Source organism: Lutjanus erythropterus, chromosome 5, assembly GCF_056507025.1.
Source record: "Lutjanus erythropterus isolate fLutEry1 chromosome 5, fLutEry1.hap2, whole genome shotgun sequence".
Classification (NCBI taxonomy): domain Eukaryota; kingdom Metazoa; phylum Chordata; class Actinopteri; order Lutjaniformes; family Lutjanidae; genus Lutjanus; species Lutjanus erythropterus.
Window position 1 is genome coordinate 14,793,739 of NC_139321.1, and position 72,089 is coordinate 14,865,827.

The 72,089-nt window shown below is 40.4% G+C and overlaps 1 protein-coding gene across 1 annotated transcript; it reads left to right on the forward strand.

The window, feature by feature from the left end:
* Positions 1–24,213: 24,213 nt before the first annotated feature.
* Positions 24,214–28,212, forward strand: slitrk2 (SLIT and NTRK-like family, member 2). Its single transcript, XM_084718842.1, has one exon. The coding sequence runs from the start codon at positions 24,640–24,642 to the stop codon at positions 27,304–27,306; it is 2,667 nt and encodes an 888-aa protein (XP_084574968.1). The 5' UTR covers positions 24,214–24,639; the 3' UTR covers positions 27,307–28,212.
* Positions 28,213–72,089: the final 43,877 nt, after the last annotated feature.

Sequence of the window (72,089 nt, forward strand, 5' to 3'; positions counted from 1 at the left end):
GAGGCCGAGGGAGTGCTGCTCCATCATTGTATCACATTCACCTCAGTGGCTGAGAGAATAGAGGCCACAGTGGTGTAGCAGGAGCTGTACAGCTGCTTATCCCACTGTGTGTGTGTGTGTGTGTGAAAGGGCTCAAAGAAAGAGAAGACTGCAGCAAGAGAACAAGAGGCGAGGAAGTAAGAAATGCAAGACGAGCATGTGTGTGTGCCATAGAGGGAGAAATGTCTGTGTGTGTGTGTGAGAGTAAGTAAAGCAGATTGATGTAAGCAGGGGTTTCTGTCCATCACTCATGTTGCCTGCTCCTGCCCGTGGGATATTGCTCTCTCAAACACGCACACACACACTGTGAACCTCAGCATTTTTCCTATTGGCCACCCCCCAGATGATACATCAAGTCGCTATGGAAGTATCCCCAAGACCCCACAAGTTATAGAGCTGACACACACACACACACACACACACGTGCCGGTCACAATTCATCACTCTAGCTGTGGAACAATCCTGGAGACCCCGCAAGTTACAGCTGCAGATATAACACACACACACACACACACACACACACACACACACATAGCATGATATCCAAAGCTGCTATCCATCAACCAAGCTACCACCACCCCTGAATTCCACAACTACCACTACTGAAGATATACTGTGGCTAGCATGTGTGTGTTTGTGTGTGTGTGTTACAATTTATCACCCCTACTAGCCAGCATCACAGGAACACACACAATATCCTTGCTACCAGGGGTGGACAGTAACAAAGTACATTTATTTGAGTACTGAACGTGCGACCTTTCACAGTGAAGTATGCTCACGCTGTCAATCAAGTTCAAAGCGCTCGCCGCATTTTTTGAACAGTTCAATTTGAGCTTGGTGGCGGTAATGATGGTGTCATGACCTCTTCCCTGTGACCTGCTTGATGGGAGTGAGTGTGCTTTTGTCATTTTCAGTGTTGATGTGCCGTGCTTGGTGTGTTTTGGTTTCGTCTGTCTCTGTTTCTCTGGGCGGCTTCCTCCTGCTCTCCTCATCCCCGGCTTGGCTCTCACTACACACCTGTCTGTGAACAAGAAATCAGCATACCTGGCTGTCAGTCTTCACCTCTTCAGTATAAGAAGCCTGCGCCAACATCCATCCCTCACTGGATCGTTGCGCCATATGTTTGTGCCACATATCCTGCCCAGTACTTTTGCTAATTTGCCATTTTGACTTAGCCTGTTACCAATCTGCCAACCAGTCTTTGGCTGTGAAGAGACGAGTTCACAGGACCGACAGGTGAAGAGTTGAACACAATCAGACCAGCAAATCAACATTTCAATGTGGCTAGTTTATTCATGCATGAAGGACAAAAGCACATTATACCAGAGGGCACAAGCTTTTCTCAACGGACAAAGCAAAGTGAGACTCTTATATAGTATCCTGGTCCACACAGTTGTTTGCCTAACTTGGTTTAACCTTATGACCATCACATCTATGGAGGCCTGTAACTGTAAGCATCCTGGAGCCACCATCACCCAACGGGAAACATAAATGTTCTTATTGGGTACATATGTGTTCTGGATACATATGCATTATCAACCAGATGTCTTCAAATATACAAAGGAGTCCCTGACCATAACACAGAACCATACATGCAAAAAGTGATTTAACACCTGATAAGATGACACCTATTTTTCTCAGTTTTCTGTTTGTGTTTTGTTTATATTAGCCACCCATCCCTTTGCTCCTACATCATCCTTCATCATCCTCTCATGACATGTCCATGACATCATCCATAGGTTTCCAAAAAGGCCATTGTGAAGCTTACAGGGTAGTGGCTCTGGCTGTCGCCATCTTGTAGTGCCTGGCTCTCTAAACTCACAGCTAATCCAAAACTGAAAATGATAATAAATTATCATATATATGATAATAAACTTCTTAGTGTGATAGTAGACCACGAAATCTGCAGGAAACCTCATAAAACATTTGAACATCAAGAGCGGGAGCTTACAAGTTATTAAAATATAAACCCAAACACATCAGGTGACGTAGTATAGAGAGTAAGAAAGTCTGCATATCATGTGCATCATGTGACTTTTGTCTTCGAAGTTGCACCACTCACGTCGTGTGACTTGTGTAACATACTATACTTCTTTTAATCCAAGCCATGAGCTTTTCCTAAACCAGACTATGTAGTTTTGTTGCCTAAACCTACCCAAACCTAGCAGAACATTAACCGTATGTTAAAAAAAAAATCTCACAGCGTCTCATGTAGCCAATAATGGGTATTTCGGGTATCATTAAAAAATGCAGAAAATCATCAAAAAGACATCAGTATTTGATGAGCAACAAAGTCAACAGCTTGTTATATGCGGGTTTATGGGGATACTGGTTCACTTTTGGAGCCAGTTCCATGTGGCCATTCAAGGAACTGTAGTTTGTGGCACTTCCACACTGGCTTCATTTTTCAGCCCCTGAAGCTGTCGCTTGATTACTGACTTAAGTCCTTTCAGAAACAATCTTGTCAATAAACACAAGATACACAAGGAACAAGGTATTAGAAGTGGAGTAAGTGATTCTGGAGACAGATATTTGTGTTGATTGTCGTTTTGTTGAGTGACTCATTCAAGCCAAAGCGTTGCAATCTAGTAATGAGACTCAGCAACTATCTTTCTTCAGAATTGCTTACACCACCTTTAAATGTCCCCCGATGGCTAAATTATTTAAGAGCATAGTATTGATAGGCTTTGTAGGCTTTGTAGTACATTCTACAAGATCTACAGGCCAATGAGTGCGTTCACTAGGTTGTTTCAGAATCATTAGCTTCTGTAAATGCATTGTGGCAACACTAAAACAATCTACTTACTAAAATACTTAAGTATTTTTAAAAGCAGGTACTACAGTCTCCTAATCCATGTAAAAATTTAAGTTTCACTTGTGCTGGAGTAATATTTAACCAGGACTGTCTATACTTTAAGTAATGGACTTAAGTACTTTGTCTATAAAACATCTACACCCTGACTGAAAGTTAGTCTTACAACCAACACACACTCTGAGATTCATAAAGGCTAAAGTTTTTCCCTGATCTCTCTCTGCAGTAAGAATCGAATCTTTCGCCATCAGTAGCAAACACACACACAATGCTGTCAAGCCCATTTCACACAGATTGCCATGGGAGGTGAGAGTTATTACAGTGAAGCAGCTCAGGAGATGCTTGACACTGAATGTGATGAGCGGCCCAGCGGAGGCTACAGATGCTGTTGGCTGCGTTTACCCCCAGAGAACGGTGTCGCTGAACTTATGTGTTTAAATGTGTTTTGCTTATATGGGGCTTTGTCTTACTGCAGCAACACACTACGGCAGCAATATTGGAGGTTTTGGGCACAAGTGGTTGTTTACAGCTGAATGTGTTTATGTGTTTCCGATATAAACCGTTAAATATGGATCTTTTTCAAGCTAAGTACAGGGACACACTTTTCAGTGTCTTTTATGATAAGATGTTTTCATGTTTAGACAAAGCCCACTTGATGAACTGCCTCAGGAGAAGGACAGAATAGGACAAAGACAAGGACAGAATAACAACTAAAGTACAACTACGTACAATTACTAGCTTGGTGACGTGCATTCTCTCTAACAAAAATAGTACTGTCACCACGCTAACAGACTCACGATGACAGTGTTGACATGGTAATTTTTAGCAGGTATCACATTTGCCATGTTCATCACCATAGTTTAGCATGTAAACATGGTACTGTTCTCTGTCTGTTTTCATAGCAAATACATTTTTGTTTTGATTAATGTTAATTTATCATAATAAAGGCATCTCAAACAATGTCAACTTTGCTTTGAAAATAGTAATTTATAAAATGACACCTAATATCAATAGTCATACACATTCATAATGACTTCATGTTTATGACAGGTGTCATGTCATGGTTATGATTGTGTCATGCTGGTCTAATGCAGACCCATTCAAATAAAGTGTTATCCATTGTAGTTTACTTTGACTCATTCCCACGTGATGAATGTGTATTAATCCAAAGCTGGGAAGCTTTTTTGACATTATTAGATAGTGACAGTAGAGTGCTGTCAGGAAGTGAAACGGAAAGATGACATGCAAGAACCCTTGCGAGCTCTAACTAGCGTTAGCGTCTCAAAGCCCTGGGCCACCGAGACACCCGGACAACAATGCTGAGTGGAGTGGGGCTTGAACTTGGGACCTTTTGGTTTGGAGGCAGCTGTTGTAACCAGTGAGTCAGTCTGACCCCTTTTCAAAGATTTATGTTTTCACTAGAAACCAGTGGGCTTGGGGCTGAGTGCCACAGAAAAGAAGGGTAGAGAAGTCAGAAAGTATTTAGTAAAGGTCTTTTCACTGGATTTGTTGACGATAAGAAAAATATAAAATGACCTACTTCCTGCCAGTCCTTCATTAATATTCATGGTTTTATACAGCCTTATCACAACCTTTTGGGCAAGTCAGAAAGACCAAAATGTTTTCCCTCCCCAATTTTATGCAGTCAAAAAATTGACTTTTTAATGCCCTTGGGGTAAAATACAGAAACTCTTTGGAACATCGTACTTTTATTGATGGTTTATATCAAGTCACACTCTGGTAAAAATGTCAACATAGAGGCTGCTCCCAGTTTCTCACAAACAATAATACCACAGCAAAATAGACTTCTCCACATGGCCTGAAAGAGTCTTGGGTGCTGATCAATACAGCAGCCTTCTTAAAATTCAGGACTCACCCTTTAATGTGAGTCATGAAGTCAATATTTGATGGATGGGACAGATTTATTTGGCCGCCGGTATTTAACCTGCAGTGCTGGCCTGTGTGGGGGGGCTCCAAAGATTTCAGAGGAGGTCCAAAGCCTCAGAAAGTTAGAGGAAATTGCATTCAAGTCAGACGGAGAACCCAAGAAGAAAAAAAATTAATACAAGGCAATCAATCTTTTACAGCCAGAACTGAATAATTAAAGCAAATGTTTGCAGCACTTCATGAAACTACCATAACTGTACACTTTGAAAATACAATAAAAATGGAATTACAATGCAATTAGCCTGAGTAAAAACACACTGTATAATATGCACTGTGTACTGGATTATTAGCCCTCATAACATGATGAATCACACATAAAACCATATGACATTTAATAAAAAAAAATGTAATAATTAAAATTAAATTATTATCATTATGATTAAATAATAATAATGGTCAGAGATGGGAAGTAACTAGGTAGATTTTTCAGGTATCTGTACTTTACTTGAGTATTTCTTTACATTTTAACACAAATATCTGTACAATCTTCTCCTCACATTTTCAAAACAGGCTTACTTTAATTTTAATGCACGATGAAAACAACGTAAAAAGATGTAACAAACGAAAACAATTAAAACATGTAACGTAACGTAATGTAACATGTAAGACAAAAGTTATGCAATAAGATGTAACAAGTCAAAAATTATGTAAAAAAGTAAAAAGATGAAAAAAAAACATAAGAAGACAAAAACTGTGTAGAAGACAACAAGACAAAAACTACGTAACAAGATGAAAACAGCAAAACAATGCATAACAACGCAAAAATGACTTAAAAGACATAACAATGAATACAGCATAATAAGATGTAATGAGTCACAAATTTTGTAAAATATGTTACAAGACAAACATTATGTAAAAGACATAACAAGATGAAACAGACAAGAAAGGAGGAGACTCAGTCGTGAAGAAAAGGTGTGGTTCAGTTAGCTTTGCACAGAAACAGTCTGTAGAAATGTCTGTCAAAGAGCGACTTTTATATTTGAGTACATTTCAGAGCCTGTGCTTTTTCATTTCACTTGAGTAAAATGTTGAATCAGTACTTCTGCTTTTACCCTGTCTTTTTACACAAGTATGGTACCTTTGCCACCTGTGATAAAATATCAGAGGTTGTTACATAATTCTGCAGGATGTGTCTCTTTCTCTCTTCCCTGACTCTGAAGCCTGATAACTTGTCCTGTTCGGTAATTGCCATCAGGACAATTCACAACCCACTCATCATTTGATGTGTTCCTAATTTTAAAGCTCCTTAATAGCAAATTTACAGGGAAAATTCATATTCAAGTGGTGTAGCTGTTTTGCTCCTCGTTTTTATGCAAGAAGCTGGGTACTAGAACTTGCATGAGCGATTCAATAAATAACCTCTAGCAAAGCATATATTATTGATTTGAATGCTTTCTCTTAATGAACTGTTCTTTTATTGACATACACAGGAAAGCAGCAGTTCTTCATGTGCCCGGGGTGTCCTTTATGAACTCAAGTCTGCAGATTCCAAAGGTCCACTTGGTTCAGAGAAAACTAGACCCGCCCTGGGATCTGAGTCGGAAATTAAATACATATTAAATTGAGTGGAAAATTATTGTTTTCTTTTGATCGATCACCTAGTGGGATACAGAATGTTTTAGTCATTGCGCAGGGGATGAAAAAAGGACTTTCTATTATTGGTATAAATTGGTCTTTGAAGCACATAAATGAATTATTTTTGGAATTAGTGTGTATGACTTCAGTCTCAGCACATAATTATTGCAGATGCATTTTTGCGCTTTTTTAGCGTGGCTGTTAATGCATAATACAACCAACCTGTTCCCACCCCAATTTGACATTTTGTCATCGCTCCTTGGTGTCTCATACTGATACACATGGTACCCTTTAGTGTCTCAATGAGGAGCTGCCAAAAAGCCTGTTTAACACAGTTCAGATTGTGAAATGGTCAAGGTTTGGGTTGGTTTAGGCAAAAATACTACTTAGAGGATTTAAGTGTGTTTTGGAAGAGAGGACACACCACATTTCTGGGAAGGTTTGGTAAGTCTTACTGCCAGTTATTGATCCATGGTACGTATTTAAACAGACAGAGCATGTCAATGAAATTCCAAATTAATTGTCTTGGCAGTTGATACATATATTTTGTGTTCATGCTTTTTGCTGTTGTCACATCCATACAGACCTTTCAACAGTTGTGCTGCCATTTCTGATAGTTATGTTGAATTTAGGAATGGGTCTATGCCATCTTAATTTAGGATTTGTAACTTTTCCTAAGATAATAATAGGAAAATTCTGTACTAGGTAAATTCCTATCATGAGAAAAAATCAATGAGGAAACAGGTTGCTGTAATACCAAAGATCCTAAATGTCATCCTAAACTGAGATAAGGTAGGTTTTCAGACTTAGGAAGTTTCTCTAAACTGTACTAAAAGAATGGCTGGACAGACCATTTCTTTAGTCCATCTTTATGTCATCACTTCTGGTTGGACAAGCAAAGCAAGGTACTCCTGAAGCTTACAATCTTTCCTTGGTGTGCAATCTTTTCTGTCCCACAACTGATGCTTCAAAGGAAACCATGTACACAGCTGTGTACCCAACTTGTTTCTACTTCAATAAAAATACAATGTACTCTGACAAAATAATAACCACTCAGCACTTCCCATTGTTAGCTTGATTACAGAGTTGCTTGCTCTGGGTATTCTTTCTGTTTGGATGTTGTTTTGCTTGCGTGGGTCAACAGGGACAGTGCCATCCTATGAATTAGTTGTTATTCACACCACTGAACAAAGAAAGCCAGGACTGGGGCCTTTCAGCTTAGGACAGCAAAACCTTAAAAATGATTGTTTTTCCATGTCCTTCTCAATAAACACTGAACCTGCATTGATTTAACTCCTGTTACAATGTTGCAAAAGATTTTTTATAATGAGTAAATTAAAGTTTGCTGGTCATTTCTGTTCATTATAAAGTTAAAGCTAATGACAAACTCAAGCTTTAGTTTTGGTGAATAATGTCTTCTCCCTCTGATCCCTCTGATCTTGTATTGCAGTGGTGTAGTCAATGCAGGTGAAACAAATGCAGTAGCATTCACCACTTGTCATCTCTATTTCCATATAATTTCCATTTTGTATAGTAAGCAAGTGTGTGTCCAAAAGATTGAGACAAGAATGTCTTGTTCCCACGCGTTGTCTTTTCCAACTTTATCCTTGGTTTATCTTAAATTTATGCAGGGGAGAAACTAAATAGATTCATAAAATAGATAAAAATCTGACAACACCTTTGTTGTTCAGACAGTAAGCTGTGTCATAAAGGGTTAAGAATGAGATTTACTGAACCTCTAAATCCCTTAAAAGTGTTTTGCCATCTTATTTTGTACTGTCAAGCCATATCCAGCAGTTAATCAAAAGATATCTGGATTTGGCAAAGGGTGGAAATACATAACAAGATTACTGCAACTGAATTAGCATATGTTTGTGACAAGAATGTGTTGCTATGCTGCAGCATACATTTAATTTTATTAACAATCCTACTTATTCGCTCCACTATACTGTCTTCATGTCAGGTCACATGTAGGCAGAGACAGATAACTATTTCAACAAGACTTTTTACTGTTCAAAGATCGTCATCATCATCTATCCATCCATCCATCCATCCATCCATCCATCCATCCATCCATCCATTATCCATCCATCCATTACCAATGCTGAAGTCAGTATGAAAGATTTGTGCAGATTTACTTGATTTATGATTTATCCTGATTCCATTTATATGAAAGTATTTTGCCACAATGGTGTTTTCAATGCAGGTGTGAGACAATTTTGGAAGGAGGTCAGTGGGGATGAATTAGTGTGTAACTTTTGACACTTTCCATAACTTAATAGTTTTTATGACCTTAACCAAAGTAGTGGATCAAAGGTGATGTCCTGATGATTGGGACAGCAGATACAATTTTGGTCACTTTGGTCATTTTGTGAGGCAAGACAATATAATTTGTCAATTCATGTGGAGAACTTTTTTTTTTTTTTTTTCTGCTGAGTTGCTCATAAGCAAGTAAATCCTGAACTAGTCAAGTGGTGTGGGAGCTCTTGTGTATCCAGCAGTAGGAAGTTATGTTTATACTTAGAGTTGAACATTGGTAAGACCTGTATCACCTGTGGTTTAAGTCCTAATTTGCAATTGCAATTTGCAATTTGCTGCCCCTAAAGTTTGAAGAGCAATTGATTCTTATACTATCGTAAATAAAAATTATGCATTGATCCTGACCCAAAGTCGACAACTTTGCTAACATAGCCAAACATCAAGCAAATGCAACAATATGAGACATTGCAAGCCAGCTAATATTACTTACTAGTCTAACAGCAAGAAGGCCAACTCCGCATCTGTCTTGCAGCCTTTTGCTTTGCAAAGCCCTCACCAAAAACTAAAATCCAGTCTGATATTTACGCTTGTTGGCAATTCACTCCTTTTCTCCTCTCAGTTACCTCCTTCAATGTCCTCTTTGGTCTCTTTACCGCTGCCATGATGGGAATACCGATGAGGACCCACCTGTTCTCATCCCAGCTTGCCCCTTGGCATCTCATCCTGATGTGCCCTTTAGCATCTGAATGAGATGCTGCTAGAAAGCCTTTTTAACATGTGGTTAACATTGTTGGTTAAGGCACCTGAACTAATTAGTTGTAAAAGACCATGGTTTGGGTTAAAATAAGTATGTTACACATGTCACAAGACATAAGTGAAGCAAGTCGCAAGAATAAAGTCACATGAAGCAAGTCATATCACATGAGACATTATGCACTTCATAACTTTTAATAAAGCTTTGGTTTTACACGGATACAAACTCCTGGATAAAAGTGTGTTTCTTCCTGACCACCCCACCTTGTCCATACACAAAGCCGCAGAGTGGTACCTTGTGCGTCCACATGCATATAACAAGGTGTGAGACCAGACCAGACAGTATTTGAAGACTTGGAAATGAGAACGGCTTGTGAAGACCCATAGGTGGTGGTATGAGATGTAGAATCATAAAGCGTGATGCCCTACTCATGGGAGACCATACCCGCTCAACCCAAGTTACGTAGTACAAGAATCAGGCATTTGTAACCCAGAGTGGGAGTGACAGAGTAACCTACCACCAGAATGATTTAAGGTAGAACCAGCCCACCTCCTCATGACTTACATAACACAGTAATGGTCCAGTAATCCTGTCCTTGCTGGTACTCTCCACTGGTAATATGCGTCATTTTGGATGCAAATGGCAATCAGCTTATTCTGTTGTGGGTAAAATAGTGGTTTAATGTTGATGATTGTAAAAAACTGATGGTTGCAAAGCTTGGGCTTGAGCTTATGAACTCTCTTAGATAGACAATGATGCATAGATAAGAAATGTCTTCATGCAGTGCCATCTCGCAATTCAAATCCTCCACAAATGCTTCTTATGCTGGAGAGCATTTTGTATGTGTAGGTGTTCACATTGTATCCACTTTACAGGCCCTTCATGTATCTTGCATCCGTCTCTGGCAAGATAACATATGAACCCACACAAGAATAATGGTAATTTATTGCCAGCCATGCCTCACCTACCACCCATAATCACATATCCCTACCTGTTGTACTTCTTCAGTTTGACATGAGAGGACAGAAGAAGAAAATTACACATTTGCCCTTGTGTTTGGTGAGGGTGGGTTGATGGAGACACTGTGATGCATCGACACTCTCCTTCATGTTCATCCAGACTGATAAATTGAGAAAAGCCGGCAAATGCAGCCACCCATCTACAATGACTCTCAAGGATTAGATTTTCAGTCTGGTCAGTGTGGGGATTAGGGCTTCCTGTGTACATATTGGGGTGGTATTAGTTTGGTCTGACAGACACAGGACTGGATTTCTTCCTATATCTATTTACTAATGAAGTCCAGTTCGTGTGTATTGTAGCTGCTCACTTCTCTTTGTGTTTTCTTTTCATAGATTCATGGAGAGTTTGCGGGCAGTGATGCTGTGGAGGTAAACATTACTTAAGTCAAACAAAACTGAAATAGCCTTGGTTTTGAAAGTAAACTTTCCCCATTAACTCCCCTTAAATGCATTTCAGAGAAACCTGATTAACTGTAGTATAATTTGTTTTTTTGAGATTGTAATCCCTTACACTACTCTTTATTGGGTAAATTAGATTAATAATATTACAGTAATAAATTGCTAACTAATCCATTACTGCCCAACACTGCCTGCAACACACCATACAAGAGAAGACAAGCAGGATACTGTCACAAATCTGAATTTGACATGAAAACGTGTGAACATTTTATCTACACACATGGTGAAGAAGGGTACGGTGTAGTTTTACATCTGCAACCATCAAAAAAGCAGCTTTCACCACAAAACAAAATCCACATCTAATTTGAATAAGCATCAGTTTTATTGTCTCCTTTTTGTCAGGCTACTGTGCCGTGTCTCCTGGTGCAAACTGTGATTTGTGATTTATGAGTCTAAGTAAAATTTGACTTGATTGGGTGCCCCGGTAGCTCAGTTGATGTTGAGTACTGAAGCAAAGAGTCTGTTTCCACCCTCTCTCTTCCCTATTTCCATCTGTCTACAGCTGTTATATCAAATAAAGGCTAAACAGAAATTTAATAATCTTAAAAAATTGTCTTGCTTGTTAACCTACCTACCTAGCTGGCTATTTTGCTTAGCCGACAATTCACATTGTATTCTTGGTTGTGTGTGGCACATAAAGCTGCTCTACTAATTTTTGCCGAAGGATGGCAACACCCAACTTTATTTATTAATGTTAGTGCTCTATGTGACCTAGTAAAGTAACAGTAAAGGGATCTCTGCAGTGACATCACTACCAAAAACAAGTGTTAACTAGTTAAACTTCAAAGTATATAAAGGAGAATAAGTATATGAAAGCAAATAAATAACATAAATCCACAAAGTGAGCAAAAATTTAAAATTGTATTTATTTATTCATATAGTCATTTATTTAATCTACTGCTTTAATCCATATGAAGACATAAAGGGTGACTAACAGCACTGTATTATGAAAAAAGGTCAGTATATGGAGATACAAGATTTACGCTCAACAGCTGCAATATCAAATGCTGGTTAGTAGGGCAAATCCCTGAAAGTAGTGGCAAACCAGCCAGTAACACCTCTGGGTCCCAGCCAAGCAGTTTTGGAAAATCCTCCTGTGACCTCTCCCACTGGTGAGCGCTGTTTGTACTTGGTGGAATCTCTAGGAACTCATGAATAAAACACAACTAAAAAGCAAAAATTAAAATATATGTGATAGTATGATAGTTGAACGTTTCATGGGTAATTATCTGCTGCTGTGAGAGACACCACACCTCCGGGGAGGCTTTTTCTTCCATTTAGCCATAAGAGCATCGGTGAGGTCGGGACCACAGCTGTCAGTTTTCTGTTGAACAGGTAGGCTAACCAACCAAATTAATCACTTTCAACCAGTCTAATGAAGTGAATTCATTATGGCATGGATCATTAGGCTTACAGACATCAGTATGGTCCTCGACCATTGACATATTGGTTACATTTGATGGCTAAGAAGCACCCTCAGGGCAAACCCATAGAAAAATCATTTAATGCTCTTTTAATAATCATATCCCCCATGGGGGAAGGTGATGGGAAATTGACTCCCTGAGCTTCACACTTCAGCTTTATAGGCACAGCAACAAATCACAATGTGATTTACCTCACTAGAAATGACTATTTTAGTGTTTAAACCAAAATTAGCCTAGGTTAAACCTGCTAAAAATAGGTCCCATCATTAGATGAGTTTTTTTTTTGTGTGTGTGATATCATCCAGCTGATACAGAAAGCACAAGACCATCTGCACTTTCTGAGGAGCTTCTCAGCAGCTTCTACAGGTAGACCTGCTGCATCACTGTGTGGTGTGTGAACGGTAATGCCATGGACCTCCTTCAAAGAGTGGTACAGACTGCTGACTGCCGGGTGCCCTTACTGTCTCTGCAAGACATCTACCACCACACAGTGTGATGCCACAGGCCCTCCCCCACCCACCCCTAGCACTGTTTTGTCATCTGCATGCCCTCTGGCAGGAGGCACAGAGTTTGAAGCACAGGAGCTTTATCCTTGGGCCATCAGACTGATTAACAGATTAATTCAGTCTGACATAGAATTTTTTTCATCACCTAATATTACTCTTAATTTTGTATGTATGGAGGTGAATGGTGACCAGTTTTTAAATGGAAAAAAAAAAACACCAGGAAAGAAAAAAACATGAAATGCACACACACAGACAAAATATAGAAATTATCACTCTATCTAGGAGATCTGTATTCTATTTCCTGCACTATTGCAAGCATGAGCCTCTTATCCTTGAATAGATGCACGCTATTTTTTGTAGAGAGACAATAGTTCCTTCATGAAACTGCTCATAACGAGATGTGGATTATTTTGAGTAACTGAGTCATGGTTTCTGAAAAGAAATGTTTGGTGCTTTGAGGACCACAAGCCGAGTAGCATCTAGATTTTATTTTATTGGAGAAAAGGACATCTCTATAGCCAGTGTCACTGGGCAACTCATACCATAATAAAACAGTTTAGATGGATAAATAGTACAGGTAAGAGGAAAAATATGTACTCTTAATTTGGGGCTGAAATGTTCCTTTAAGTTCTTCAAATTGTTTTATGACTTTATTATATATCTATGAGTTTTCCAAAAATATGTAGGACTGGTCCTTTCTGAAACAATATCTTTAATATTCTATATCAGGTTATAGTGACTGTATTTTTAAAATATTTCTCATGTATATATTCTCTGCTTAAAACATTATTTGAAATGCTTAATTGCAATAAAAAAAGATTCTGTCGAAGGGATTTGTTAGCCTCTGTTCTTCGCATCACCTATACACCTCTTCCCATCATCCCCTTTTCTTCAGTCTGTTTCTTTAATGTGTCTTTGTCACTGTGCTCTGCTCTGATTCTTTCTCTCCTCATTCCGACATTTCATCCTTATGTGTCAACACACACATATTTTGGTGTATTATTAGCTTTCTGCTCATTTGCCTTCACATCAAACACGCTGTTTAGTCTGCCACATCAAGCGTGCTAATCTACAATGTGTAAAAAATGAAAAGAATGGAGTCTGAAAAAAAAAACCCTTGTGATCTCATGTGTATGTCAAGATTCTTTTCATCTGAAACATTTTGTGACAATAATAAATTCAGCTTAATATCACCTAAAGTGCAGTTTAAAAGCAAGCCTGCCTGTACAGTGTTAAAAAACAGATTAAAAAAAGGAATAAGCTTTCTTATCTGTGATCATTCTATCGAGCTGAAGTATCACTCCACACAGGGGCTCTTAAACAGTTTTTAGCCTGGGATCCAAATAAAATTCAGCCAGGGACCAAAACCAAAATTTGATTCTGTCGCCCCGGCGCCCGTCTCATTACAACATATTAGTTCCCTTGTCATGTGGGAGCCCAGCAGAAACTCTGGCTTATACAGACAATTACTGGATTTATCAATAGGCGAGCCAGCAGGTGAGTGGGAGTTTGGAGTAACTGCATTTGCATCGTACAGCACTCTCAAGTTGAAATTCCATCCAAAAACAGAAAACACCTTATTGCCAGGATTAAGCTTGTGTGTGCCAGGCATCAATAGACGGGCTCAGTTATTTACTTGACTTTTTGTTGCTGGGAAATAGCCTTCATCAGTTTAATCGGAGTCTGGCATGCATGTGTTTTTACATATGCTAGTATTGCAATTAAAGTACTTACTTTTCAAAAGTCAAACCACTGTAGGACAGACACTTCTGGCTTTTATCCGGTGGCTGTGAAGAACTGTCTACCCTACGCCCAACAGGGAGAATCGCAGGTCACCCAAAAATCACAAACTCTGCAGACTAAGAGAAGGAAATATATAACAAAGAGTAGGAAACCTCTTATCTATTGTCTACTGTTGCTACGGAATCAACCAGATGTTAGGGGCTATTTGGCGGAATAGAAATGTTCATCTTATAATATCGAAATTTTGCACGTACACATACATGCACACAGAGCAGAAATGTAGGGGACAGGGATTATACTTAAAGCTGAGTGACAGAAGTTGATGTTTGGTGTATAGGCTCTGACCACATCATTCACAAGGAAACACCAAACTCAGCACAGCAGGGAGGGGGGAGTGACAGTAGTAAAGGAATTAGAATCTAGGGTTTAACTGTAATCTATTACCAGAAAAGTTGCTTCTTAAAACTAAGTTTAAATATCTACATCACTGTCAGAGTATCTTAGATAAAACTGCACAGCTCTTTCATCTATTCAAATATATGTATATATAATGTATTTATGTATGTATGTGTGTGTATATATATTTATATTTATTTATTTTCGGTTATTGTGCATGCTCTACTTTTCTATTTATGCTGTTTTAACTGACAATACTTGCCCTAATCTTTATTTATATTTCTAGTTCTGTGTTTGTTGTTATGCACCGACATGCCACAGCAAAGTTCTTGCAAGTGGAAACCTACTTGGCAATAAAGCCGTTTCTGCTTCTGATTCTATATAAAATTACAAACTCCACATGCTTGACTAATTTTGACATTCAAATCCTACTTGTCCAGGACTCACACACATTCTACCAAGTTCTTTGCATGTTTTCTGTCATGCAAATCTGACAGTTATGAGATTTGTAATGACATGTTTGCACACCTGTTGGCAGACACTTTTCACTTTTCATTCACAATGTGAAAAGTTTAGCGCACATTTGTGGATACTGTCTTTCTTTGCAACACTTGATTCAGTACGTTCAGCTGTGTGGCTACTTGCTATATTACATGTACTGTACATTTTTTCATATTCAGATGTTAAAAATAAGCTATTCATATACACATACCCTCCAGCATTTAGCATCTTTCTTCCCATCAAATATAAATTCTTCATAACAAGAGGTGGTCAAGTTTATTTGCAATGGTTTTTGACATTGCATGATTAATAAACAATGTATGTCAATTCTATTTCAAGGTGGATTTTCTCCTTTTCAAGTCATTCTTTTAGGACATTTACGACACCTTATCCTCTCTGACAGTCACACAGCAGACACAAGCATAGCAGTTACACTCACAGACATATGTCAAAACCATTAAAACAACAATCCTTCAATCTTTTCGTTTTCTTTTTGTGAGAATTCTCTTTAATTCTCTCCATCTCTGTGTTTCTGTGCCAGATCAACCAACTCCCTCACCCCCAATAGTCATCTTATCCACCTCTTGATTACCTCAGTCTGACCCCACACCCCTCCCTGTGTCCCTTCCAAATACACTCCCACACACAGCAACAAAGTACAGGGATGGAGTGATAAATGAAATAAAAGGGAGAGCTGTGGGAGATTGTTTTTAGGCAGTCACCAATCTGAAAAAGTCAATCAGGCCTATATATAAGCAGAAAATATTAACAATAATAATTAACAGTGTTTTATGAGCCTATTTCATATGAATTCCACTACTCTAAAGGCCTGGTAATACTACAAACTATTGGAGTTCATCCACGCATCCTATTTACAGGGCTAGTTGGCAAGCTGCTGTAGGTGCTGAGCTAACAGCTTACATTCTAGCAAGCCAGGAGCACGTTAGCTGTCATCAGTCAAGCTCTCCACACTAGCTTGCAATCTTAGCAAGCTAGGTCTAAGATTAATTTATTGTTAAATCTCTGTATATAATGATACAGGAGAAAAATTCTGGGGGTTTGGCTCACTGAAATTGCGACAACAATATAATAGAAAATATAGCCTTTTCTCATATCTAAGAAAAGATCTGAATGACTTAAAAATGATGAAAGTTTTTGTGGCGCCCCTTGAAATGCAATTTGCCTCACTATATAAACTTAATGAACACATTCATGTCTTACTGCAATTTTTTGGACAGTTAGTGCTTGTGTAGTTGTGTAGTTAGCAAATGTACTTTGCACCCATCTGTGTGTCCATGAGTGTGTTGTTTTTAAAATGATGTGTGATGTGTATGGAGGCAGCAGAAAACAACTGCACCACTGACCAACAATAAACTGGTCTAAAATCAGTGGCAGAATATTTTCCTGCTATTTAAAGGACATGTTGATATCTGACTGTTTTCTGTTATCCTTTACTTCAATGATAAGAGAGGCTGCTCACAGCAGTGTCAATGCAGTCATGCTGCTATCCCTCGTACGTAAATGCACACACAGCACTTCCCTCAGTATAGTCATAGAAATAAAGATGCTAACTAGAATCATAAAGGGCTCTTCAGTTTGTGCCCATTGGATAACCCCTTTTTGGTTCCTGGTATAACCTTTGCTTCCACTTTGAACCCGTTCAGAGTTCTACCTAGATCCCAACATAAATAGTTATAACTAGAACCATCTATGAAAGGTTTCACAAAGAACTGCCTATGAGAGATTCTACAGAAAAAAAAACATTTATGGTTCCACCCAGAACCCTCTCTGGGGTTTTCTATCTTGGACCTTTCCACCTTCTGGGTGCTGACAAGAACCAACCAAATTTGTTTGTCTGAGAACCTTTTCATATTCCAAGGGTTGATCTAGAATACAAACAGGGGGTTCTATCAAGAACCCTTTTATGTTATGGTACAAAGAACTCAATGAAAAGCGTTCTTAATGGAACCCTTAAGCTCACACCAAAAAATGGTTCTTCAATGGCAAATTAAACTTGAGCCCTTCACGGAGAACCCTTTGGAAACCCTTACTTTTAAGAGTGTAGGGAAAGTTTAACCTTATTTCACCCACCTGCAATTCTAATTTCTATGAGTGCAAGCAGCATTGCTCACTGCTGAACCCTTAAAAAAGTAAAAGCTTGGTTGCAAATGGAGAATGAGTTCACATAAGTTTATTTCTACCTTGAACTCGTGTCTCTAACAGAGCATCATTCTATTAGAGTGAATGCTACAACACAGCTAAAAGACTAATCCAGGATGTAGGCAAAAGTAAAGAAGCCACCATCACTATGTTGGATGTCTTTGGACACTGCTGTTGTCAGCTGCTCCAAAAATAAATTTCAACTTTGTAAAAAAGTAGAAAGCAAAATGAAATCAGTTTTACATGATTTAAAACCATGCTTTCATTCTGGGCGGCATGCCCAAGACCAACCAGGGACCACTAAATACCAAGTGTTCTACCTACACAGGGCCAATGGTGAGCCAGCCCACAGATTTCTTGCTAGCTTCTCCTGAGTACATTCTGCACAGCCTCACAGAGACCATTAATATGTGGTCTGTGGGTTGTGTTGCCGCAGAGCTGGCTTCTGGCTGCCCACTGTATCCTAGTGAGATCGACTGCGACGTGCAAGCATTTATTGTGTTAATCGTGGACTGGGAACCACCCACTACTTCCACAAATACAGGAACGCTCAGCAGCTCTGAAGACTCAAGAACCCTGAGAACTTCACCCATCAGACTGTACAATACAGCCCAGGGTAGTACACTGGGGACAACAAAATGCACAGCATGTGTTTGTGCACAGTGAAGAAAATGCTGCAGCTGGATGCCAACCAGGATATTAAACCACAGAAGGTTTTGTGTCATCTCTTGTTTACTTGTGAACTCTCTGACCATACTTGTTTTAATGCCTTGTGACTATATCATCTTCACGCAAGACAACAGGAATAGGGTGGGGTATTGCTTTATTCAATACAGGTGCTAAAACAATACTTTTAAAACAGTGGTGCCTGACACAATATTTTATTATTATTTTTTTAATAAAGGAAGCACACAAATTTAATTTCATTTATTTATTTAAAATAGGGACAGTGCATATTAATGAACATTTACATGAAAAATATGCAAGATTTTAGCCAGAGGCTAGTTTCCATCTGTATTCCCCTGCCAGGCTGGTGTTACATAACAAACTTCACAAATTACAATTGTACATAAACTTCACAACAGCAGAAAATAAATAAAACAAGAAATAGAAATATTGTTATAACAAAAAGTGTATGGTAATTGACAAAGACACACAAAGACAAACCAGGAGAAAAGGAGACAAAAATACAGTTGATGGCATAAAAGAAGAGCATTTTCATTGCTGAGGTACATTTAAATGTAAAATGAACAATGTGTTGAGTATACTAAAATATATAAATAAGATAAATAGTAAATGCAAAACAAAATTAAACAACAAAGTAACATAATAAATAAATCCTGAACCAACTGCAATAAATTAACAGTAACAATAACAATAACAGTTAGAGTACTAATAACAGCCTCCTTGTGGTCAAAAGTTCCTAATTGAGTAAATAGCATTTAGCTAACGGCAGCTACAGTTATAAGAAATTATTGGTTTGTCTGGTTCGCCAGCTTGGAGGTGAGTCGGACTCGCGATTCTTGTCGGGCGCGGCTCGCAGCAATATAAGATGTCAAGAAAATGCAGATCAGCGGCAACACGGTTTGACTCTGTCGGTTTGAAAATGTCAGTACAAAAGCAAGGTGTCTGTAATTGGGTCATTCACTCACCCTGTAAATAGCGCGGTCACTCCTCCATGATGCTGCTGCCTACAGGTTCACAACCAAACACAAAGATAAATCAACTTTTTAATCCCAAAACTTTAAAAACAAACTGAGCTCTTGTCTGGCCGCTCCATGATTTCTTCATTGTTGCTGCAGAAGGTTGAAGCAGGAGTGAAGATAAATCCTGTTTTTAATCCCAAAAGTTTGAAACATACACCCTGAACTCTTCTCCTGCCAGTAAAGTAGTGGGCATCACAGCGACTCCCGTGTTTTTTTCTCCAGAAGAGCCAGTCTGCCACCAACCCTTCACTGCAGAGGTCCCCGGCTCTGAGCAGCCATCTGTTGGCTCTGTGTCACAGCTCCGCCCGGTCCTCTCAGCAGTTGACAAAGCTCTGCGATACACGTGAATGAACACAACTGAAGGTGAACTCAGAAGCAACCGAGTGAGCTGACAAACTCCTGGGTTGAGCATGTTGGCTCTTTTGTAAGGCCATTTTATAGCGACTTTTCCAGCAGTAGTTTCCATCATTAATTCAGAGTCTCACCAAAGGAACGTGCACACGCAGCTGCACTAGTAGAAGGAGTCCCCCAGATCCTAAAAGACCTGTGATTGGTTTAAGTCTACCGTCACGGGGCAGATTCTCTAAATGCTGAAAACAGAGCCATAGAAGAGGTGCATAAGTCTAGTTTTCTCTCAGAACACCTGATTTACAATATACTGAAAGGTTTTTATGAAATTATTTCTCAAATATACCAAAACAATGTTGCCTACTGGAGATTTAATACATTTTGCTTTGGAATTTTATTGTTTAAAACCCTGGATCGACCAGGGTTTAACACTACTTTGGTTTATTGTTATATATTATTAAAATGCAGGATTTATATAGTTTGTCCACTTTCCTCTATTTCATCTCTCTCACACACACAGACACATAAACACACACACACTTGAGGTACAGTTGCCCTCAGTGGCCCGTGATTGACTTGACAAATGTGCTGTGGAGCAGCGCTCTGACAATATATACCCATCTGGTCTCATGTGAAAACCTGCAGGCTTTTCCCCTCAACAGTCCTTCCTCCCATCAATCATGGCTGAAATCCGAGGCGGCCATCATTCTCAATAAAGAAATAAACAAACAAAAGGCTGAATGCCACTTTCATCATGATGTGGTTCATTCTTTATCATCATTACCATCATTGATATAATTAGGATGATATATTTACTGGTGAGTAACTCATAAATATGTTACAGTAAAATCTTTAAATAATAAACCGAGACTTTGGTGAAACATCATGTTGTTCCTACAGTATTCAGGGACCATCAGCAGAGGTGAACCAGTCCTGTCAGACCCTGACGAGGAGAAAATCTTCCAGTCTGGCGTGCTGTCACAGCCTGTTGTCATGCCTCCGTCAGGCTGCAGTAAGGCCACTGCAGCTGCCGTGAACACTACCTCCAGGCTCCTGACTGAGTCCTGCGCAGGTCTCATGTCACTTTCTGTCCGCCACACCTCAACTGTGGAGAAAAGGGAATTAAGAGCAGACAGCCTCGCCCGCATTTACCAGAATATCAGAATTTTATCACAGTCCAGGTGAGTGAATTTTGAATGCCACAAAACCCACCTCACTCCTAGCTGGTAGAAATTCTGTTTTCACAGACAATTTGATGTGTCACAGTAAGACAATCACAGGTGTAAATAATAAAATAAAAGGTAATAATTGTATTTAGCTGCATCCATTTCAGAGTCCTGGTATTGCAACATATCAACAGAAACAACAGAAAAGGCTGATTGCCAATGACTCCCAAAACAATGTGTACGACCGATGGACAGTACAGGTGACAGGTGTCCCAGACCTCAAGAATGTTACGTGAGTCACATGGCGATAAACACAAGGTTAACACTGTCAAATGACAACAGTTTGGGCTTGTGACTTGGGTTAAAATAAGTTATGTACATAACGTAACAAATTGCAACATAATGTAATGTAATGCAATGTAACATGATGTAATGTAACACAATGCGACACAACACTTCATGCAACGTAACGTAACGCAACATATGCAACACAACATAATGAAGCGCAACGGAACATAATGCAGCACAACTTCACGCAACGTAACATAGCATATCGTAACATGGCATGTTGTAACATAGCATAATGTAACTAAATGTAGTGTACGTAACATAACGCAACATAATGTACCGCCATTCAACATAACACAACTCAACGTAACACAATTTGACGTAATGTAAGGCAACGTAACGTAATGCAACTCGATGTAACGTGAGGCAGGCAATGTAGCAGATTGTAATGCAACAAAACATAATGTAACATAACGTAATGCAACAAAATATAATGCAGTGTAACATATTGCAATGTAACATAATGTAACATGCTCCGTAACATAATGCCACATAAAGTAAGGTGACTACAACTATACAACTATACAGACTTTCTTTCTCAAATACTATGTTACCTGACTTCCTCTGCTTCTTTATCATGTGCAAGCAGCTTATTTCAACCAATATTTAAATTTATTTTTTTTTTTTGTTAGGCTGTGGTCTCTAATGGCCATAGTAATTATGATAGGAGAAGTACTGTATGAACAGCAACAAAGTCCACATATGAATGACTGGAGGAATAGCCTGAACAGGCACAGGACTTTCACCCAGGAATGTGGGGTTCAAGTCACATACAACATCCATAATTTACTTAGAACCCAAAGCACAAACTATTCCTAAACCTAACCAAGTGGTTTTGTTTCCTATCTAACCTAACCAAACTGCAACTGGTAACGTTAACCACATGTGTGGTTCAGTAAACTTGACGCTTCCAACTCTCCACCAGTCATTTTACGTGTTCACTGGCAGCTGAAGTATTCCAGTATGAGGATACGTTGCTGCTAGACTAGCTGAAATGAGACCTTAATTTGTATCATTGGTAACATCTGTCTTCACCCTACCATTTCATATCATTATGGCTGGTGTGAAAAAGGTCACTGTGATGACTTAACCAGGACACATGAATAGAACAGAGCCATCATTAATGTTAGTGCTAACACCTTTACCTTTTCCTACAATGACAAGTCAAGATATCTGCTGTGAAAAAAAAAAAAAGTTTCTTCTTCAGGGGAAGTGAAATGCTGCATGGAAGAGGTGAAGTCAATGAAACATTCAGAAAACAAGTAAAAATGTAGCAAAATACTTATCATAGGAATTATATATGAACATTACCATAAAAGTTAAAAACATCATATATTAATGTTGTTAACATTACGGTCTTTATCCTGAGTAGAATCAGTACATACAATGCAATTTTATAAATTATTATTATTTTTTTAATTTAACATTTTATCAAAATAAAAGAAAGCGATTACACACTTTTAATTAGCATATATGATTAGATTTTAACTCAGCTTATACATTTTTCATAGTATTTATTTTCTGTCTACATCTATTTTACATTTGTAATTTATATATGAATATAACAGATTACATATATACATATATATTAAGTCTACAGACATGTTAAATAGGCATATAATATATTATATTATGTATTCATTGTAAATTTATGATTTATTATATCAATTTTCTTGTATATATCATAATATGTCACTGTCCCATTTTGCTGAGGAATATGAGGAAACTGCTCCATTATTTAAAATATTTTTTCATTGTTCTGTTCTATTAGTGTCATTCTGATATTAATGGTATAATATTTAACACTATGAAGTGGCGTGACGAATCTCTGTGAATGTGAGTGCAAGAGATGAAGACTGAAGACAAGAAAATAGGGAAGTGATGACACAGACAGAGAAGCAGAAAAGAGGCCTTTACTGCCTCCTAGTGGTGTCATGGGTAAAATAAAAAAATAAGTAAAAATAAAAAGGCTCCTCAAAAACTGACTGTTAGAATGGCAGAAATAGGATTTATGTAGCTCTAATTACATTTGCACGATAATGTCAGTAGTATATGGATGAATCACTCATTATTTTCGGTTGTTGCAGATGCAGACTGGGTTTCTGTGACACATCAAGGTTTATAGAGATGTTATTAATTATATAAGCAATAAAATGAAATTTAAACTGCACATTTTTATAAATCTAAAAATTAGAGCAACATAGTGTCCACATTTCAAGACTGAATTTTAACTTTTTTTCTTTAATAGTTTTTTGCTTTTTTGTTAAATTCTGAGCCTATAATAGAGAAAAATTATACATTAATAAAAGTAGTAATAATGTCATGATAATAAAACGGCCACAGATTTGAGTTGAAAACAACTGAAATTCTGATTATTTAAAGATAAATTCGGCTTTGATGTGAGGAATTGTTGAAGGGTTTCTGACTTTCAAGACTCCTTATGTGTGTGTGTGTGTGTGTGTGTGTGTGTGTGTGTGTGTGTGTGTGTGTGTGTGTGTGTATTCATGTTGACTGTGTCGGTGACGTAACGGCCCTCTCTCTCTCTCTCTCTCTCTCAGTCACACACACATACACTCGCTCTCTTACGCACACACTCTCACACACACACAGAAACGCAGTGAGGCAGCAGCAGCAGCAGCAGCAGACGCTCAGTGCAGCTCTCTGTCAGTGTGCGGAGTGGAGTGGAGCGGAGGAGGACCGTCGGCACACACAGGCTGTAGTTATGCCTCAGCTTTGGGAATACATGTCTCCCCTCGCTCTGTCTCTCTGTCACGCGCTCTTTTCTCCCCTCCACTTCACTTTTACCGGTCTACTTTCCTCTGGAGAAGTCGATACGGAGAGCCGGCCGTGCGTCATGGTGCGTCTTTGCGCATTATTTCTGGATCTTTAAAAAAAAAGTGATTTATTGTGCCTGGACTAAAATGAAGCGCTTTTTGTGTGTGGAGGAGCAGAGAGACGGCATTTCGCAGCCTGAGTCTCTCTCTGAATATTTGGCTGCTGCTTCTAGTGATCTGCGTGAAGCCACTGAATAAATCGGCGCTCTCTGTAAGCGGCTTTCTCTCCCCCCCAATTCTCCTCTGCTTCTGACAATGTGCCAAGTCCATCCACCACACAGGATCCCGTTGATTTGTGATGCTTTTGCTTTTTTTCTTTTCCAGGATTGATTTTTATTGGGAGGGATTTTGGAATTTTTTGGATTCAAAGTGAAGGTCAATGGAGAGATTTGCGCATCTCCTGTGCGTCACAGTCCCATTTTAACACCAAATAACGGTGGTGCGCCTGTTTTCTGCCCGCCTGTGTGCTTGTGTGTGTGTGAGTGCATGTTTGTGTGTGTGTGAGCGCCTCTACCTCCTTTTTTTTCCTCTCCCTGCTGTGAGAACTCACCCCCCTGATTATTTTTTTCCCCTTACATCCAAGGCTCGCACTGCAAACTTAAATGCTGGATCTATATTTCAGCGACCATTTTTGGCTGTAAAAATGCTGAGCGGCGTCCTCTTTCTGAGCGTCCTCACGGTCACCAGCCTGTCACCGTCCGAAACGGAGAGCCGCAAAACTTCAGCCTCCAAAGAGATCTGCAAGACCCGCTGCAGCTGCGAGGAGCGGGAGAACATCCTCAACATCAACTGTGAGAATAAAGGATTTACCACTGTCAGTCAGTTCCAGGCACCGCCGAATAAAATCTCCCAGCTTTTTCTAAATGGAAACTTCCTGTCACGGCTCAGTGCCAACGAGTTTGTCAATTATGGCAATGTCACTTCACTGCATCTTGGGAATAACGGCTTGCAGGAGATCCGAACCAGCGCTTTTAACGGGCTGCGCTTCCTGAAGCGGCTCCACTTGAACAACAACAACCTGGAGGTGATTAAAGAGGACACGTTCGCAGGACTGGAGAGTTTGGAGTATTTACAGGCAGACTATAATTATATCAGCGCCATCGAGCCGGGCGCTTTCAGTAAGCTGAATAAGCTCAAAGTGTTGATCCTGAATGACAACCTGCTGTTGTCTTTGCCTCCCAACATTTTCCGCTTTGTGCTCCTCACCCACTTGGATTTACGTGGCAACCGGCTCAAAATGCTGCCGTTTGCCGGGGTTTTGGAGCACATCGGTGGGATCATGGAGATCCAGCTGGAGGAGAACCCATGGAATTGCACCTGCGATCTGATTCCCCTTAAATCCTGGCTGGACACTATTTCTGTCTTTGTGGGGGACATAGTGTGTGAGACGCCATTCAGGTTGCACGGTAAAGACATCACCCAGCTCATAAAGCAGGATCTGTGCCCGCGCAGGAACACTGAGCGTGTGCATCCCCCCTCTGACTCTCACTTTCAAGGGGCCCTGCCCCCAACCTACCACCCTGGTGGGATCACCCCCACCCGTGCCCCGAAAGCATCCCGTCCACCCAAAATGCGCTACAGGCCCACCCCTCGCATCAAGGACAAACACGTCTTTGGGCCCATAATGGTTTACCAGACACGCTCCCCTGTGCCCATGCTGTGTCCCAGTGTGTGCGTGTGCACGTCACAAAACCCTGACAGCGGACTGAACATCAATTGCCAGGAGCGGAAGCTGCATAACATCAGTGAGCTGAACCCTAAGCCCTCCTACCCAAAGAAACTGCACCTGACCGGTAACTACTTACAAGTGATTTACAGGACTGATCTGACTGAGTACAGCTCTCTGGAGCTGCTGCATTTAGGGAACAACAGGATCGCAGTAATTCAGGAGGGTGCGTTTGAGAACCTAACAAACCTCAGACGTCTCTATCTGAATGGGAATTACATTGAATCTCTTTCTCAATCACTGTTCGCCGGCCTGCAGTCACTGCAGTACCTCTATTTGGAATACAACATCATCAAAGACATTCTACCACAAACTTTTAACTCTTTACACAACCTTCAGCTGCTGTTCCTCAACAACAACCTGTTACGATCACTCCCTGACAATGTTTTCGGTGGCACGATGCTAACGAGACTCAACTTGCGGAATAATCACTTCTCCTACTTACCGGTTCGAGGGGTCTTGGACCAGCTCTCTGCTTTCATCCAGATCGACCTGCAGGAGAACCCCTGGGACTGCACCTGTGACATCGTAGCACTCAAAAACTGGATGGAGCTGTCTAGTACCAGTGTTGTGGTTAACGAGATTACTTGCGATTCGCCCTCCAAGCATGCGGGTCGCCTGCTGCGCTCGCTCCGCAATGAGGCCATCTGCCCCGAGCCCAGCGAGGTGCCCCCGCCACAAAATGCCCCCCCTACAAAAGCCCCTACATTAATTAGCCCTGCCACTGAGGCCACCACCCCCTCCTCTTCTTCCTCTTCTTTTAGCTCCGTCAGCCCCACTGAATCCAGAATCCACACTCCTGAGTTACACCCCGAGGTCCCGCTTTCAGTCTTGATTTTGGGGCTTCTTGTAGTTTTCATTCTGTCGGTCTGCTTTGGTGCAGGCCTCTTTGTTTTTGTTCTAAAGCGGCGCAAAGGAGTGGAACATGTCCCCACAGGTGCCAACAATTTAGATCTCAATTCTTTCCAGGTGCAGTATGGCTCCTACACCCCTGAACCGACCCAAGACAAAACCTCTGAAAGCCACGTTTATAACTACATCCCCCCACCTGTAGGCTCCATGTGCCAAAACCCTATCTACATGCAGAAAGACGGCGAACAGGTGGCGTACTACCGCAATCTAAAGGAGCTCAGCTTCGGGCCCCTGGATGCAAAAAAGGAGGACGTCCTCACCCGCAGCCCAGGGGCCTACACCATCAGCACAATGGATTTTATGGATAAATCTCCGACGTCGTGCGGTTTGACCACCCCGGAGCCTCCTGAAATGTTGTATCAAAACTTAGGGGAGAGGCCCAACAAGGAGCTTCCCACAGCTGCAGGAGCCCCCCCTTTCCATTACAACTTTTGCACTTTACCTAAGAGACCTTGTATTGTGCCCCCCTATGAGGCTGCTACGGCCCGGCGGCATGTCACTAACCAGGACCGGTTGAACAAAACTGTGCTGTACGGGACCCCCAGGAAATACTACGGGGCTGAACACCCTTCAAAAAACAATGAGCACCCGCTCCTGCTGCCCGGGAAGCTAAAAACAGAACCAGACTACCTGGAGGTTCTTGAGAAACAGACTGCGATGAGCCAACTGTAAGATAGCAACAATGCCCCCTCTTTTTCCCCCACCCTCCCAGGTTCTGTGCAGCATTCATAATAATCACGCAGTTACTGTAATAATAGCCCTCCCTATATATCTATCTTATCTATCTGTGTTCAGTCCTACATGATTGACTGGAAGTGAACCGAAGCCTTTGATCATCTTTTTTCTCTTCCTTTTCTTCTCTTTTTTCTTTTCAAGATGTATAAAAGGAATATAAGAAGTATATTATTATGCAGTTCTATTTTTCCTCCTGGAAGTTATAAATTATTTCATCTTTTTTGAAAAATGAAATTCCAAAAGACTCTGACGACGGCAGGTATATAATGGGCAGGACTGTGTACAAATACGGCTTTGTGCTTTTCATAAAACTGTATTTTATTTCCCTGTGAACAACAGAACAAGTATGAAATAATAATAATCCTTTGTAGACAAGGAGATGCTACAAATTGACATTCCTGTACATATTTAGCATACACAGATAAATGGTGAGTGTTAAAAACCATAAAAAGAAAACCTTTTTCCAAAACCCAACGAGCGGCAAAATCTTACTCTACTTACTCCAGAAAGTGCCTTTGCACTCAACTATTTTATCAACAATGCTCTCTGCAAAATGGAAATGTTCCTTTTTTTGAAAGTGCTGTATTTTAAAGAGATCTTTATGTAAAATAGAAGACTTATTTGTCTGTTTAAAAAGAACAAAAAGGACAAAAAAATGAACTTGAGACTGGGTGTGAAATGATATGTGAGTTCTTGACAGGGAGAATCATGTTATTTTGCTTTCGATATTAAGTGTCTTTGGAGATGTACAACTTATAGAGAATATTATTGTATGCTATAGGGGAGCAATACAGCGCGGCGAAAATTGCGCCATTAAACTTTCACTGAAGCACTTTGTCAAGATCCTGGGCTCGAGGTAAATTTTGTTTAGACTGTGCATAATTATTTCTGGATGTTGCGGTGGGCTGTGGACTGTGCTAGTGTGTGTGTGTGTGTGTGTGTGCGTGTGGTGTGTGTGTGTGGTGGGAGCTCGCCTGCAGCTCCTCCTCTCTCCCTCTTCACTGCGATGTGATTGACGAGGTGGATTTTTTTTCTAAGTTGAACGATAGCCATAGCTTCCCTCTTTCTCCGACCTGATGCAGCATTTCAAGGTTTTACTCCAAATCCCCGCTCTGTCCGTCTGATGGCGCGCAGACAACAGTAATGTTTGATGTATGGGGTCAATATTTTCTTCAGCGGGGACGAGGGTGTGTCAAAAATATCATAGAGGGCTGTTGTGTTGTCTAAAAGATAGTTTGCCTCAGGAGAGCTGTGTAGATTGAAAAATGTGGCGTTTTTAACAGCTGCTGCTTCTTCTTCAGCATTGTAATCTTACGGGAGAGAAGAATTGTCATTAGTCGAGCAATTAACAGTAGTGAATTGCCCCTTGTGGATAAGCAGTAAAAGAAAATGGAGGGTAGTCTGCAGTATGGAGTACTGACTCTGCTCGAAACCATTCCTCACAGAATACAGCATTCCCCTGCATTTTGCAACTAAAAAACAGCACCAGTTATGTATATGGAAAAGAAAAAAGTGGTATTTCTTGACATTGAATTCAAAAAGGAAAGAATGGCAATTAGTCTAACAATCGACAGTCATGAATTGCTCTTGTGGAGAAGCGGTAAATGTAGTCTTCAGCAGAAAGAGTATGCACTCTGCCAGAAACCATTCCTCACAGAATACAGCATTCCCCCGCATTCCGGTGCTGAAAAATGACACTAGCTATGTAGATTGAAAAAGAAAACGTGGCATTTTTTTCTACACTGATGTCTTACAGGATAGAATTGCAATTAGTCTAACAATCGACAGTGGTGAATTCCTCTCTTGGAGAAGCAGTTAATGTAGTCTGCAGCATAAAGAATACGGACTCTGGTAGAAATACTGCGTTTCTCCACAACCTGGCGGCCCTTTGTGCATATGTGAGCGCATTATCATCCCCCTGTGCATTTATAGGCCCGTCGTCCTCACTTTCCCCAGCCGTGTGACATGGATGAACTGTGCTAGCCGCTCTAATGCTAATTCTGTTTTCTGTCCTTCAACTCGAGTTGACATTGGCTCTTTGTATCCTCTGTGAATGGCCTCCCAGCGGCCAAATTCTTCTCCCCCCCCCTTTTTTTTCCCTTTTGTATGTCCCCAGCCCACCGCCGCCCTCCTCCTCCACCTCCTCCTCTGTCTTTTGTCCTCATGTTTTTCCCCTGCTGGATCTCTGCTGGCTATTGTGTAGCTGTCCAAGGTGCTGAAATGTTGCCGGCAACAGGGCTGCGTTCCAATCTGACGGCTGGGACCTACTGAGACATGAGCAAGTTTTCACTTGGGTGTGCTTTGTGGTGGTCTGTAGATCTGCAGAAGTGTTTTGCTAAAAATCTCCTCACAGAAATAGGTCTGTCAAAGCTCAAGGGCATTGTGGGAGTCCCTGAATGTGACATGTAAGCTGGTTGTATTTGCTGTTTTTTTTATCTTTGTGTTGATCACTACATGGTTTGATGGCACTGAAGGAATATGGTACCTTGTACCTTAAGTTCAGGTCCATTTGTTGTTTTTTCTGGAGCTTTCAACTACGTCTCACAGTCTTTCTAACCTGGGAAATGTAGTTTAAAGCTCTGAAAAAGGCCTGAAAGTGAATTGTGAATTTTCTTTGTTTCTGTTTCATGTGAAAAATGTAATTTTAATTTGAGGCATTAAGTGTTTCTTAGCCATCATTTCTGATGCTCATCACATTGTGTTCACCAATATGATTGCTGAGATCTGGATCACAACACAGCGATATTGCTACCGTTGGACTGGGACCAGAAACGTGAGCAGTCCAATGATCAAACAGGTTGTAAACTAGCCAACAGTTTAACCAGATTATACAAACCACTTTGTAACCTGTAAGTGAGCACACTCAAACCAATGGTAACAGTGCCTCATTGCACAGGGAAACTGTTCTAATTCCTTACTCTTTACTGACTGGAAACTTTGTGTACTATATAAAGATTGTTTTCACAGATAATAAACAAAGAAAACAATGTACTTTGTGATACAATGTGTGGCTCCACACATTTCAATCAAACAGCGACATCTGGATTTTTCCCAGCAGTGAGCAGCTCCTCCACTTCCTCTGTGCAATGGTGCATTTTTTGCATACCTACTTTTTGTGTGTATTTTATTGAACACTCTAAATATTTAAAACCTGCCCAGAATGATTGTGTTGCATGGAACTGGGACACTGTTTGTGTGTGCACAACTACAGCAACTGGGGTCAGCTGAACTAAGAAACTGTTTTTTTGGAGCTATCAGCTGTAGAAATGTCTGCCTTCTCCCCAATGTAATGGAACTAGGTGGTTCGTAGCTTCTGGTGCTGAAAGTGCCAAAAAAAAAATACATTAGAAAATTTAGCAGCAATATCACTTTTCAGAAATCATGACCTGGTTACTCAAGATAGTCCACAGACCTTGATGTGAGCAGTTTCGTGTAGGACCTATTTTCTATCTATCGAACGACACCCACCAACCGTAGCCCTGCATCAAACAAAATATGCATCTCTCAATGGATGAAAGGCTTGTGCTTGGATGTTAACCTTGTGTTCGGCTCAGCTCATCTGTAATCTTTCACCTCTGAGTAGATGTATGCTAATTTCCACGTGGTGATGTGGTTGGTGGCTGCAGTTTGGTAGAAAGAAAGTAGTTCCTACATGAAACTGCTCACAATGTCTATGGATTATTTTAAGCAACTTGGTCATGATTTCTGGAATGAGACTTTGCTGTTGAGTTTCAATTGTTTTTTGTTTGTTTTTTTACCTTTCTGAGCACCACAAGACAAGTGCTATCCAGTTCCATTATATTTGAGAGGGGGCAAGCATCTCCATGACACAAAAACAATCTCAACGGATAGATAGCACTACAGGTAAGATTATGGGTTGAACTGACCCTAGACAACAGACAATTTGGGTAAGAATTTCGCCATTTGTCATGGTTTTCTCTTTTGAAAAAGAATGGTAAGACTTACTACAATTGATCTTAGATTTTAAAGATTGTTGACACATTCACAGATCTCAGCAGTGGTATTATTAGCAACATGAACGATGGCCAAAACTGCAGGAACAGGAGCCAGGTTTTGATGACCATTCTTTATCTTGAAATCACTGATAATGAAAGCTTTTCTCCATCATCACATGTGCTGTCTGTTCCAGACTGTGCACAGACAGGTACACTCACATCCATCCATCAAATCAGAATTGGGCCACTGACACCAGCGAGTCCCCACCGGTTCACAATTCCTCCATGATAGATTGCTTCAATAAAGCAGTATTACCAGGCAGGAGCCTCAGTTTCACGCAGTAAGCAGACTTTTGGATAATATTGTTTGCTGGGAAATTGTGTTTCCACAGCGAACGAGCTGCAGCTCTGAACACCTGAAAAACATTCTCTTTTAACGCTGTTACTGCTGCATGAAACACCTCATTTACTCCACATCCTCATATGTTTTTTTTTCTTTTTTTCTCTCTTTATGCATTTCACTCATGGCCCCTTTAGTGGTGTAACTTTTTTTAAGACGCTGTATCGAGTCGCTTTCATCCACGCTTTCTGGTGCAAAGGCGCACGGCGGCGGGCAGGGGAGATGCTGCTGCGGTAAGCAAAGCTGTGAACGCTGTCATGTGGGCTTCCTTTTTAACAAGCTTCGCCATTTCAGCTGCTGTGTGAATGGGAGGGGGGAGAAGAAAGGGAGGCAGGAGGAGGAGGGGGGGAGAAAGAGAGAAGGAGAGAGGTCGGGAGAGATGAACGGAAGGAGAGGGAGAGCTGTTCATTCCTCTCCTTTTCTGAAAATGGAGTGATTTTCCTTCCTTGGGCACAATAGGTCCTCTGTGTCTTTTTAGTGGCAGTGAAGGAAAGAGAGGGAGCACACACACACACACACACACACACACACACACACACACACACACACACATTCTTGCATATACACACACACAGGGGATATAAGGGAGGGTTGGAACATGTGCAGCCTTGCACACCAATGAGGAAGCTTTCTCCCCAGAACACTCTCCTCTCTTATCTTGCAGCCCTGGGACTCGTGTGTGTGTGCGTCTTAATAAGTGTGTGTGTGTGAGTGAGTGAATTAGTGAGTGACTGAGTGACTGAGTGCATTCACATATCTGTATACTGTATGTGTGGACATCAGTATCTCTGTAGAAGTGCTCTCTTCCTTCTTTTTCGATAAGATTGAGATATAAATAGGTATTTTGTGGTCATTGCTCTCTCCCCCTCTCTGTCCCCCTCCTCCCCCTGTCTCACCCCTCTGTATCCCCCGTACCCCCCTCTCTGAACGATATGATAGAGGACTATAAATTGGTATTCCTATAGTGCGGCTCAATGTGTGGATAAGCGATTCAGAGATGACTTTGAAGCATAAGGGCTGTCGCTTTGAGTTGATTTATAATAGGCATTTCCAGGGCCTTTTCTGTATGTGTGTTTGTATGTGAGTGTGTGTTGGCATTTTCTGACTTTTGTGCATTATATTGTGTGTGACGCTGCCTTTTCACACATAGGATTTTAATCATTTTGTCGCAGATTGCTGCACTCTATTTTCCACTTCTAGTCGCTGCATGTGTGTGTGTATGTGTGTGCGCTACGATGTGTGTGTTCTTTATGCCGTCAGTCAATTTAGCCGTTCCCCTTAACTCATTTTCAATTATGTTCACGTCATCCCGAGCTGTCATATCGCATTCTGAGGTTTGTGTTTAATTGAAGCGGCTGTGGATGGTGTTTCTGTCTGAGAGCAATTGTTTCATTTAGTTATGCGACTTCCGGAGCTCGGATATTACCCAGGTGTCATATTTAATGACCTTAAACTGTGTAAAAGAGAGAAATGTGCTCCCACTTCAAAACATTTAGACGTCTAGCAGATCCGTTTTGGCTCAGAAGTGTTTCACTTCACTGTCAGATGGGAGGATTATTGCTTCATGTGTCTCTTATGTTGGTTTTTATGGACTTTGTCTCTTTTTGTGAGTTGTGATAGTCTTGCTTTGGAGGACATTTTGTGGGACTGCATTTGAGTCTTACGTTCTGAAATGTTGATGTGTGTCTTGAAATCCCGGTTTCTTCAATCTGCGTACAAATAACACAGCTTTATACTTTCAAATTGAGAGCAGTGCATATGCCTGTGGTAATATTTTTATTGTTATTAGTAAGGTCAATATGATATTAAAGGCCTTGTGTCATCCATTTTTTGATTTAAGTATCAAATGAACCCTGAAAACATTAATGGAGTAAAATGTGTGATATATGTGAGATGGCCATTAGAGGGAGCTATTAATGCAACCACAGTGTATTAAGCCACAGAAATAATTGTAGTATAAAATACATTATAATGAAATGTCAAAAATGGTGTCAAATTAATGTACATGTGAAATAGGAGGAGCCCCATAGAGCATGAAAGACTCCTGAGAGTTTCTCTTCAGTGTGCTGTTGTCTGGACCAGCCCTCAGTTCACTGATTCTGCCTAAATTGCAGTAAATCTCAATTTTCTTTCTTTTTTCTAGAAGAGTTTTTAAACTTAAAGGAACACACATTTTAGAGGACCTGGGAACTTTGGCCCACCTGAAGGTTTTTTTTCCAACATGCCTAAGCCCAATTTTCCATCCACGTGATTGACTAATTCCTCCCATTAATATCTGTGGCAAAAATAACAAAAGTAACACAAATAAACCTGGCTGACATTGTGAAGCAGTAAGAGTTTAGTCAGGATGAGGAAAATATCAGTTTTGTAGTTTTAAAAAAACCTGTTGTAATGTAAGCTGCAAATATTTGCATGTCCAGCTAACTAACACTAACTTACTAGCTGCAGTAATGCTATTTCCAGCCAAACTTAGTCTTAGATATCACTGCATTTGGCAAACGCATGACTAAGTCTCAGTGGAGGGTTTAAGGAGGAGGATGTGGGCTGGTGCAAAATCAAAGTGGGCCAAACGATGCAACTCTTAGGTCCACACACTCACCGATGCAGAAAGCATACACCAACTTGTGAAATCTGTTAGTGAAAGTTATGATTTTGGCCAACAAAATCCAGGGTTGTCAGCTAGAAATTAGAAGCTGCTTTTGTTTTCTTCTCTGTTGAATCACCTCACATTAACTTCCAATTTCTATGAAAGATCTGAAACTGTATGCACTGTAAACAGCTTCAGTGCAGTGGGAGAATGCAAAGCTTGACAGGCGTAGCAACAGTAACTCAGGAGGGCGGGGCTTAGCGAAGGGTCAATTCTATTCTACCTATGCTAATGTCATCTACTGCTGAAGATCATATAATACCCATTTTATCCCAGGTCCTCATGCACTGACATCCTTGTCACACTGCTTAGTTGTAGGTGTAGCGCAGCTGGAGCACACTGGAATGATGCTTTGCCACATTTTTTTTCCTCCAAGGAAGAAGTAAATATTCACAGTTTGTATCCATTTTTTAAGCAGCTGAAGATCCCATCATCACTAAAGCGTATGGCCCAGATCAGACCGAGTGTTGTTTTGTTCAGTTCTCTTAATGAGAAGAGTGCAATGTAGACTTGCAAGCACAGCAGTGAGAGACAGAAAGAGAGCACTCATACGGACTGACTGACACATAATATAACAACTCAACATGATAAAACTATTGACAATGTGCTGTTCATACACTTAGGAAATGGTTAAATGACCTGAAAGAAGCCGCACGTTAGCCGTGCCATAAGTGTGAGACATTACTGACACAAATGGCACTACATCTCTGCCCTCGGTGTTACGATAAAGCGTCAAAATTACTTGGTCAGGTTGAGGAAAAGATTGTGATTTGGGTTAAAATAGAGGTTTGTTGAGATAATGTTGACTTTTGGTTTCACATGGGACAGGAAGCCTGGGGTTCTAGATGAAAGTCCTGTCTTTGTTTAACCCATCCACTCCTCCTACCTCCTCGTTCTTTACACTACATCACCTGACTTTTTTTTTTTTCCTGGAATGTGGACACATCTGCTCTCCACAGAAGTTAATGGGGAGGATTTACCAATCACCTGCATGCAAATTGTACTCTGGCGTATGAACTGCACACAAGTCTAAAGACGTTATTTGTATGCAGATTGAAAAGAATGCTGGGGACCCTGGGGCAAAAATGAGATGTGGGCCCCAGTGGAGCTCCCTTTATATACAAGTACCTCAAACCCCATAAACCAATCAGTGCTATATGCTTGATTTCAAAAATTTGTTTGAGAATGTGTACCATTTGGAAGTTGCCCTCACTGTTTGCAATATTTTTTTCTTCTCAGCCATGACCCAACTTATTCTGTCTCTTATTGGCCTAGTAGTGAATCAGAGTCAGAGTAAGGTGGGTCATGAACCTTCGCCATCCTGGGGAAAAGAAATCAGCTTACTGTTTCAGCTTTTTCAGCAGATAATTCAGGGACTTAGTGGCTCTTGAGGGTCTGGGGCCCTGGGGCAGTTGCATACTTGGCTCATTTAGTAATCCAGCTTTGCCTGTAGGTTCTTTGATCTTTTTAAATCACCTATTTTTTGTTGGATCAATTTTACTTTTTACCACCTTTAGACAAGGTTGGATACCCTCCAGGAAAAGTGGGCGATTGCCCCGGAGCCTTGCGGTTTCACTCTTTCCATGACAGTGAGCATGTTAACATGCAACCTAGTGATCTGTTAACAGCAGCAATTGATTGCAAATGACGCAACCCTCTATTAACACTCCAGTAAGACTAGATTAACCTGATCAACCTTAAACAGGTTTATATTCAGTGGAAAGACCCTGGTGACCCTTTTAAAACTCTGCCATCTGGTGTATGAAATGCATGCATCACACGCGTGAGATGATCAGCCATTTTTCTATCGGACTAAAAGTCTCTCAGTGAGTAGTGTGGCATGTCTGCACACGATTTACTGTTTGAAAGAAAAATGACGGCATAAATACTGTGTGCTCTAAGCATCTTCAGCTCAATGGTACATGGAACATTAGCAAAACACACGTCTGCTTCTGTAATTTAGAGCGGGGGACGCACTGTGTCAAGCTTTCCTCTCGCTCTACAGCAGACAGCGGCGCCGTCACAGTCAACGGAGCAGAGACAGACATACTGCTGCTCTGGATGCAAGTCATACTGCAGGGAGGTAGTGACATGTAATTAAAATATAATTAACTCCTTTGCATGTAATTACTGAGGCTGCTTAAATATTAATGTTACTGTGATCGTGCCTGATTGGATTATTGATTTGCAGTTTTTTATGTGCAGGCAGTTGTTAGCTGCTATCTTGTCCACTCTCAGTTAACGGTCACTGATAATCTCAAACCAGCAGAGTTTTCTAAATGTTACAATGATAGATTAAATCTGCACTAATCATTATTACCAGTCATTACAGTTTGTTGAGCAGCTGAGGCAGAGTGTGACTGCTATTGTTTTCACCTTGTGGGTCTCTCTCTCTCTGTGTGTGTGTGTGTGTGTGTGTGTGTCATCATGACAAGTGGTCACACACACTAGGACATGCTGTAACATTTACTCTGAGAGGTGGTTCAGAGGGGATTCTGTGAGCACATTTTGTCAATGCGGTAGTTGAGATAAAAATGAAGGTCAAGTCTGAAGATGGGTGCGGTGGTACTGAGTACACGTTACTCGTTACGTTACTTTTAAAATTAAATTATTATCCCCTCTCTGTCTAGAAATATGGTAAAATTGTAATGGTAAAGGACTGCTAAAAAGACAAAGTACTACTGAGTATTCAAATACTGATCACAAGATGATCACTAGTTTTTCATATTATCATATAATCATATGATTATGTGTAAGGTGAAAGATGCCACTTGTGAAAAAAAAAAAGATGGTCCTGCAGCTGATAAATTCTAGTTGTAATCCCTTCTATATTATGGGTTTTCTCCTCAGCATACCTTTAAGGTGACAAATGCAATTATGTTCAGCATTTCCTGACAGTATGTGTCCTTGCACCCCACCAAAACATTTAATAAACCAACTGATCTGCTAGGGCAGGGGTTCTCAAACTTATGACTCGTAGGTCTGCATCTGATTTTTATACAAGGTCAGAGGTCCAGAGTGATTGGCAGTAACAAAAAAAAAGGTTCTATAAACCCTTGTTTAACCTTCAAGCAACATACGTTCAGGTTCAAGACTGTCAGGATAGTCAAAATAAATTCAAGCCTTGTGGGAGAAAAAGCAATTTTCTAGAGTTAATGCATGAACTCAGGAGCAACAGCGCACAACACCCTGTGATGACAATTATATCAAGGATAGAGAAATAAGCCACATTAAAACTACATTCATCAAGGGACAGGATTGCTGTGAATGATCTCCAGCTGCACTGTACCTTCAGTGTCACTAACAATCTTTAGATCCATACAAATTTTCCTTTTTAAAAAAATAGAAAATGTCACATCATTACAAACTGTATTCATAACAGGAGGTACAGGCTGGGTCAGAGGTGGCTTTCCAGTTTTCCGAACCTTCGTCCAGACTTTGAGAAGTCCTCTATACAGTGTCACTTTCATGTTTGCCTCACCTACATGTGAAAAGTGCAGGCATGTATAAAGGTGCAGTGCCAGCAGGGGCAATAATGATGGGAGCAAAGTTCCTGAGATGACCGGGTTCAGTTCCGATGTGAAACCGATAGTCAATGCTGATTGCTTTAAAAAAGTAGTGAAGTTTTCTTAAACCTAACCAAGTAGTTTTGGTGCTCAAACCAAGACAAACTGTGACCAAACTGTGAAACTGTGACCATGATATGGTCACACATGAAATGTTTCTCAGATATGTATTGCATATTATTGTTGCTGCTGCTGAGAGTACTGCCTTGCAAAGTGTTACAGTAATGTGTTACAGTAACCAGTGTTCTACTATTTTTTGTGGTAACTGGAGAAGTAGCTAATTACTTTTCTAATTAAAATTTACTTCTAACTTCAGTCTTACTTGAAAATAGTGGACCACAGGTATTGTGTATCTTACGCATATGGGTGATAGTCATTGTTGCCCTCTGGTGGTCTGGAGTATTAATAACTCTTCTCAGTGACAATGGGCACAATGCTAAATAAAAAAATGACAGTTACATCTATGTGTGCATTAATTAGAGTGCTTTTAAAAGTAAAATGAGAGTTGCTTTCCCTAGTAACTAAATACTTTTATTATGGAGTAATTGTTAAAGTAATTCATTTACATTTGAGATAAATGACTAGTAACTGTATCTAATTACAAAATTCCAGGAACTTGACCAACACTGATAATTCCTTACTTAACCACAGAATTAAAGTATACTTTTCATGCCTAGATGAGACAACACTACATAACTCTTCATAGGGGTCAGTGAGTCTATTTCAAGCTTTGGCATGACTCTGTTAGTCCTTGAGACCTAACAAACATGCTGAATGTATTTCCTTCCTCATGAGACATTTGCAGAGCAAAGTGCTTTAAACCTGCATTTTCATGTTTGCTGGCTATTAGTCTTATTCTTCCCTTCCTTTTGTTGGCATAATGGTATTAGTTTTTCTTGGTGCATTAGCCTGAAACTGTTGCCATTGACTCGTTGCAGCCTTATATTTGACGATACAGTATTTAACATCAGTGCACTAGTAGAACATTTGATTGTTAAGTGTTGTACTGTTGGCATCGATCCCTACTGCAGCACTGTAAGACACTCACTCACCTACAGGATGTCAGAGGGGTATCAGACGGTTGTATTTGGCAGTGCAATCTATCAGCTGCTCTTTGTTCCTGCTATCTTCAGGCAGTGATGTCGTGTATATGACACTGACTGCAGCGGCTGATTTCCAGAGTGATAAGAAAGGTTTAGCTCGTCTGTGTGAAGGGTTGAATGTCAGAGGTGTTTGAAGCTGCCAGGCAGATTCTGTTGCACCGCAGTCTCAGGTCTCTGTTTGCCCGAGGTGTGTTAACTGATTCTGTTCTAACTGGATCCTGCAGAAGAACTGCATTTCTAATTTGACTTTTAATATTGGGTTTCTGACAGCCAAAGCTCAGTGGGCCGGCTCATCATTCATGCAACACAAGTTGTTAAAAACAGACATTTATGATCAAATCTGCCAGTCTGCCAATGATTCAATAACTCAGCTGCCCTTTTGGAGATTACATAAAATGTTTGAGCGGGGGGAAGACTCATTTGGTTTCAAGTTATTCTAGCTCTTACATGCTGCTTTACGCTGATCAAGGATCTTGTACTTTCCCCTATCAGTCTCCAGTATTGGATATCAGAGATGTTGAACCTGGTTGTATCTGTTTCAGGGGGCAGAGTGATGCCACTTTGATCCAAAGTGCTTTGGTATTGGGTGTAAGAGATTGTATCTGACTACATCTGCAGTTAAATTGCCTGGATTTTCTTAAGTCAAGGTCTGTGTTGCAAGCAGAAGAGTATGTTCCATCAATACCACATAAAACAGTATTGTGACATGGAAATAACACTGTGGGGAAATGCTTGGACTGTTTCTTTTTCTTTTCAGAATAATTAATCTAATCTTAACTCTTTGTTATACAACTCTGACCACAAAGCAGCACACTAGAGACAGTGTGATCCAAGAGGGCTTGTTTGATATAAAGTTATGTTGACAGCTGTGGAAAAAACTAAGGCACTCCATCCCCTTGTGAAATAATATTATAAATGTACTCTTTGAGCACAGGCAAACAAACAGACCTATGTCTACTGACTCTAGGTCTTCATTAGGGTCCTGATGAATGTGATATGTGTAGGTTGCCTGTGCTCAAAGAGAAAATTTATCATATTATTTCACCAGAAGAAAATGTACCTTAGTTTTTCCAGCATAACATTATATCAAGCAAGACTTCCTGGATTGTGTTGTCTTTTTGTTCTTTTACCTGCCTCACTAAAGAGCATCTGTCAGACCAGCAACCCAAGCCATGCAGCACTTTCTTCTCTATTATGGACCACACTAAAATTCGCACTGTTTAACTCCTAAGCTGTAAATCATCATAACGTTACATTTTTGCTGAGATTCTTCAAAAACAGTCCAGACAGTTTTAGATTTGTACTTCCAGCAAGGAATTTATGTCTTAGGTGCCTTTTGCTGGTCTTTTTGTCAACAGTATTACAGAAATCTGGCCCAGTTTTAATGAAACTTGGGTGAGGGGTTTAGCATGAGGATTTGCAAAGCAAAACCTGTAAGGGAAGGACAGCAAAACAAATTAAAGTAACCTAAGTCTTACAAGTACAAACATTTTTCTGTCCAATTATTTCAAGTCCATTTGTTGTTTCAATGTCAACAGCGTAGTTTGCAAAATGTAGTGACTATGCTAAAAATGTAGATTATGATGCAAACTCATGTTATGGTCCTTGAAATCCAAACCCTAACATAAAAGAAAAATTTGTTCATTATAATTTGAGTCTTATTTTGTAGTTTTGGCCATCACCCCTATCAGATAGGTAAATTAACCAGTTAGCTTAAGTTATCAAGACAACAGCATTAAAATTATAATTGCAAACAGCATTTTAAGCTTACACACACAAGCAATCAGATAAGCAGGCAGGGTAAGAAACATTCAAGAGTTTAGTCAGGTTAATTACTTGGTATAACTAAACATGAGAGCACCCAAAATATTGTAAATCAGTGGCATTATTTTACCTCAGATTGATTTTTTTTCCTGAAAAGGTTTGTCTGCTTTGTATAAAGCCTGTATGTTCTTTTTATTGCTTGTTGTTTTTTGCACCCTCATAATTCCTTCTTTCTTTAAGTGATGTAACTGTGTTCCCATGTCTCAGAAATTAAGATTTAAGGGGATCTACACACACACACACAGACCATATTTTTGCAGTAGCTCAGAACAGATAAACAAAATACTGTCCCTCAATAATGTTTTACCTGTAACTCATGGACTCAGTGAGAAAACCATAATATGAGATTGAAAGCTATTTTAGCGAAAGTTCAGTCTTTTATTTTTTGTCAAAGTACCATTTCTGAGGTCAGGAACAACCTTTCACGCTCAAGAACCAAAGCTGCTTTGCACTGTTACCTAACATAAACTCTTAGCTAACCCTTTCACATGATAAGTGGACACTGTATAAACTGTTTGCCTCAATCTTGATGGAGTATTTCTGTAGCCTAAGTAGTTCTTCAGCCAGGTGAATGTGGTCCATCTACATTAGTGGGTGTAAGACCAACTTTAGATAGCTCTACAGCAATGGAATCAGTCCAAATCGGAGTTTTTTCCCGAGTGCTAAACTGCTGGAGGGATTAGAGTTCTCTCTATCTTCAATCTGGGGTTTGTGGCGAGGTCGAAGGAGCTCGACCAGGAGCCAGTTTCTGTGACAGGAGGATGTAGGCTGGAGAGAGCAGAATCAATTACAGAGAGAGGGATAGAGAGAGGTGGTGGAGGAGAGGAAAGGCTGGTGAAGATGTAGAAAGGGAAGGAAAACAGAAATAGAGCCGGATGGTGGAGGCCAGGACGAGGGAGAGAAGACGGAGAGGAGAATCAATAGACTTGGTTCAATAGCCTCATTGGACGTGGGTTTGCCAAGACGGAGTCCTATTCATGTGTGTGTGGGAATGTGTGTGCGCAAAAGTGTGTTTGAACATGTAGTACTAACAGTGTTGGTGTGGATTTAAGTGTGTGTGTGTGTGTGTTAAAGTGAGTAACATAGCTGCAGGTTTCTGGATCTGGTCACTGTTGGTCAAATGGGATTTTCCTCTATTTTATGGTTAATAGAAAAAAAAATAGCAGGGGACTGTGCATCCCAGGGGTGGGAGGGGGAGGGAGAGGAGGTGGGCGACTATGGTAAAGACATAATGAAAAAGAGAGACAGAAAGAGAAAAGGAAATAAAAATTAAGAGAGAACCCAGCCCGAGGCCTGTTCAGTCATTCAGAATTCATTTCCTCTAATGGAGCCGCTGCACTTTAAATCACAGCTAAATCAATGCAGATCTACACTAAGTCTTGTTGTTTAGTGGCTGCTGACTGAAACAGTATTTACACACAAATCAGAAAGTCAGTTTTTAACCGAATATAGTCCATATCTGAGCTTTTTTACATTAATTTTGCTATGGATTAGCATGGACCACAGATTGACAAGATTTCTTCAGTTTCTTCCCATTTCAAACCAGATTTTACAGGCGCACAACCAGATTAACCTACTCGGAGGCCCCAGGCAAATTTTAGCTGTGGCGGGAAAGGCGTAGGTTTCCTTTCGACAATGGGAGGGAAATGTATTAGACGGGCGGTCTTGGGATCCTCCTCCAGGAAATTTTGCGCGTCAGGCTCTTCAGTTCCTGCATTCTGGTGAATTTGCACCATGCAAATGCAACAATTCGTGCATTTTCTGCATCAGTTCATGGAAATGTTTTTATTTATGCAAAGGAAAACACAAAATTCAGGCACCAGGCAATAATTCAAAACATATTAAAATATTATGCAGTCAGGCTCTCAGGCATTCTCATACTGTTTTCATATATTTACTCTCCTATAGAACAACTTTTCTCATTTAATGTTATCCTTGCTGAGTAGTAGACATGATTTTCTCCTCCATCCACTTGTGTGTCTTTTATTTGGGGAAGTAACCCCCGTTGGTGAGCATGTGGCAACTATTCATGCCATTATAAATTAATTTGCTCTAATTAATTTATAAACCCCTGGTTATTAAGAGCTCATATGTTTTTCAGTAAGATTTCTGCTCATGTTCATGCTCATGTGCATATTCAACATTCAAAACACATAACGTATCACAAATCTGTTTTTGGAATGATTCTCAGAACTCATGAATACCCTCAATTTTGAAGCTGACTGAAAACAAGAATAAAACTAAAATTATGGCCATAACGGATTAAAAGGATGAAAACTAATAGTGAATGAAACCCTAAAGCCTCTAAATAATTCTAGAAAGCAAAAGAATTAGGCTCCAAAGTTTAAAGGCATAATCTGCCTTTTCCTAAAAAAATGTATAGACTACTAGAAACATAAAGTCTTTCAGTCATCACTTATGATCCACTAGAAGTGGGTGGAATATGACATACCACGGTTTTGCTATGTATCAGTTGTTTTTTGGTAATTTGATTACTTTTTAAAGGAATGATCACCATTAAATCTTGATACCTATTGAAAATATTCTCTTGTGGTGGTCGTGGATAAACATAAAAGGAATTCCTTATAACTTTAGATCTGATATGATTATTATCTACAGTACAAACAGGGACTGCTGGTAGATAAGATACTTTTTATGGTGCCCATAATTTTAACAATAAGTTTGACCAAAAAAAAAAAAAAAACACAAGGTCCACTTCCTGGAAATTTGAGCTACATCACAAAACTTCTGTCAGCAAATGTGATTTGTTGGACAGATGTGTTTAGAGGTCACAAACCCCGTCCTCTGATGACAGTCATAAGATGTGGCTGAAAGCTCTGAATTTCAAGAAGCAGACCATGTGCTGATTTTTTGTTTTTACACTACTAATGTAAATAATCCACGATGAGGAAAGCTTCTTCATCAATATCATTATGAAATCCATTGTTTGTTATCATTACACCATTTTTGACAGACAATTAATGTCACATTGATTCGGTTGTTATGTTCCTGGAAAACCGATACCCTCAAATTGGATATGTATGTCTTGCAAAAAGCCTTCAAGTAAAGGAAATAAAAACCAAAAAACAGCCAAGTCTTTAAAGGGTTAATTGTAAGAAGGAGAATCCAATATATCCTCTGTAGAGTGTAAAGAAAAGAGAAAGGAGAGGGAAGAAAGGAGCAGTGCACAAAGAAATAGAACGATTAAGGAAAATAGCACGGAGAAAGGAAAGCAGGGAGAAACAGAGGAAAAATAATAATTAATAGTCATGTTAAAATGGGAAGGAGGGAAGGGAAGGAACTAATGAAGTAAAGAACAAATTAATGAAGCAATAAAGAACAGAAGATATGATGAAAGAAAGAAAGAAACATGGGGAAGGAAGAAAATATGTTGTCATAGAATTAATGAACACTGGCACTTTGAATCCCACTGATTTAACAGTAACTCAATCCTGAGGCTACACTGTGAAATAAAAAAAGGCATTTGTCACTGTGATTTTCATATCGCTACTAAAGCCATTTTTCATAGAGTTCAGCCATGGTAGAGCTATTACTGTGACTGATATGTACTATTTGCAAATAATATTAATTACGAATTTGAGATAAAAAAAAAGAAGAATGAATGGAGGAAAGGAAAGAAAAGGAAGTGAGAGGAAAATGAGGAAGGAAAGTAGCAAACAAAGTAGAGCAGATGCTTTCATTTTCCTCTGGTTCAACTTTATTGTCCCGTAAGGTTCTAAAATGTAGTTTACAGACGAGTTTTACAGTAAAAACACATTTTAAAACTCACAATAACCAATAAAAGAATAAAAGCCTATAACAGCTATTGAAACGCTAAACCAATCCTCCCTACATACACCTCCAGCATATAGCAGCGCTTCAGTTAATAAGTCCACAGCAGTCAATAGTTATTTTATTGTGGAAGGCTGTATAGACAATAAATGAGTGAATGGATGAATGAATATAGCGCAGGGCTCTCAGTGTCAATTCTTCGCCCTTTGAATAGACTGCTGCTTCGCTGCATGGCTCAGCACAAAGTGGAGAAACTCTTCCTCCCCTGCACAACACTCACACACTTTTTACCACACACATCTTCTGGGAAACAGTGAGCTGCTATCATTCACTCACTGATTGATTTGGTAATTTGTTTACTTGTTTTCCTGCTTCACATTGATCCTTTCTTTTACTTTATTCATTGCTTTCTACTTTTTGTCCTTGCAACTTTTGTTGCCAATTTCCAAAATCAAATTTCACACAGATTACATTGGCACCACATTACTTCTTCCTTCCAAGTGATGTCTGCGGGAATGACACTCTTTTTAGCCACCCCAGATGTTAGCATGGCTCTGGTTCCCTCCACAAAAAGCCAACAGGTTTTGGATTAGTGTGGAAAATTTGCAAGATCACAAGAGAATCCATCTTGCCAGCCTTCAAGTTATTCATTGGTGTCTGCATCAAAAGTGGTGCTGTCAGTCAGTGTCCTAGGAGGGACTACTGGCAGCTCCAGGTGTGGTTTTAGGTGTGATGACAGTGAGAAGAACCAATGAAAGCGTTGATCTGATTGATTGAATTTTCATCTCATTTAGCTACTTATGGGTAACTGCTGCTTTTAAAACAGGAAAAGCTTCAAATTTGACAAGTGAGGTGTTTACTGATATCTTTTATGTCGCAAAACAAAATGTGAAAATGTCTTCAGCTTGTGTTAACCGCAGACTTTATTTCAGACATCTAACCAAAAACACTGATTTCAAGATCAGGAAGCTGGTAATGCAAAATGGTAATTAATTTCTGGGTTTTTGGTCTCAATTCTGCAGCAATTTGTAGAAGTACAACGTAATCACGGAATTTAATCCGTTAGATCATGTGCATGGGCACAAATTTTCCTTTTTTTCGTGTCACTCAGCACAGCGTTCAATCATCATCATCCATCACCATTCCACTCCACAGTCAAATTAGCAAAATGCATGCAATGCAAACACAAAATCCAGCTACACTTTCAAAATTAAGCTTACTGAGAAACCTTTTAGGTAGTTGCTTTCATGGTCGCTCCTTGGTAAGGTTTAGGCACCAAAATAACTTGGTCAGATTTAGGAAGATAATTTAGAAAATAATAAGTGATACTATCTTCACATTATCTAACACCAGCTAACCCTTATTATGCCTATGGACACACTGAATGCTCCTGCAAATAATTTATTTTTCTGCGCTTTTTAATCCATGCACACAGATTTCCACTAAAATATTAATGTCTACCATAACTCCCATATGTTCCTCTGTACATTTCTGCAGTGCCTCGCTCAGCCTTTGTTAAAGGGATTAAACGGATCGTTCAGGTTTTTTGAGGTGGGGTTGTATGAGCGAGTATATGAGTGCTTACCCTTAGCACAGTGTAATACCTACAGTAGATGGCAGTTGGCACGACCATGGAAGCTAAGCAGGTCAGTTTATGTTATTTTCTGGCCAAATCGCCACAGCATTGTGCCAGTACTGACTGCACTATTATCATTCTGGTAGGGAAAAAAACAATCTCGCTTGCTTGTATTTCCTTAAACCAATCACAGTTGTCTTGGGTGGCTCAAAACCTGGGATGCAGCAATGATGCCCTGTGAAGTACTGTTAGGGGAAACTTGTTTTGGTGGAACAACTGCACATTTGTAGGCGAGCTCTGGCGTTATAATGCCTACATCCCTGCCAAAGAAAAGGCAGCAACTGCTACCTTGTTTATAGTTGTACCATTTGCGACTAGTTAGAGTAACTTGCCATTTTCAGCGTGTCAGTTGCTAGCTTAGATAAGGTTTTTGTTGTTTTCCTGAATGAGTGAGATTTTGAAAATAGTAACATGCAGATACAGAGAATCTCATATCATTCACTGCAAAAAAAAAAAAAAAAAAAAAAGTCCCCACTGCCTCCCACTGGATGAAAATCAAGCCACAATAAACGAGATACAAGCGCTGCCATTTTGCGCTGGTGACATCATTTGGAGCCACAGTCAGTTGCAAGCAGGGCTTAGCTGTCAATCATGTGAAAACTGCCTACTATAGCATCAAATAACTTATTAAAACCAAACTGATGAGAAAAATGACCACTAACATCACTATAATAACAACTACCTAAAGTCCCATCTGCTAACACGTAGGAGGGCTATACTGCAGCCAGCCACCAGGGGGTGATTAAGGAGTTTTGGCTTCACTTTTGATTTCACTCTAATGCTTCATCTTTTTATGTGTCAATTAAAACCCCAGTCTACATCTAGTCACTTTGTTCGGATTCACCAAAGTAACGCAATAACACAAACAAACTAACTGATCGAGGCAGCAGTAGACGAGCAGCAATGGTCAAATTACTGTTTTTGCCAGTGGAGTTTGGTTGGTTTTGAGTAAGTGATATTTGGCTCATATAAATGTGGTTTCCAGTCAGAAAAGGCTGTTCTATTCTATTTATATTCTAAATATAGCACATACTTTAACTGATATCGATTTTTCAGGCATCTAAAATACATTTTTTAATACATTGCTTAGCTTCCTACACCAGTACTCCAACTGCCATAGTGTAGATAATACCCTGACTGTGGATAAAAACCTCACACAACTTCAAAAAAATGTCAAAAACTGTCCCTTTAAAATACACTTCATATCAAATTACACTTACAGCTGGGATTAACACCCCCAGTATCCACTTTAAAATCCCATTTCTTCTTGTATTTGATGAAATGCAAAATCTCCTCACACTTCATTTCTGTCATAACATTTCCATCAGAATCGCTAACAACTCAACACCTCGTGTCATATTCACCCTTTTCCTCCACCATCCCGACAATCTGTGCTGCTATTTCAGCTTTGTTTGATTTGCTTTATTTCCCTTTACACCGCTCTTATAACACCGCATTTGGTACGTCGTGTGTTCACACTTCGCCGCGAACAGGGGCCCAAACTCATCCGTGGAGATAATTTACATGCAGATCTTGAATTCATTTTGAGGCCATTTCTGCTCAGATTGGATGTTTTTGCTCCGTCTGAAAACAATCCAATCACCCGGCACGCACGCTGATGCAAGAAATGGAGGAGGTCTCTGATGAATATTGTAATACGTTGGCGGCGGAGAGAAGAGGAAGGGGCAACGGCGATGCGGAGGGAGAAAAGTGCGGGAGTTTAGAAGCAAAGGTGAGGGGGAAGGAAAGAGAGAACAAATTTCTCAGCTCATTTCTTCCACGCTCATCTCAACCGAACTCTATTTAGAGTCCATCAAAGCATCTCTCCATCTCATTTCCCCTTAATAAGCAGCCATCTTTCAGGACTTCTCATGTATTTTCAAGTGTACGTAATGATTCCACCGACATGAACCGAAGGCTCGGCCAGGACGAGAAGGAGGGAGAAAGAGTAGAGGAGGAGGGGGAGAAATGAAAGAGAAAGAAGGAGGGATGAGAGGAGCCTCACAACACACTCTTTCACCATTTCTATTTTCCTTTCTGTGCTGCTCAGCTGAACTCTATTTGGATTCTATCATTGAATCTCTCCATTTAATTTCCTTCCTAATTAGCTGCCTTTCATTCCCGGGGAATGTGCTGTCTGCTGCCCAGGCTCACTGCTGCAGTCTGTTGACATGCCAGCACTCCGAGTGTGTGTGTGTGTGTGTAAGTATGTGTGTAGCTGTGGGGAGGGCCAGTCAGTGCTGAAGTGTGTGTCTGTGTCTGTGTGTGTTTGTGAGAAACTAAATCAATAGCCAGTTATCAGATAGGGCTGGTTAAGGGCCTTTCTCTCCAAGGAGGAGAGTTAAGGCCTCTTAGAGAAATGCTCACGGCAAAGTTCATGTTTATTCACGAGCGCGCACACACACACGCAGATGCACACACACACACGCAGATACACACACACATACACAGACAGGCTGGGTACAGTTTAGTGAATCTGAAATGTAGCAAAGATCCCTGAGAGGCTCTGGAGGGTCATGCTGTTTATTACTGCGAGAGTGTGTGTGTGTTTTCTGCATTAATGAATGTGTGTGTGTGTGTGTGTGTGTGTGTGTGTGTGTGTGTGTGTGTGTGAGAGAGAGAGAGAGAGGGAGAGAGTGTGTGTGTGTGTGCAGGCATTAGTCTGGCTGTTCAGCTGAATGAGCGCACCTGTATGCAGTTCTATTCCTGTCTGAATGTGGTTTAACAGGGAGTCTCTGACAATGTGACACAGTGTGTGTGTGTGTGTGTGTGTGTGAGTGTGTGGGCTGTGTGTGACATTTAATACCTTTGACAATGAGTTGGTGCAGGCTGGACCTGTGGGAATATTTCAAGTCAATATTTCAATACAACACCCACAATCCCCCGCAGCCAAAGACAGGAAGTGTAAACAGCAGGCGTAATAAGCGAGGGATTTTGTCAGAGTGAGGTGATGTATGGAGGTTAACAAGGTGTGTGTGTGTGTGTGTGTGTGTGTGTGTGTGTGTGTGTGTGTACATGTACAATGTTCTTGAATGATTTTCTATAAAAGCATCTATTTTCCCTCATTCTCTACTTGTGTGTGTAACGGAGTCTGGTGTTGTAAGCTGTAGCTGCACACCCTCTCCTTCACACGTGACCTGGCCTTGGTGTAGGGTCTACGGTATCTAACCAGTCCACTCTCTTCAATCTGCATACAAATAACAGAATTTAGACTTTGAAAGTGTATACAGCGCATATGCCAAAGTCCAATTTTGTGTGCAGGTGATGCACCAATCCTTCTCATTGTTGGATGGTTAAGTATCAAGAGCCAGAAAATCAGCGTACCGAGGAAGTGGGGTGGTTGGATGGATCAAGCACAGGACTTTCACCTTGTAGATCAGGGTTTGTGTCCCATGTGAAGCCAGAACTCAACGTTATTCAAAGTTTTAAAGGACCAGTGTGTAGCATTTTGTGGCATCTAGCTTGCAGATTGCAAACACCTCTCCCCACTGACAGAGGGCTGCAACCTACAGCTCCGGAGCCACGTGCAGCTCTCTTTCCCCTCCCCAGTGGCTCCCTGTGGCTCTAACAAAAAAAAAAATATGGAAAGAAATAACAGGTATTTTTTAACATTTAATATTTTATTCATCATTGTTCTAGCAGTCTTACATTACGCAAACATAAATATGTGTAAATAAAAAAAAAATGTGTAGGAGCACTTTTTGGAGGTGCTCTTTGGATCGGGACACGTGTACTAGAAATTCACAAAATAGTCCATGGCCCTCCGTTTTAAAACAATCAAAATGTCTGTTGTCACATGCAGAGATGCAGGTCTAACATGAGTGTGCCGTAACAATAAAGGCATATTAACAGTTTTAAAAGAGAGTGCCTTGGACCTTTTGTGATCCTTTAATACCTACTTACTACCTACGGATGCCAAATCCCCCCCATCAAAAAAAAAAAAAACTCAGAGTCTATAAAGAAATCAGAAGCTGTAGACAGATTTTTCTTTCTTTTTTGAGCCAAAAATGCACTTTTGAAAGTAAAGGTTGGCCAGGGAAGACCAGTGTTTGAGAAAGGAGTAGAGGAAGTCATTTTGCTGGCCTGGAGCGACCATCCTCAACAGAGGAGGTTTGTGACACAACCTATCAGCCACAAACAATGCAGTCCACCTATTTGACCCTTACAGCTCACATGATGGAGAGGAGAAAAGTTCACACGCATTTGGATTCATGACATCACTATTTTGTAGATTCAGCCCTGGCTATTATCAATAGTGACTTATGTTCAGTAACATTCATAACCAATGTGCTTGTGATGATGTCTGTTCACACTTGGAATAGTGTTTCCAGTATAGCACTCCTCTTCATGGTGGGGCTGAGGGTTTTGGTTGGGTTATGGTTAAGAGTCATATAAGAAGACTGGTTCGGGATGTGACTTGGTTAAGGTTAAGGTAAGGGAAACATATCAAAAGGAAAACAGCCTTTGACACAGGGAACAGTTCATATAGCCCAGGGGAAAGTAAAAGTGTGTCAGCCAGGGTGACAGATAAGTGTACAGAGCGACTGATTCTGACACCAGAGACTCTGGTTTCTGCTTTGTCTCATGCTGGATGTTAACTTTTGGCAGACCCCCTTGTTTCCAGAGTCTTATGAAAACCTGAGCCTATCCCCTGCGGGCTTGAAAAGTGGTGTTACGGTGTATTACAACAGTGACCCAGAAGACAAAAAAGGCATCAAAAAGTCATGAAGAAACCACCTCTTCCTGATCCAGTTTGTAATCCACTTCTGTTCCAAACAGACACTGTGCAGCCAGTAAATTGCTAAATACATTACTTCCAGCTATGGGGCAGTAATAGTAAAACATAAGAGTATGTTTTTGACGACAAGAGAGACTGTGAGTGTTTGGAAAATGCTGAACATGAGGAAAGGATTCTACTGCATGATTTGAGCCATCAAAAACTGCTGTCCCCCAGAGCAAGGTACAAACCTTTCAGAGCTACTTTACAAAACATGTGGGTGAGTTTTTTTTAATTTTTTTTTTTTTTTTTGGATCAACTTTTTGAGTATTTGGTATTTAATATACAGATTTTCAGTGGTTTATTCTTTGACTAAATGGTTTAAGTTGCCTAAACTTAACAACAACGAAAATGTTTGAAAGCAGAAGTTCAATCTTGACATTGAAAATATTAGTTTGACAAAATATTCTTAGCTCAATGTCCACTTAAAGCTTTTTGAAATTAAATAAAGTTGACTCAGTTGTCATCACATGACCTAAGCATGGAACTTTGGGATGAGATTTTAACAGCTGTCTTTGTTCAAGATGCCATGCAACTTTCTCCATCTAGAAAGCTTGAGAAAATGCCATTAATTGGCTATGAATTATTATTTGGTCAGGCTAATCTAAAATGTTTTGCATCTCGACTTGGCCTTTAACACCAAGGAATCATGGTTTCACTTAGAATTAAGCCTTTTGAATCAAAAGTACTTGAGACCTTCCTCCAAGGCCACAAATGAAAACGTATGTCATTTAAAGTGTGTGCCACAGATCACTTCTTTTCAGTTAATTTCCTGAAACAAAGAAAATGTTCACACTAGTCATTCCCAGCAGGTTGACACCTAAATCACCAGATCCGCCTTGTTTGACCCAATCCAGCGTCCAATCAAGTTGCAGGAGAGAATCAGGTAGAACGAATGTTACATTACTGAGCTTCACTCGGAAAAAAATATATACCAAAGTTCATACATATGAAAATTACATGGTACTTAACGGAAAAAATACAGAAAATATAAAGGTTAGAGATTACAGACAGAGATGCAATAACTTTTTTCAACATTTGAAGATGCACAAACAACGGTAAGTCAAGGCTAATATTAAAATGGCTAATGGATTAATGCTTAGCTTACATTAGCTTTATAGCTACGGAAATTTGTAAATCAATGAGCTGGAAATTCACATCATCATATTATGACTTTAAGGACTGAAAACTAACCTGGTATTTCTCACTTTTGATAGCTAGCTGATGTTCCAAACCTCAGATGCTACAGTACACTGCACTTAAAGGTCCAGTTTGTAAGACAGGGATTTACTGGCAGAATATGGCAGAAATTGAATATAATATTCATCACCGTCTTTTCATTAATGCAGGGTCCTGTTCCACGGATGCCACCATGATGCACTACCATGTTTTTACAGTAGCCCAGAATGGACAAACCAAACACTGGCTCTAGAGAGGGCCTTTCATGATTTTCCTGAGTTTCGCTGCCACCATGGGTTCTCCTACCCGCTTGAAAGAGGAAAGTGAGGTGAGGTGTTTGCAATTTGCAAGGTCACCGCTAGACACCACAAAATCCTACACACTAGTCCTTCAAGGCAAAGTGTTTCACTGTGAAACTATATTCCACTCCACTGCAAAATAACAGTTCACTCACAGAAAATACATGCATCATCATTTCAGGTTATAATTCAAGGGAGAAAAGCAATCTGTGTCATTGTCTACTGCTGCCTGTTCCAACCTTTACACATAACTCTGGCAGAACGGAATCACAGGCAGCCATGTTTCTCCCCGGGCTATTTTCCCAAACTGAACCACAGGAGGCCGTAAAAACAACTCACTATCTGGGGATTTCTGACTTATGGCTTCATATGTAATGCGGCATCCGGTAAAGGTGAGGGTTAAGGCTAGCCTCGGGGAAAGTAGTCAACACAAGGCTTTCACAATTACAGCAAGATTAACATATGAGTGGGTGTGTGAACGTTTCCCTGCAGAGGCTGACTGCTGGCAGTGTGTCATATATTGATGCACAGCTGGATGCACTCTGGCTACTATAACTGTGAGAGCCACAGTAAAGTGATGAGATTGAAACAGACATTAAGGTCACGCTATAAGGAGAAGCTATGAATGAAAAATCCTGCGTACAGCCGTGAAGGTCATTTCTGGGGCAATGGCCACAGATACGAGCGGATTCTGATTGGCTGCAGCTTGTCGATGTATGTCCATTTAACTTATGGTATGACCAAGCACCTTTAACTCTGCTGGTTAATCATTGTCACATGCCTCGCTGCTGGAGCGTCTGCCGCTGACATCATTTAATTATCCGACGCTCCAGCTGAAGTCATTTTTCTGAATTATTGCTGTTATATAAGCCACTGCTCCTCAAATATGCATTAGGGGTATTTCTATAGGGAAGCATCATTAGGTAGACTCAGACACAGGGTCAGCTCACAGGCGTGGGATCGTGGTCTTCCGTATAAATTAGGGGAACTTATTCAAATCAATACCCCTTAACAAGGAAAATTTCTTATTGTAAGGAATACAAAGAGAACTGAAGCAGATGATTTAAGCAGTGTTTGGATTGTTTCTGCAAGGAAGATACTTGCGTCAACTATAGATTGTTCAGCATATGGGATTTCAAACTAATATAGTCTATATCTACCTAATATACCCTCTATATCGCTATTTGGACTTTTGTGCATGTGCAATGGTTTCATATTGCTCCTCTAACCAAGTTGTTTTGGTGATTACAACTACACGTTAACCTCAGGTTTGACATCACATGACTCATCTTCAGTATAAGTCAACCTTCAGTACACCTATATTTTGTTGCTAGGACATCTGTACTGTCACTTTAAGGTAGACATTGCAACTTTTGTAAATATATTTTTATTCTCACAAATGGAAAAAAAAAATATCTTGGCTCCCTACACAGACAGCCTTATGCCATCTGGAAATAAACATTCTCTTCTCCAGTCAGTCCTATTCACCAGACTCCTATTTGCATTCAAACGTGTGCACACCTGACACAAAGTCTGTTATGAGCCTTTTGAAAAGAAAATGATAAGCATCTCTATCTACATTTTTAGTATTAACTCTTTCACAAGTCCTGTGCAGGCACAGAAAAGATAATGAGCAGCATGGACGTTTTAGTAAAACAGAGGACACACAGAACACTTTGAAATAATAAGGGTTGTGTCAAATCATGCTGCATTGATGTGTGCGTCCATTACCAATTCAAACGTGCTGAATTTCTCCACGTTGACCACCTCTAGAGTCGGATCAAAGTGCACCTGACAGCCTCCAAGGAGACTGCAGTGATGACAGATGAGCTCCGTCATCACTGTGAGACAAAACAGAATTGAAGTTCAGATCCATTTCATCAGGTGAACAGTTTTAGATTCCAGGGAACATCATAGAGAACCTGTCATGGACACCCACCCTGGTATTTCTTAAGAAAACTTAAGAAGGCAAGTTCTTGTAAACTTCCAGGCCCACTGTACATCAGTGATGCTGCAATTTAAACAGACAGTGCTTTACTTGTTAAGACATGCAAGAGTTCAACTTGTGTAGATCAGAGATGTGTGGATGCTGGGCAGGAGGTGTGACTCCCTGCCCCCTCTAGTAATTATGCCTCTGCCACTAGCTTGTGGCAGCTGATGTTAGCTTTAACTTTAAATAGATATTGCTACTGGAACTGACATTAATTAGTTAAGTCACTGGCTTTATATGACTTTTCTATATTTGTGTTGCAGTTACCCCACATTTTAATGTGTCACAGACTAAGTTAACACATGTGCATCAACCAGTTGGAGAAGTACCTAAGTACAAATACTTCATGTTACTGTTCTTAAGTTGAGTTGTCAGGTGTCTGTACTTCACTTGAGTATTTATTTTTCTGTAATTTCTGCATCTTATATTTTCAAAACAGGCTTTCAAATTAATTGAAAGAAATTATTACAGGATGGAAATTAACATTAAAGAGGTAACTAGACGTAAAACACCTAACAAAATGCAAAAGACGTGACAAGTCAAAAAAACGCATAAGGCGTAAAAAGACTTAAAGGACCTACTAGACACAAAAAATGTAACACAAAAAAATATAAAAAGACATGAAGGACTTAACAAGATGCAAAGTAACCAGACAAAAATTACAAAAAATATCAAACAAGACAAAATAGATGTAACAAGATTAAAAATCATATGAAAGACATAAGAATGCAAAATGATGAAAAAGCTATAGCAATCCAAAAACGACATAAGAGATGACAAAAACATAACCAGACGAGCAAGCATTTCAGAGGCTGTACTTTTTCACTTGAGTAAAGAAGTTGAATCAGTACTAGTCTTTTTTTACACAAGTATCTGTACTTCACTTGAGTAAAGAATGTGTGGACTTTTGCCACCTCTGACATGAACGTTTGTTGTTTCCAGCTCGTGCCCCTGTTCCACTCGCTGTCAGTGAGGCACCTTAGAGCAGCAGTAAGTAGAAAGCCTATACATGGTTGATTGTTGAGTCTCATCTGAGTTTGTTTTCTGTGTCCTGAGACCCTTCCTACCAAACAAGCAGCACATGCTTCATGCGCGCATGCAACACTTTACTGAGGCAATCGTGGGCGAGCACAGACTGACAGACAGCAACTGTGTGTAATAAAACAGACACCTGGCAATAAAAACACAGACAGAGGAGAGAAACTAAATTTAAAAACATAAAGATTCAATGTAAAGGTACAGAAGTACTGCAAGTTGAACATAAAGAGACTTATAAAACTAGTCTTTTTCTCTCTGATGTGAATGCAGCCCGCATGCTGAGTGTGTCACTGCTCACCAAAGAAGTGGATTCTTTCCTTCACATTCCTCTTCTCTTTAGTCTCACTTACATGACTTTCAAATACATTTGTCCTCAAATCAGCCGTCAACATGGACAGACAATGTCACTGTAAACAGTGGAATCGTCTCCTCTGTGGTGCTGCTGCACGCAGGTTTACAAGCAGACATGAAGATAAATCCACTTTCTAATCCCAAAAGTTTGAAAAACAAAGGCTGAGCTCTCATCTGGCTGGTCCATGGCTCCATGATTTCTTCGTTGTTGCTGCAGAGGGTTGAAATGCAGGAGTGAAAATCAATCCTCATTTTAATTCCAAAAGTTTGAAACATACACTCTGAGCTCCTCTCCTGCCAGTAAAGTAGCCGGCATCAGAGTGTTTTTTTTTTCCTCCAGAGGCTCCACTCCTGCAGAGCTCTCCAGCTCTGAGCAGCTGTCTGTCGGCTCTGTGTCTCAGATCCGCCCGGTCCTCTCTGCACTCGGAAAAACTCTGCGATACACGTGATTCAAGGTGAAGTCAAAAGTAACCGAGTGAGCCGACAAACTCCTGAGTTGAGCATGTTGTTCATTAGACTTTTTTACTATAATCCCATTTTATAGTGACTTTTCCTGCAGTAGTTTCCCCTCATTAATAGGGTTTCCATCCACCTATTCTTATTCGAATTTTCAAAAATAGCGAAAATAAACATTAATGGAAACGCTAGAAATTCGAAAAAAGGGCGAAAATTCGCAAAAAAGTTTTTACGCTTGGAGGGGGTGGATTTTGTCTGCGTATCGATAAAAGGAAAGTCAACTTTTTGCTATGGAAACAAGTTTTGCGGATAAACAATGGCTGGACTGGATACCACGTCACGCGTCTGGACTGGATATCACATCACACTTATACGTTGTGGTCACCAAAAAAGGCGGCGGACGATAAAGTAAGATATGTTTGGAGGGACAAAGAAACTGAAAAATTTCTGGAGTTAATAAAATAAAAGTTAATAAAAATAAAGGTAATAAAGTTGATCAGGAATCTGTCCATGATCAGTTGTTCACTGTCAGCCGAGTGTGTTGTTTTTTTTTGTGGCAGAGAGACGCTGTCTGATGACGTCATCTCATGGCGCACTCTCCTCTCAGTTATAGCAAAATAATAACAAATGGAAATGGGCATAAAGTCGCATTTTCTTTTTGCGCATTTTCACTAAATTTGCTCCAAAATTTCGAGACATTTGGATGGAAACCTGACTATTGACTCAGGGTCTCACTGAAGGAATGTGCACAGGCAGCTGCACCAGAAGAACAGCCATTAGGAGCCCCACAGGTCTGAAAAAAACTTTAATGGGAAATTCCACTTTTGTACAACTTGGGTCTTACTGTATGTGTAATACACCCCTGCCCAGTTTCAGCTGATGTACTTCAATTCACAGCTGTGGCACATACCAGAAGTGCTGTATATACAGATGTAGTCAAGGTGTAATAGAAAGGATGAGCTCCTCCAGAAAACAAATGTGATGGAGTGCCTTCTTCTCTGGAGAGCTGACACAGGCTGAGGCTGGAAAATAAGATGTGTACAGACTGTCCCTGAGGCGATGATGCACATCAAGATACCGCCTGGGTGTTTAATAGGTGTAGGTGTTGTGACATTCGCTGCCAATGCATATTTGCCCTCTATTTTAGGAGATATTAGTTTTGATCACATTGTTCTCACTAAATTATGTGCTGAGATTTGAGTATATGATAGGGCAATGAACAAAGGCGTTCAGATGATCAGAAAGGTGGTAAACAACCCTCAAGGTTAATAAAAGTTATTTGGAAGGAAAAACAAAGGCAAAGGATAGAACTTGCCCATTACAGTTTCTTTCTTTGACCTGTTGTACTTGCTGTACTTGTATCATGCACACAGTTTCTCCTGGGATTATTACTGACATTATAAATTCGCTCCCACTTTTGCTTTTATCTCCAGTTGAAGTGGTTTAGATCATCTTGCGTTTCATTTGTATATCATCTGTCTGATTGTCAGGCCACTTGTTTCTTTCGCTGTCAGACTTAAATAAATAAATAAAGTAAAGACTTAAATAAAGTTTACAAAATGACAACAGTGCATTGTCATCAGAATCGATGGAAATGATGACCACAACTATCAAAATAAGAACCAAATTAAAATTTTTGGTAACTCTCTCTATGAAGGTCATGTCAGCATTCATTCATAAGACAAGACTGTTCCACATAATGGAGCATTTTAATGTGTTTTACTACTTTAAAAGAATTTAAAGATCTGCATGTTTCTCCCTTTTCTGTATATGTAGGAATTCAAATGCATAATGAGTTCATTTGTGTAAACACATAATCACTGAGGACAGGAAATTGGTTAAATTATTCAAATTAGCATTATGGCATGGCTGCCTTGAAAACTGATGAAATCCAGTAAAACATAGTTTAACCTCAGCATCATTAACCATGACATCACTTTGAACACTGTATGCCACGCTAAATGTCAGTCTCAAATTACATTATTTTAAAAAAAGGCATTCTTCCTTTAGAAGTGGGAAAGAAATCTGAACCCCGATCACGTTGTGCAGCTGAGAATCTCATCACACAGATCTGTCTGCTTCCAACTCAATGGCCTGGTTGAATAGTGGCAAGTTATTATAAGAGGAACTTCAGTGTTGTCTCAGAAGATGTGATGATTATCTCAGTGTGTGTTTACCTTGTTTGTGTGTGTGTGTGCGCGCACATACATTGATGAATAATGCGGCTATTTGACTGCCAAAGCTAAATCATTTGGATCTTTACTGCACACGCACACTCATACCAGAATACTTGAAAGGAGCCTATGCATAGTTAATGCATGCTTAACAACGTAAGCAAGCCGCCGCAATGTACAGCTGGCTGTCGCAGTGTGTTTGTGCATGCTGTCTGGCAGAGTGTGTGTTTTGGTGTGTGTCAGGGTGTTCATGATTTATAGCGAATATTACCGGCACTCAGAGAGGAGGAGGAGGATGAAGGAGGAAGGGACAGAAGGAAGAGAAACAGAGAGAGTAGGAGAGAAATGGGTGCTGGAGGGTGGGAGAGAGTGACCAAGGGTGGCGGGAGGGAAAGAAAGAGGCCAAAATAAAGACTGGAAACCATGGGTGAGCGAGGTATGGACACACAGAAGGAGAGAGAGAGGCGAATGAGGTGGAAGGAGATAGAGATGAGGGATGAAGGCTTTTGCAATCTCACCCGTGACTAAGATCAATGTAACCTTTCTGCCTGCCTCTGTGATTCAGTTTGTGACTGTGTGTGTGTGTGTGTGTGTGTGTGTGTGTGTGTGTGTGTGTGCGCGCGTGTGTGTGATTAAATCTTTCAGCACACACACCGTCAGAGTGTCACAATGCGCACACGTGATTATACACTGGTGTGTGCGTCTTTGTCTGTACGTGCCTGCAGGTTTGTCAGCGTGTGTTTGCTTCTCTCTCTGTGTGGGGATGTGCGTCTGTGTGTGTGTGTGTGTGTGTGTGTGTGTGTGTGTGTGTGTGTGTGTGATGGAGCAGCCTACAGCGAGCCACTACAGGAGGTTAAGCGGAGCAGCTCGCAGCCCGGCGGACGTTCCCTCTCAGCCGAAACGCATTGATCTTAATACAGAGAACGACAGCGGAGCAGGAGAGGTTAGAGAGATGAAAGACAGGATGAAGATGGGGGCGAAATGGAGGGGAACAGAAGTGAGCTGGGACATTAGTTGGATGTGAGAGGAAGCAGGACAGGCCTAGTTCAGGATGGATTAACACAGAGGTGAGTGTCAGGGTGACTTGAACAAGGCTCAGACACTCATGAACACCTGGAGTGATACTTTAAAACTAAAGACTCGGATATTTCCGCTAATACCGAATGTCTTTACATGTATTTTGAATATCCCCATGTATTAAAATAATTAGTATCCATTGCATTTGTTATTGCGAGTATGATGATATCATTACTATACTGCAATTCCCAAAATATCAGCCCAAAAGCTCCCTGGCTACGCCCAAAGAATCCAAACAGCAATTAGAATTGTGCTTGGAGAGCTAATCTCTCTAAAGAACCACTTCCCTAACAAAGACCATGCCATTTGTACAGTGTAAAGTGGTTTTATTTGGAATGGATTGCTCCCTCCGGGTTGGGAGTAAGTTGCTGCCTTAAGCTAAGTATCTCAGGGTATTTTTCATGAGTGTTGGTAAAATATAGTGTGAGATTTACAGACAGATTGGTGCAGTAACACGCCAGAATGCAAAGCTCTCAATTCATCAGTCAATTTATGTTCCAGTCCTCATCTATGGTTATGAGCTTTGGGTAGTGACCGAAAGAATGAGATCATTCATACAAGCAGACGAAATGAGCTTTCTCTGTAAAGCGTATGGAAATACGTATGTCAGTTTTAAACAATGTAACCATCACTGCCCCAATACTTCGATGCGACCTTTACCTTGGCATGAATGTTAAGAAGTACATCCACAAGGGGGCGCAGCTCAGAGTCAAACGTTTCCCCAAAGAAGACGAAGAACAGTCAAAAGTTTCTTTAAAAAGCAAACTCAGTGATGCTGGAGGAGGTTGTAATAATTTACCTCTTGAGAAAGAAGCAAAAGCTGAGGTAATGTTGTAGATGACGATGGTCTGTGTTAATTACATCACGGATATGAATGAACTGGAGCAGTACCAAACGCTAGTCACAGTCACCATTAGACAACCACAGGACACGACAAAAAATGTAAAAAATCTGACAGTATTTTAAATGACATCTGTCATCAATTAGTTAGAGAAAAGAATTATCCTTCCACATTTTGCAAGTTTTTAGAAAACTTGAACAAATATGGATGAAATGAACAGGGTATGGACAGAAGACTGTCTATATCCATATGCATTTCTAACATTTATCATGAATGAGCCTTTAGAAAGAGGGTGTGGAGCATGTACATCTGGAGGGAGCTCAGGGTAGAGCTGCTGCTTCTTGACGTCAAAAGCAGCTAGCTAAGGTGGTTCAGGCATCTGAATAAGATGCACGTCCAACTGGAAGGAGACCCTAGGGTAGACCGAGATTTCACTGGTAGGGACTGCATAATATATCTGGCCTGGCGACGCCTCAGGATCCTCCAGGCAGAAGTGAAAAGTGTTGCTGAGGAGAGAAACATCTGGAATACCTTGCAAAGCTTGCTGGCAACGTAAGTGCACCCTGGATAAATAAAAGAAAATGAGCAAAATAAGTAGTAGTGGCATTATGCAACCTCGAAAGCAGTGGTTGTATAATAGTTGCATAATAAACACATGGAAGTGGTTGAGGATCTTCATTTTGGAAAAAAAAACATGCTACAACTAATGGACACTGTATGTGGTGGTGGTATGCAACCTTCAATATCAATGGTTACCATCTGCTACACAATGCTTTTTGAATGTTTCTTGCAGTAGTGTTGTCTGCTAGTTTATAAACTAATCTTAAAGTAATATTGCCTGACCATAATTTAGCTTATCAAAGCATATCTTAGCTAGTTACGACACAAATCGGTGCACAAAAATTCACCAGAATGCAAAAACTTAAGTGTTTCATGCTCAAAATTTCTGGGGGAGTCCGAGAACCCCAACTTAATATGTGGCAAGAGTTAGACATGCCTATAAAAGTCTACTCCAGCGGTTGAATTAGTGAGGCACAGTTAGTTGGATAAGTTAGAGAGAGAAAGCGTGGTGCTGTACATTGTGATAACTTCATATACAAGAACATAATAAATAAATGTAGTCAGATTATGCAGTGAGTCATCACTTATGGAGGAAATTGTTCTGGTGGATTCTTATCAGGAGAAAAATAGTAATAATTGTTAGGTCATGAAGGCTGCACTGTGTACCTGCATGCATATGATTGGAGGTTACTTGCTTTGAATGAGCCACTGATTGCGAAGAATGAATGAACCAGCTGCGACCAATCAGTTAATACAAGCACAACTCCAATGCACATGCTATGCCTTATTATTCGATAATAGGGCAGCATGAACAAATAAATACTGGCTGTTAATAAATGCTGGGTAAAAAAAGAAAGATGAACTGGAGTAGAATCATCTGTACCTTAATGGCTTGTGTGATGGAGTCAGTGTACCGTACAGTAATGTATCAGTAATTTAATCAGCACAACAACAGTCACTCACTACGCAGCTCTGACATTCACATTGCTGTCATTCATTCAGTCAGGGTGCTGCTATTATGCATTTTAACTCACTGGAAAGGCTCTACTATACTAAATGCAATGGGACCTTAATTAGTGTAATAGGTAACACCTGCATTTACCATACTATTTTATACCATTATGGCTGCTGAGATGTTGTAACGGTTAAACTGAGAGTGTGTGTTTTCAGAGCAGTGGGCTTTTCTTTTCCAAAGTCCAACCTATTTAATATACACTGTATGGCTCCTACTCACTATTTTGACTAATTTATTTACTTGTGCACATGCAATTGATACATATTAATAAACTATTGTTAGTAAAACTAAATACTTGCATATGTTTCACAATGAAATGAACATTATCCTCAAGTTCTTCAGACAACAGGTATTAAATACGATGAAATATTCTTTTAGAAAGTAATTCTACTGGTACAACAACACATAGTCTCGTAATACTCATTGCAATGCTTCTCAACAAAAATATATTTTTCTCTCGCTAATGAACTTCAATTGATTCTGCTTGGCCTTTTTTTTTAGTTTGGTGTTACTGTCCGTGAAACTCAGAACACTAAATTAACTATATCAAAACTACAGGTAAACAAATTAAAAAAGAAGCAGTTTACTGATATTGGGGGAAAAAAATGTGGAAACTGGGGAAATTAATGGTTTTGGCCAGGTTTCTTTTGCAGTTGTGATAAATAAAGGCCAAGGCTAGTATTTTTTAGAGCAACTCCATGCTCACATTGATAATACACCACATTTGATCCAAATGTCTCATTAGACATGAGGCCATGTACAACCAGTCTAATATTGATTGGCTCTGTAATATAAGCATGTAATCAGGAAGCCACTTTTTACGGGGGATTCAGCTGGTAATGACTGGTAAACTAAATTCATTTATTATTGACATACAACACTGGAAACATTATATATACATACGTTTACACACACACTTTTTTTTTGCATGCCTTTAGATAAATTTCTGCGTGTTCAGCTGACCCACTCTGCACTGACTAAGAGACACTCTAGTTTACACTAATTAAAAATAGTAAATTGGCCGTGTACCAGCTGAACGCTGCCTCAGTCCGTTTTGACCATAATTAGCACCAAATTACATATTTCTCTCCAAGAAACTTCCAAGAAAATCATTAGAAGATGACCAACCTTTGCAGAACAAATGTATTGCAGGAGGATTCATGATTGCATTGCACTTGAATCATTCCACTAGCTTGGTGATCAGAGGTGCAGTAGATGTGCACAGCATCCCTGCACGTCATTACTTCTGACAGAATTTTGTTGGTTATTGAGGTGGTTGTTTTTTCCACTTTTACATAATGGGCGGGAGAAAGCGATTGAATCAAAAGCAGAGGGAGTGACACATGTTATATGGCCTCAAGGCTGACTTGAACTGAATATGAACTTGTGTGCAAAGAATGTCACCATGTGCGTCAAGGATATGCTGGTTGAAATTATGAGTGAAGCCTTGACTATAAAGTGTTGCTGACATTACAAGAAACAAAAAAATCTTCTGGTACTAACATCTTTATTCAAACATCCAGCCAAACAATAACGATCTCAACGGTGTAGGCTAGCTGATGGCTAAAAGAGATGACATAAAAACAAAAATGGCCAGTGGAGAATATCAAATTGTGGACAACACATCATTAAGCACAAGTTGGGCATTTGGGAGATCAGAGACTGTGAGAATAACGTAGTCAGTCGTTCTGCATCTTGCAAAAAGGAGGAAACACATCGACATCTGCAGGAGCACAAGTGCTGCACCAGATGATGCACACTTTTCCAAGAACACAAGTAAGTGACAAGTGAGGGACCGTGCATGTGTGTTTAATCTCAGGATTTATATTTACAAGGCCAGATTTGACATGGTTTAGACCTGCTTCTTCTAAATACAATATACACAGTTACAGAACCTAGTTGCTGAAGACATAGTACTGAATTGTGAAGTTAGACTGTTTAACTGTTGTTTACAGTTCCTGTGTTCAGGATTTTTTAGGCCTAAATCATGCCTCGTGACGTGTCGGAGCCATGGCCCCCCAACATTATAAAAAACCCCACGAACAGACCTACAATCGACACCATCTCCGCCTTCCCTCACCCTCTCTAACAGTCAGTTATGAACGTACCTTCAACAACTCTCTCAGTCCAAATCAGCCCAGCAGTTCACTTCAGCTCACTTCAGTTCCAACAACCTGACAGAAGAAAAATTTCCATCCTGTCACCGTTCTCTGGCTCTGGTGGCTCAAACGTGCCTGGACATGTGGGTGGCTTGTGGGTTAATAACACGTTTCTGTGGTGTGAAAAATTCAGACCACGCATTTATTGTTGCTTCTTTAATATGAATTAAAAAGTTATTGTTGACTTAGTTTCCTGAGCAAGTCAATGGAAAGTCCAAATTTATCAACACAAAGTTGAGGAAAAATGCTTCAGAGGCCCAATCATAGTGTGACTGTTAAAAATACTGAGTGCAACAATAAGCACCCTAACCTCTTGACTGTTTTATTCAGGAGCTTGTGCACAAGGACTGTGAATAATGAATGGTGGAGAAAGGGGTGAGTTAGGGCAGGTAGACTGCTTTTACAGTGATTAAAACAACAGTAGTGATGGTAAGTTCTGTACACTGGCTTTTTTTTTTTCTTTCAGTGTTGTAAAAAGTATACAAACATGCTGTCAGTATCCTGAGGGCATGGATCAGCAGGCTGTTTCTTAGCTCCTGTGGGTGCGCGCAGCATGTGTTGTTGAATGGTGAACAAGAGCTCTACCAGGGTTTAACGTGCTACCTTTGCTCTGCCTCTGCCTCGGAATCTGCCTGCCTCGTTCACTAAATGAAAGAGGAAAAGAATTCACCGCTCAGCTCACGTGGAAAAGCACAACATCCATGGATGAATGAAGTGAAAGGGCACAGCCTGGGCTCAGTATAAAGCTCACTGTCTTCTTATGCACAATCCATCTCTCGATGGAAAAAAAAAAGGTCATCAGTCTATCAGGATGAGCGACTTCCAGACGTGAAGATTCATTTCTCAGTTTACATGCAACATGACACGCTGCTGATGAATGAAACAAGAGGCCACAACCGGAGCTGGTATATTTACCTTGAAGCCGCATGCCATGTGACAGGTTGTCTCCAGGTTAATAGATAGCGTTTGTAGAGTGGAGGTCACCAGTCTGGGGCTCTGCATACGACCTATATGTTTCACTCAAGCTCAGAAATATGAGAATGATTCATTATTTCTACATCTCAAATTAAACATTTCAATATACTGTAAGAGCACAGAGAAAAACAGCCTGTGTTACATCTACCAGCACTCACAAATAAAGAGAAAAGGGCACTTAATTGAACAGGGTTCCTACTCCAAGAGACCTTGCTTCAGTGAGTTTCAGAATGGTTTATTCCATTCTATTGCAGCTGTGTATAAAAAAGGCATTTCTGTCCACTGAACTCATGAATCTAAAAACATTTAAAGTCTGTTCAACTTATGTTATTTATTTAAAGCCTGGTTAAGGCTTCTTTCTGCTTCGGATTGTTTAGAAGATACTGGAAGTTTATAACATTGAATCATAGTTGTAAATTTTTATTTATGCCCATTGATCTTTTTAATCTAAAAAGATTAATATCTGTTGGTAATTAATAAAATAAGACTTGCCCTAGGACACTCCCTTGAGGGATGCCACAACTAATGGTTTTAGCTTTGGAAAATGTCCCATTGACATCCACAACCTGTGTCCTCCTCCTGAGGTAGGAACTGACCCAGTGAATCACCAACTTGCTAGACAGCATGGCCTTTAGCTTAAACAGTGGATACCTTAATCTGCAGTATGAAAGTCTGTTTGAATATCTAGCATAGCTCCATACGGTGCATTCGAATTACATGACTTTATATCTCATATTTTACAGCTACTACCAATGTTTAGTGCAAAATTACTCAATCAATATAGACGGGGTTCAAGGCAACATCACACGTGCGAGATGAGTGGGCAACAAGGGGGCAGAAAGCAGTGTTTGTCTATATAATACAACCAGTTTTCTCAACAGATTTAGTGATTTTTCAGACCCTTATAGCAACTTTACATTTAAAAACCGAGCAGCGGCAGATTTACTGTCTTATTCTGCAAACAGCTTAGGGGTCTCTCCCTTCCTCTCCCTCCTTGGGCCATGCTGGCAGGCAGGAGGACGGCGGTGTCTAGAAGGGAACCTCAGACTGGCTTTCTTGAGAGAGTGATTTTTCTAGTCTGAACCATGATCTTGCGAGTTTCTTCTGGACGTGATCGAGGAGGACGCTGCAGGAGATAGCTTGTGAACATGTAAATAGTTTGTTTGAGCTCCTCTCTCTGTCTCTCCAGATTTCTTGTTTAGTGTGTTCCAGTTCCATTTTTTCTCTATTACTGAGAACTAATTTGTTGATGTAATCTGCAGAAGTATGTTACAGAACTAGGCTAGCTGCACATATTTACCGTAGAGTATTATCCTCTCATTTAACTTTAGTTAAGAATGTTTTTTTTGGCTCTATACATAACTGAGAACTTTTTAAATTTGATTAAAAATTTAGGTTTTATTGGGACAGTTGGATCCATGAATCTACCTCACTTAGCCATTTTTCCCCCTGTATTATGTATATATTTGTCGATGTATGGGCATATATGTCTCATCTCACACCTCCACACTGTCTTCTCCTCCTGCTCTTGCCCTGACTTGCCATACCCCCTACTGAATAAAAGTCATTTGCTGTCTACATCTTTCTCCCCTTCACCCTGTTCAAAATTCCACTTTCCTCCTCATGCTCTGCTTCCTCATTCTCTCCATCTTCCCTCCTCTTCTTCCCGTCCCTCTGCCCTCTATTGAATAAAAGTCGTCTGCTCTTCCACTCTTACATATTGTCACTCATCATGCACTGTGGCTGAGGAGGACCGTTAAATTGAATCAGAGGAATCATTAGTGCTCCTGCGAGGTGTGAAGCTGTGACACCCAGAGCCAATGTCCCAAGACAGCCTTTATGAGTTTGTCTAACAAGGCATGGCAGGTGTAGGCATGCAGGTGACAACACACATGGATAACACATGTGACGGAGTATATTGTTGCCTATTCGATATTCTTACCACATTTAAATTTTAAATTTAATTTAGAATTTGAGGACTTCATTTAGTTATTCACCTAATAAAGTCAGTGACAGGTCTTCCATTCAGTACTGCAGGCAGTAATCTGTTGCTGCACCATGCCTTCAGATGGTTGAGTCTCTAAATGAATATAACAGGAGATTCTTTAGTACAGTTTGCTAAGAATCTCCAGAACTGTCCCACAGCGCAATGAATGAACATATCATCATCGAGTCTTGTCAGTTCATCTGTGCAACTTCATTCAAATGCACAGGGTTGTACTGGGTACCAGCCACAACAGACGGCAGTGCTTCAAAATTTCAAGACTAGCAGCACCAAATCTAAACTTGTTTTCTATATATAAAGTATAAAATTAGTAAGCTAGTGAGCTAACTAATCAGCTGGCTGTTTTAAATCACTTAAAGGACTAGTGTGTAGGATTTAGTGACATTGAGCAATGAGCTTTTAAATTGCATACATTTCATCTCACCCTCCCCTTCCAAGCCTGCAGAAAAATAAACAGTACCCACGAAACTCACACAAATTTTAAAGGTCCTCTCTAGAGCCAGTGCTTGCTTTGTCTGTTCTGGGCTACTGTAGAAACATGGTGGTGCAACATGGAGGACTCCAAAAGAGGACCCATGTCCTCTGTAGATATAAAGGGCTCATTAAAAGGCAACAAAAACACGACTCTTATTTTCAGGTGATTATACAGCAATGAAAACACAAATATTACATTCCACTTCTGCCACATTCTGCCCATAAATCACTGTAAATCTTACCATATGTTCACACTAATGGTAATGCTACAAAACAGCCAAACATGGCTGACTACATTGTTGCTGAGCACTGAAAAAAGTTAAGGTCAGCTCAGCTTTGATTTGTAGTGCGTCACACATAAATTAAAGGTTACCTCGTCCATGAACACGAGTCCTTCATAAGTCATGTCAGATTTTTCTTTTCTTTCTTAGGTGGCTGTTTAAAAGCGAAGACAACAACTCCCATCATCCCGTGCCACTTCATGTCTTCATCAAACTAGTTTATGTCTTATTAGGGCCCGAGCACCGAAGGCGGTGCGAGGCCCTATTGAAACTGAAGGAATTATTCTTCTTCTTATTATTATTTATCTTTTTCCCCTAAGATCGCATTTTTGAGGGCCTAAACAGGCTCAAAAAGTCCCAGATTTTTGCACACTCATCAGGTCTTGCGAAAAATTCGATATTTTATGGTCGTTACAAAGGGGCGTGGCAAAATGGCTCAATGGCGCCCCCTAACAGTTTTCAAAATTGAAGCCCCCTGCTTTAACTTTGACCTAGGCGTACGAAATTTGGTACACATATGTATCATGCCGGGACAGACAAAAAAGCCTCTTGGAGCAACCCCCTAAACCCAACAGGAAGTCGGCCATTTTGAATTGTATTTTCAAAATAAGGTCATTTTTGGCCATTTTCACACGTCATACTTTAACGAACTCCTCCTACAGATTTCATCGAAATGACTTCAAAATCGGTTTGTGTGAGCTCCACAACTGTGTGATCAAAAGTTATTAAAAGATCTTCGTATCGTTGAAGGGCGCGGTCGCTGCGGAAGGGCGAATTTTGATATCTCGCAACACCCACATCAAAAACCACGAAATTGCTATAACTTTAGCATAAATGGTTCGATCTGCACCAAACTTGCTGTGATGGATAATAGTCCCGCCCTGAACACATCTATGTCACAATATTCTGTGATTGTCATAGCGCCCCCTGGTGGCGACAGGAAATGACATGTTTTACTCTTTGAGGTCCTGCTCCAAGCACGTTGACCATATCCAACTCAAACCTGGTCAAACCGTCTTTAACATGTTGATAATCGTGTATTATGAAAATCGTGCTGTGATGTCACACTGTCTTTCCGTGACGGAGCGGCGAAGTTGATGTTTCGCCAAAAATGAAAAATTAGCATTAACTTCACTATACTTAGTCGAATCTGCCTGAAACTTGACATGTGTGTTAACGGTCCAGGCCTGAACATGTGATATGAGTTTCGTTAATGGGCGTGGCCAAATAGTTTGGCCACGCCCCTTAAACATCAGCCCCTGCGGCACGTTTCACCGACATGCACGAAACTTGGTACACACATGTATCACACCCAGACGCACAAAAAAGCCTCTTGGACCCATTGCCCAAACCCAACAGGAAGTCAGCCATTTTGAATTTTGCGTCCATTTTTGGCGTTTCTCACGTGTCGTATTTTAACGAACTCCTCCTACAGGATTGATCAGAACGGGTTCAAAATCACTGTGTACCATCTAGACAACATTGTGATCAAAAGGTATTAAAGATTTACGCCCTCATTGAAGGGTGTGGCCGTCAGGTGGCGGCGAAGTTTGATGTCTCGCCATGAAACACGAAATTGCCATAACTTGGGCGGACATGGTCCGATCCCCACCAAACTTCACAAGTGTCATAGAAGTCCTGGTCTGAACACATCCACGTGACAAGCAGGAGACATACTCACAGCGCCACCTAGCGGCGTCAGGAAGCGACGTCAAATTCCTTAAGGGGACGTCAAAAGGCCGTGACAATCACAGAGCCTCTTCGCCCGGGGTGAATCCTGCCACGAGGCCGCGGCCGCCGGCCCCCCCGAGTGGCACGGGGGTGCGAGGGCCCGTAAAACGCTGCTTGCAGCTTTAATTCTTCTTCTTATTATTTATCTTTTTCCCCTAAGATCGCATTTTTGAGGGCCTAAACAGGCTCAAAAAGTCCCAGATTTTTGCACACTCATCAGGTCTTGCGAAAAATTCGATATTTTATGGTCGTTACAAAGGGGCGTGGCAAAATGGCTCAATGGCGCCCCCTAACAGTTTTCAAAATTGAAGCCCCCTGCTTTAACTTTGACCTAGGCGTACGAAATTTGGTACACATATGTATCATGCCGGGACAGACAAAAAAGCCTCTTGGAGCAACCCCCTAAACCCAACAGGAAGTCGGCCATTTTGAATTGTATTTTCAAAATAAGGTCATTTTTGGCCATTTTCACACGTCATACTTTAACGAACTCCTCCTACAGATTTCATCGAAATGACTTCAAAATCGGTTTGTGTGAGCTCCACAACTGTGTGATCAAAAGTTATTAAAAGATCTTCGTATCGTTGAAGGGCGCGGTCGCTGCGGAAGGGCGAATTTTGATATCTCGCAACACCCACATCAAAAACCACGAAATTGCTATAACTTTAGCATAAATGGTTCGATCTGCACCAAACTTGCTGTGATGGATAATAGTCCCGCCCTGAACACATCTATGTCACAATATTCTGTAATTGTCATAGCGCCCCCTGGTGGCGACAGGAAATGACATGTTTTACTCTTTGAGGTCCTGCTCCAAGCACGTTGACCATATGCAACTCAAATCTGGTCAAACCGTCTTTAACATGTTGATAATCGTGTATTATGAAAATCGTGCCATGATGTCACACTGTCTTTCCGTGACGGAGCGGCGAAGTTGATGTTTCGCCAAAAATGAAAAATTAGCATTAACTTCACTATACTTAGTCGAATCTGCCTGAAACTTGACATGTGCGTTAACGGTCCAGGCCTGAACATGTGATATGAGTTTCGTTAATGGGCGTGGCCAAATAGTTTGGCCACGCCCCTTAAACATCAGCCCCTGCGGCATGTTTCACCGACATGCACGAAACTTGGTACACATATGTATCACACCCAGACGCACAAAAAAGCCTCTTGGACCCATTGCCCAAACCCAACAGGAAGTCAGCCATTTTGAATTTTGCGTCCATTTTTGGCGTTTCTCACGTGTCGTATTTTAACGAACTCCTACTACAGGATTGATCAGAACGGGTTCAAAATCACTGTGTACCATCTAGACAACATTATGATCAAAAGGTATTAAAGATTTACGCCCCCTTTGAAGGGTGTGGCCGTCAGGTGGCGGCGAAGTTTGATGTCTCGCCATGAAACACGAAATTGCCATAACTTGGGCGGACATGGTCCGATCCCCACCAAACTTCACAAGTGTCATAGAAGTCCTGGTCTGAACACATCCACGTGACAAGCAGGAGACATACTCACAGCGCCACCTAGCGGCGTCAGGAAGCGACGTCGAATTCCTTAAGGGGACGTCAAAAGGCCGTGACAATCACAGAGCCTCTTCGCCCGGGGCGAATCCTGCCACGAGGCCGCGGCCGCCGGCCCCCCCGAGTGGCGCGGGGGTGCGAGGGCCCGTAAAACGCTGCTTGCAGCTTTAATATTATTGTTAAAATGCAAGAGAGACCAATAGCAGCAGAACTTGTACACTGAGTTATTCTACAATCATAGCTGGTTAAAGAGTTGCATTTGATTTGGTTTCAGAGAATTTTAATGTCCTGTGATGGTTTTAATGCCGTTAGTTATTTTCCATTCAGACGTGAACACAATTACTTTTTATGCGTACATATGCTCAATTTTAAAAACTGTTATCAACAGAAAATATCAGCAGCTGCAGTGAAAGAATCATATCAGCAATTCAAACAACCCTTATCTGTATATTAAGCCCTCATACTGGCTTCCTGCTGAAGGTTATCAGATGAGTGCGTAACAAGCTCGGGGTCAAACTGAAAATGCTTCAATTACTGTGAAAGCCAGATGGGAAGGGGTTTGGGACTTTCTGTAGGAAGACAAAAACAGGCACTTTTTTCCTTCCCCTCCATCCGACTGTGTTACACAAAATAAATAAGCTAAATGAAAACCAAGTGCCCTTGGCTTGGCAACGCAACAAGCGAGACAAAGACAGCCTTTTGTTGCAAGAAGAAATAACCTTAAAGGAAAATTGTGATTTCAGCATCGGCATATGTTATGGCTGTCAGCTAATCCATTCAATAAATCCCATTTAAGAGAAATATAATTGATGCGTTTTTAGTCACTATTCCAGCTGCAAGCATGTGGTAAATCAATGCCACAGACTGACTGGTGAATACAAAGGCCC

Bases quoted from the DNA above. Each gene is read 5' to 3' on its own strand.
- slitrk2 (XM_084718842.1), top strand. From the start codon at position 24,640: ATGCTGAGCGGCGTCCTCTTTCTGAGCGTCCTCACGGTCACCAGCCTG.